Source organism: Mytilus edulis, chromosome 7 (genome assembly GCF_963676685.1).
Source record: "Mytilus edulis chromosome 7, xbMytEdul2.2, whole genome shotgun sequence".
NCBI lineage: Eukaryota > Metazoa > Mollusca > Bivalvia > Mytilida > Mytilidae > Mytilus > Mytilus edulis.
Window position 1 is genome coordinate 31,902,947 of NC_092350.1, and position 72,089 is coordinate 31,975,035.

Genomic DNA, 72,089 nt, shown 5'->3' on the forward strand with positions numbered 1-72,089 from the left:
TTTCATTCTAAAACCCTTTTTTATTTCACATTCTACCCAAAACTTGCTCTGTTACAATCCTCTTAAATGGCTGATGTGGATATCTCTAATAAAGATTTAAACATAAATTATAGGTTTATATAGTAAATATGTGAAACATTTTTCAGTTAAAAAGATAATCTTTGCATAAATGCAGGCATAATAACCAATGTCAAGTGGACATAAAAGGAATTTATTTTAACTTATTGTTTAAATCAATATCAATTCAGTCTAGGAACTGAAGAGGAAAGTGTCTTACATATAAGCCGTAACCAAACCATAAATGACCTAGCCATACAAAACAGACAAATGTATAACACTTTATGTAATATGGCACAACTTCTGGTTATACAATGTAAATATAATTGCCAGCTAATTTCAGTTAATGTAAACTTCAATTTCATAAATTAACAAATAATATCTAGTTAAATATAAAAGAAAGATGACAAACTGAATACTGTTAATTCTGAATTTTGCATGCACCTACTATTCCGATTTTGCAAGATAAATTATTGCTATTTCTTGAAATTTTGCATAAAAACAATGCTTTCAAAATTTTAAATTCAATTTTGTATTTTTGAGAAAACTTTCCTGTCCCAATTTTTCGCAATAATTCAAACATTGCAAAACTTCAAAATTTGCAGACATGAAAGGTAGGCTATACTAAACTTACATACTTTCACATTGTTTGTGTTTATTTATAAAAAGAAAATGCTTACTGGCATGCAGGTTGATTAATATGTAAAGGGTTAACTAAAGTAGCATTTTGTCTGAAAATGATAATCTTAATCATAAAAGAATTTGAAAATTAAAGGAGTATGTTGGATAAGGTCCTTAAATGGCCCACTTTTTTAGCGTAAATTTCAAATTCAGATTTATTGACCAATATCACGATAAATTATAGCTAATACATTGACTAGATAGGATATAAGCAATTTTGTTTAAAATTTTACGTTTCTGCGTTTCATTATGACGTCACAAGTTGTACTCATATTGATTTTTCACAAAAAAATCAATGAAAATGGGTAAATTTCCAAAGACTATTTGACAGGAAACATAGAGCGCATACGTCGACAACAAAGATCTTTTAAAATAATGTTTGTGAAGACATTTAACATGTCTTATTTGAATATTAAGCTTGTCGACGCCTGCGCTCTATGTTTCCTGGTCCTTTATTTGGTTGAAATCCCGCTGATTTTGTCAAATTTCACCAAAATCCCTTATCTTGACCGTTTTGGAATGTAAAAATCATTGTGTTAAAATTAAACTTTGACAAAAACAGCTCTGTTTAACTTTTTCACATGTCTTTAAGGCAACTTATAACAATTATTGTCTTGTAACCATGAACTTTATAATTGGGGCCAAATATGGCACTTACCGAACTTACTCCTTTGAGCATTCCAATAGATCCTTTTTAGAAATATATAATAAAAAAAAATTTAATCAGAAAGAGCTATATGATATCTATTGACAGAGTCTAGTCTTTTATCTTCTAACAATGCAATGGACACACATCTTCCAATACTAAATAACTCTTTCAGGTCATTTTCTATGCTCATTTAAAATGGGTAGCCATTATTTTTGTCAATATCTTTACTGTGAGCTGAAGCAAATCAAGCCTTATCATATCAAAAAGATCATAGAATATGACATTAAAGAATTATTTTCATTTATCACCAAAAAAAATCATCTTTTTTTGTACAAAACATCCCTTTACAGATTCCTATTTTTTTCATGTTCCAAAAATAATCCAAAAAAAAAAGTTTTACAATTTTATTTGTACAGATACATTTAGAGTTTATTTAGACGTTCTTTTGAAAACATTATCTATTTTTAAACTTCAACTCCAACCCAGTTGTCCATTTTTATTTGCAGTGTTGTTCAAAATACAAATATCATTGAAAATGACAAAAATATTCGGTACATTCAACATCTAAATAATTGAAAGAAAAAAAACATTTCCCTTTTGACATCACAAAAATTGGATAATTACTCACATAATACTGTCAATTCTTTCTATTTTCATAGAAATGTTACAAAAATATATGTACATCATTCAACAATCGCAATAATAAATGTTCAAGTTATAATAATTTGTGTTTGAAAGTTCAAGTATCTTTCTTGTGTGAAGGTGACATACTTCCCTCTCTTCTGTAATGAATTTAAAAATCAGTAAACTAGTAAAAATAGCAGATATAAACGAAACAAGAGAATCTCAAGGTTGCACTTTGTAAATACAGCTGTTTTTCAAAACACGCCTCTTTTGGGGAGATCTTGAATATTCATAGAAAATTAATTTTGTTTACATACTGGTTCCCAGTTATGCTCTCTTGTGTACCATCGCACAGAGGCATAACTTGGGAATGTTACCAGTACATTTACATGTGCATATTGTTTACATTGAGATCTGTGGTAACCTTTCATTCGAGGTAGGGGTAGTTAAGAAAATTAGTGTTAGTTTAAACTCTGAGAAGTTCAGGGCATATAAACGTTGAAAATATGCCGCCCAGCCCTATATTTTGACCTTTGAAAAAAATTGTGGTGCAAATGAACTTTCAATTCTAGGATAAGATTTTTTTCAAAACTTCATCTGTAAATTTGGTACAGTTCGAGCCGTAAAAGGAGTTCCTATGGGAAAATGCATTGTCAATATTTACAGAAATGCAATCTCAAGAGCCTGAATTGCTCACATGTTATGTTTTGGTTACATCTTTCATCAATGATTATTTTTGCATACTTTTCTATATATTATTTAGTTTAGTGGTATTTAAGAAAGGCAAACTCATAATTTAGTTAGTCATTCAAAATTTGCAAAATAAAATGTTGAAATAGTTAAACAATTTGATACATGGATATCAATAAATGACTATACAAAGTAGAATAATATGTCAACTTTAGTTTATGTGTACAAGTATGATTATCTTAATAAATAAGATTTCTGACAGCTGTAAAACTACCACTACAAAACTTGGTGCAATTTCAGAAAAGGATATAATAATAAGATAAAGTATGATGTTGGTCTCATTGGGGTCTAACCGTGACACGGGATTGCTGATTTTTTGTAAGCGTGACACGTGAAAGTCAAATTATTGTGTCGTAAAAAAGGGAAATGAGGTCTAGCGGGACCCGGGAAATGACAAAAAAATGAGAATTGCTTACGTATATAGTGTAAGCGTGATACGGGAATCTGACAAAACAATAAGCGGGATCTGTGATCGGAACCCCCAAATGAGACCCCCTATGATTGCCAATGAGACTATTTTCCAGCAGAGAACAAATGATGTAGAAGGTAAGCAACTATAGGTCACTGTGCAGCCTTCAACAATAGGCAAAACCAATACAGCAAAGCATGGTATAAAATGCCATGAAATGTCAATTTTATAGAAAAAGGAACAAGACATATATCTAAAGCAGTTGAATGTCTGTTATTATGTTAACAAAAAACATGCCACCTATTGATTAAAATGTATTTAAATGGTTATAATTTTATATCTGATACATTTAGAACAAAGAATTATATTCATCAATAAATAATAAATAAAAATATTGAAAAGCCCATTACCTTATATTTGACTAGAGAGAAGTGACCTTGCGAAGATGGTAACCATTAAGTCATTCAAAACAGAAATGAAGTTTTATTTTTTTTGTTTGATAATGCTTAAATATTTAAAAAGATGACAGTGGTAGTTGTAATAAATCTTGAGTAAGATATATGGGTATAAAAATTAAAATGCCTTCAATAGAAAATTATTTTAGTTATATTTGTAGAAAAATCAATAGTTTTGTCAATAAATGATAGCAAGATTTAAAAATAAATTTGTCATAACTTTTGAAAAAAATATTTCTCTTACCATCTGACATGTACTTAATTTTGTTATCTGTTGGATGCTTTATAAAATCACAAAAAATAGTCACACAATACTGATAAATCTATATGTATATATCCAATATTTGAAAACAAAAAATACATTTTTACTCTCTTGAATGATACATCAATGTGATGTTTATTAAATCAAATTATTATTTCAAAAATATATGGCTTAGCAACATGGCATCTCAAATGAGCACCATCACATTTATCAAACATAGAACACTATCTATATTCATAAAATAATATTTAGATTATAGTGTCACCAGACTTAAACAGTGAAGTCAACTATAAAAAATAATCTACACAGGGATTTTTCAGACACTTTCTCATAGAAAGTTAATAAAAGATGAAGTTTTCTGAAATCTGACACAATAATAATTTCTGACATAATTATATGCTGAGACTTGAAACAGATACAAAATCTACAATAAATTAACATACTTTAACATCATTTACATATCATTTACATATAATACATAATTGTTATTTACATATAATACATTAACATCATTTACATATACTACAGCACAGATCTGCTATGATGTATCCATTTCTTTGTCTCTGTCAGTTTTGGTCTGTGCAGAAAAGCCTGTTTTGGCAACATCTTTCTCCAGCTTTGTTTCAGGAATTAGTTTTTTATTTTGTGTCATAGAATCTGGTTGGCATTTACTTTCGTCTATTTTTAGTTCAATGTCTTGCTGATCAGATGATGAACATACAGACTCATCTTGTCCATCACCAGAAACAGTTTCAGGTTTTATCTTATCATCAGCTGAAAGAGATCCAACACAACCTGAATTTTCTTCCATTTTATCAATTGTCTTTTTGTCCTCTAACTGCTGACTCACAGTAGCTGCAGCAGACGCACTATCAATTCTGATGACATCACATTGTTCTTTGTCCGAAGTCTTCACACCAGTATCAGAACACTCCATATTGACCTCCATTTTATCACTATCTGTGGATTTAATGACACAACTACTACCTTCAGATGTTATACCTCTAGGATTGTCTGTTTCTGATTCAAACACTGTGTCAGACATAGAAGATATTGACGGAACATGAGACAACATATCACTGCTACATACACTGGACTTCATTCTTTCTTCACTGTCTATTCTCTCCATCTGAAACAAATCAAAAAGCCACTCCTAATAAAATTCAGATTATATAAAATAAAAAGATTTCATCAAAGCTTTTTTATGTTAATGAACGGACACTGTTTGGCAGCCAAACACGCGTCTGCCAACAGCACATCCCAAAATCAATAATTGATTTTTCTTTTGAAAATCCAGTTAACAATTCTATAGATTTGATTAAGAAATAATTCATGGGGCCTTGAATATATCATGATTTTACCACGGGTTGGCCCTTTATGACAAATATTTTACCCTGAGCGATAGCGAGGGGTAAAATATCGGCATAAAGGGACAACCCGTGGTAAAATCTAGCTCAGGGTAAAATATTTGTCATAAAGGGCCAACCCGTGGTAAAATCATGATATTTTTAAGCCCCCATGAATTATTTCGATTCTAATAGGTAAAATACGGCAATTCTTTTGAATCGAAGCGCTCTAGGTGGAGGCAAATTTTTGCCATTCCCATAAATAAACGCACCATTAAATTAGCGTAAAAGAACTGATCAAACTGAATATTAGTGACATGCTTAAACTATTTAAAATAATGTATATAGATAGTTTTGAATTAATTTAAATGATAACTTACTTATATGTCTTAAATATTTAAACAAATATGGCTTATAACACATTTTAGCATCTTTTGTTTACGTTTCCATGTCGTGATGATTTTCGGTTTTACAAGCGTGTATTTTCCCTTAAAATGCTATTCTAACGTCATGGTTTTATGACGTCGTGAAACTCATTCATAAAAAACCATACGACGTGCGAGTACGATCGGAACAGCCCATGCAATATACTCAAATTTAACCACGGGTGTGTACTCAAAGCGTTTGAAGGACGTCATGTTAGAATATTGGTTATATCAGGTGTTGAAAACATTTATAAAATAATAATAGGCACGGAACTTTTTTATTTCCAAAGCTGTGGCGTGATTGTCAGTAGGCAAAGAATTCAGCTCACACTGAATCTAGGGGCCGTCATAATCTTGCAATTAGGTAAGAGCTTTTGCTACTTATGCGAAGGCTTCATTGTGATTTTGAGATGAAGAACAGCAATAAAATAACTGTTTCTTTAGTTTTGGGAGTTTATGCTGTGGAATAAATAAGCTTAGCAATTTTATTGTTTGGAATGAATAAATGTTGTGTCTTTCTTGATGCAGAATCTACATTTAACAATACCTCTTTATTAATATCAGCTATATCTTCATTCATTGTCTCTTCAATACTTTGGGCCAGGTCTTTAAACAATTGAAAGTTCTCATTTGATTGGTTTACATTTTCTGAACTGATAACACTGTATCCTGGTCCAAGTTTCTGGTACTCTGGTGACTGCACTGCAGGTGCATCTTCAAGTATTTCTTCTGATTCCTCACTAATGGATTCCTCATGTCTATCAGGATCACAAAGATTCTAGAATGAATAAAAATCATTTCTAAAGCATAATTGTTAGATAATTGATACAATTAATTGATGGTAACTATTCCCTCTTAGAGATTCATCTATTTATCATAATGTTTCTCAAAGGCAGGTATAAGTGCAGTATAATTTGTATGATCAAAACTTTCACTTCCTTGAAATCACCTCGGACTAAAAAAAAATCCATCAAAGTCATTAGAGAATTTTATTCGTCTTGCTTGACTGGAATTTATAACTTTCTGCAGCTTGAGTAATATAAAGACTAGCTGTACTCTCGCTGCATTGAAGACCTGTTGGTGACCTTTTGCTGTTGTCTGTTCTATGGTCGGATTGTTGTCTCTTTGGCACATTCCCCATTTCCATTCTCAATTTTATCTAATAATCAATTGGTTTCCTCAAGGATCACTACTGGTTTACTGTTTCACTTTACCTGAAGTTTTCGGACTTGGTTATGATGATGATGGTGCCCTACTGGTTCTGGCAGATCACCAGGCATTCTTTCAATATCAGCTGACCTCATAGAATGACCTTGACCTGCAAATGCTTGCATTCTGGGACTGTGTCGACCAACTGCTCCACTACTACCAAATCGTGCTTCTGCCAATTTGCCTGAAGCCACCATTTCTTTTACCTTTTCTTCAATTCTTGGTTCCACTTGGAAATGTCCATGCGGTTCTAAACAGAGTTCTAATCTGTCGTCATGGGCATTATACCTAAAAACCTGAAAGAAAAAGTCAACATATAACTTATTTATCAGTGTATATTTAGTCAATGCTGAAATTTTTTTGAATAATCAAATATTCTCTTACTTGCACTTGCTATAAATGCTTAGATTTAATATCAATTTACATTTTTTTTAATTCAATCTGTAAAAGCTCCTTATCACAAACTAAATATCCAGTGCATATTTGTTGAAGGATGTACAGTGACTTATTGTTGTTAACTTCTATGTCATTAGGTCTCTGTTGGAGAGTTGTCTCATTGACAATCATACAACATATCAATACTTTATAGTTGTTCTAAAAGTCTCTGTTTAATTTAAAGGCTGAATATTAAGAGTATTTGTATCAGTAATCATTATTCAAATTATTTGTCTACTTTTCTGATTTTCTAAAACTTACTTTTCCTGGTAAAGCAGGTAGCTGACAATGTTTACCATCAACAAGACCTAAATCTCTCTCCATTTGTTTATAAAACAGACCTCCTACTGAGAAAAGATGGGGCATAGTTTGAACATATGTCCAAAGGTCACGGCCAGTAACTGTGGACATGATTGCAAGACTAGCTATAGAGGAATCCAAACTATCATTTGCTAAAAAAGAAAAAGAATTATTCTTGAACATATGATTAAATAAATGCTCCAACTACTTTAATATTCTGCTAAAAGCATCAATGGTTTTAGTAGATAAATATTAACACCCAGATATAAATTAGGTATATGTTTTATCACAATCTTTTGCTTCTTTCATAAACGAATAGAAAAACTTCCCACAGTTTATGTGACACTCATCAACTTTATTCCCTATTCATTGTTGCATTGCACCAACTCTTATCAAACTTTAGTCTGGTGAAATTCCTTTGTTTCCCTGTCTATGGTAACAAAATGCAAACTTCAATTAAAAGTTCTAGTTTTTATTATATTGAAGAAAAATTGCAAAATACCATTCTGATGTCAATTATTTTATAAGCAATTTGTCAAAATATCTATGTATGCATTTTATTTCTGGGTAAAGTCCATCAAATGAAGAGTAAATCCATCCTATCTAAAATGTGTTTACCTCCTTCTGTTGCTTTTAATGCCCTTAACAATGCTTCTTCTGTGCTGCCATGAGCATCTTCCTCAAAACTGCTCCAAGCCCCAAAATTTCTGTGAGCACTAGGTACTTCACTCACTTTGGTCTTATCTCTCGTAGAAACTTTACGATCAATTTCCATGGGTACAGATTTGTCAGGCAATATTTCAACACTTATTTTATCACCGTGAAGTAACGGTATGGTTTGCTCTGCATTTTCCGGTTGTTTTAATTCTTTCGGTGGGAATCCTGTTCTGAGCCTCTGTCGTACAGGAGGAACAGTAACCTGCTCAGCTATCAGATTTTTTAACTGGTCATAAGTTACTTCCCCTGGTAAATTCAACATCATCTACAAGTAAAATATATCAAATTGTAAATCTAGTTTAAATTATGGAATTTACTTCATATATACTAATATATTCTATGTAGACTGGCAAAGTGCATTGAAGAAGAAAAATAACATATGACCAGAGTAAAGTTTCTAATGAACAACCTGATTCAATTCTATCTTATGAGAATGTTGCTTTTAATTAAAGCCAAAGATTATGCATTCTGGTATTTCCTTTTTTTCTGAGCATATAGTTCTAATGTTACAAATTTTTCATAAACAAATTGTCAAAAAAATAAATTTGTGCATATGGTTTTAAAACAGCTACATTTTCATTTTAGTTAAAATTTATTGTTGTATTGTATATTTTAATTAACTTTCATGAAGTTTAGTTTTTACAAATCTTTGACACAAAAACTTAGGTGTTCAGAAGAGAAAGATGATAACACACCTAACTAAAATAGCAGTAGTATAAATGTATATCAGCTTCAAATAATCAGAATGAAAAGCTTACATTATGTATTGACTTACCTGTCTGCCATCAGATGTAGCTATCTTGACTTTTTTCTCACCAGTGTGCCGCGGTGAACTTAGTTTTGATGTTGTCATGGTGATATCTGTGCTAGCAGTGGTTGTTTTTGATTGCCCGCCAGAGTCTAATGACTTGGACTACAAAATCAAGATTAATGAACATAAGAATGTTAAGGTGGTACCCAACACCTGAACTAAAATTAATTTGGCTCGTTTAATTTTCATAAAATTTTGACAAAGTATTTACTTTGACCCTTTGACAAAAATATAAAAATTTCAAAAAATTTGAACCAACCATTTTATCAGAAAAAATACACTGGTTATATAGCAGTTTGACAAACACTCGTTTTGATCATTGAGAAGCTTTATATTCCCTCAACAACACAACGTAATTAAAACGTTTAGCTGATTTTACAGAGTTATCTCCCTGTAGTGTTAGGTACCACCTTAATGACGGAATAAAAAAATTGATTGTTGTTTTTTTTAAGGTTCAGTGGCAAATATTCTGTGTTAAAGTATCAATGCAAATATTACATTGCTGCTTTGTAGCAAACGGAAAGAATCACACTGATGGAACATGATCATACTATTTCCATATACAGTGGATTTCTTATATACATGAACAACAATGTACTAACAAAATTCTGATAATTTAAAATCAAATACTATATATACAATGCTAATGTTCAGGTGCCTACTCATGTCTGGAAGCATTAATGAATGATGGTAGATATATCTTTATGTTTGTGTCATTAACAAAATTTGGTGTTGATGATAGGTTTTTGATAGTCTTGGTTAATTTTACCAACTGCTTGTTTAGACAAGGGACTTTAGTGCTTGACATGTTGTGTAGATGCTTGTCTATTGATGAAGACTGTAGGCTGATGTCTTTTTTTATTGTGTCTTGTTGTGTTTCTATTTTCTTGACCTACCCTCAGCTCCTTTTACTTATAGTGCTAAGAAATCAGGAAAAAATTGTGAAACATTTTCCCACTAAAAAATCAAATATCTATTATAAGTGAATTTTCCTGAAGTTTCATGGCTAATTTGGATTTTTTTCTGAACAACAATAGAAATAAATTGTGTATTTTCACTCCTGTGGCATCATACAACAATAGGAGTTATACCATATAAAGTCATAAACTGTTGATGGGTTAGTGAATGTTACCATTAAGGATGTACTTAGGTGAGGTTAGGTAAAAATTAAGAAATTAAGAAATTAAAATTGATACTATAAGCTGGTAGAGCATCAATTAAGGATAAAGATAAACTAAAAATGTTGATAGGTCATGGACCTCCTTTTCGAGATATTTGAGATTTAAAATATGGCGGGAAAAGGCTATTTCGGACTTTTACCTTATATTTGCAATGGTATTATTTGGGTCTCAAAACAAAAGAAAGAAAATCAAGAATCTTCTATAATTCTGGTGAATGACCTTTCATGAGCTATTTTAAAGTCTTATATGAAAAAATAAAAGGGTGTTATGGGGCAAAATTTTTTACATTGTATTGTATGGAAAAACACCAAGAAGTCTGTACATTTGACACAAATTCCAAAACCTCACCTAAGTTCATCCTTAATATAAAATATCTCACTCAAGTAGGCAATTATTTTCAAGGCATTCAAATGAATAAAACCAGAGGATTCTGACAAAAAATCTGAAATATGACAAGCCAGCTTCCTTAATGATTGTGTCATTAACAGAATTTGGTGTTGATGATATGTTTTTTATAGTCTTGGTTAATTTCACCCACATTTGTTTTAGACTAGGAACAATTTACTGCTTGACATGTTGTGTAGATGCTTGTCTATTGATGAAGATTGTAGGCTGATGTTTTTTTTTATTGTGTCTTGTTGTGTTTCTATTTTCTCAGCTCCTTTTACTTATAGTGCTAATAAATCAGGAAACAATTGTGAAACATTCTCCCACTAATAAATCAAATATCTATTATAAGGGAATTTTCCTGAAGTTACATGGCTACTTTGGATTTTTTTTCTGAACAAAAATAGAAATAAATTCTGTATTTTCACTCCTGTGGCATCATACAACAATAGGAGTTATACCATATAAAGTCATAAACTGTTGATGGGTTTGTGAATGTTACCATTAATATAAAATCTCTCACTAAAGTAGAACATTGATTTTATATATATTGACCTTTTTAGGACTAGATTTCTGTGTTGATGTTGCAGCAATTTCTGCAGTTTTCTTTTGCTGATGTTTCTGGGCTTCTGATGTTATCCTCTTCTTAACCTGCTTTTCTTTTTCGCTCTTACACAGCTCTTCTTTATGCAGTGTCTTGGCCTAAAATGGGAAAATAAATACATACAAAAATATCTATATTTTTCAATGTACTTCCAGGATTCTAATATATAAGACATAGTACTAGTGAGTTTTCTTTTTACCTCATACACAGGATTCTAATATATAAGACATAGTACTAGTGAGTTTTCTTTTTACCTCATACACAGGATTCTAATATATAAGACGTAGTACTAGTGAGTTTTCTTTTTACCTCATACACAGGATTCTAATATATATAAGACATAGTACTAGTGAGTTTTCTTTTTACCTCATACACAGGATTCTAATAGTTAAGACATAGTACTAGTGAGTTTTCTTTTTACCTCATACACAGGATTCTAATATATAAGACATAGTACTAGTGAGTTTTCTTTTTACCTCATACACAGGATTCTAATATATAAGACATAGTACTAGTGAGTTTTCTTTTTACCTCATACACAGGATTCTTATATATAAGACATAGTACTAGTGAGTTTTCTTTTTACCTCATACACAGGATTCTAATAGTTAAGACATAGTACTAGTGAGTTTTCTTTTAACCTCATACACAGGATTCTAATATATAAGACATAGTACTAGTGAGTTTTCTTTTTACCTCATACACAGGATTCTAATATACATTGTATAAGACATAGTACTAGTGAGTTTTCTTTTTACCTCATACACAGGATTCTAATAGTTAAGACATAGTACTAGTGAGTTTTCTTTTTACCTCATACACAGGATTCTAATAGTTAAGACATAGTACTAGTGAGTTTTCTTTTTACCACATACACAGGATTCTAATATATAAGACATAGTACTAGTGAGTTTTCTTTTTACCTCATACACAGGATTCTAATATATAAGACATAGTACTAGTGAGTTTTCTTTTTACCTCATACACAGGATTCTACTTTGGTATTCAAACTATTATGAATCTGTTCAAAGTTTTGATTTTTCTACCCTGTATACCACATTGCCTCACATTCTCATTAAGAAAAAATTCACACACCTAATTAAATGGGCATTCAAAAAATCAGAATGTGAATATATATGTTCAAACTCTTTTAGGTAATTTTTTAGTAGCAATAAACAAAAAAACTATGTTAATTTGACATGCTTTGATACTATATATGCCTTTGAATTTTTACTAGATAACATTTTTGTTCGCTTTGGAAATTCCGTATATCTTCAGATTATCGGAATTCCAATGGGGACTAACTGTGCACCACTTATTGCGGACCTGTTTTTGTATTGTTATGAGTTACAATTTATGACAAAAATAAGCAAAGACCCATCGAAACAACATCTGATAAACAAATTTAATAATACTTTTAGATATTTGGATGACATTTTGGCTCTCAATAATGACGACTTCAGTATGTATATTAATGAAATTTATCCTGTTGAACTTACTTTAAATAAAGCTAATACTAACAATGACCACTGCCCTTTTCTCGATCTTGATATCTATATCACTAATGGAAAGCTGAATACTAAAATTTATGATAAAAGGGATGATTTTTCATTTCCTATCGTTAATTATCCGTTTTTAGATGGTGACGTTCCCTTGTCACCATCTTATGGTGTTTATATATCTCAACTTGTACGATTCGCTCGTGTATGTAACAATGTTTTAGATTTTAACGAGAGAAATTTATGTATTACTGAAAAATTATTACACCAGGGTTTTCGATATCACAAACTAGTCAAAACATTTACTAAATTTTATCATCGGTATAAAGACATCATTCGTAAATATAGCTCAACATGCAGACTTCTAATACGTTCAGGTATTTCACATCCAATTTTTTATGGTAATATTCTTTATAAAGCACAAAGGTGTCAGTATTCACCTCAGAAACTTACAAAACCTTTGAATAGACTTATTAAGAAGGGATATAATTACGATACTGTTGTCAAGTCATTAAAGATTGCATATTTTGGCGTTAATATTGAGTCACTGATAAGGTCTTTGCATCGGAACTAAACACATTTATTCTAAAAACAGTTGTTGGCATGACACGGGTTATGTTCTTCTCATATATGTTATGATGGTATGATACTAAACCCCTAACGGGACGGATTGTGCCTGATGTTCATATGATGAAATCATAATCTTTCAGTCAGTTTAATTGAAGTCTGGAGCTGGCATGTCAGTTAACTGCTAGTAGTCTGTTGTTATTTATGTATTATTGTCATTTTGTTTATTTTCTTTGGTTACATCTTCTGACATCAGACTCGGATTTCTCTTGAACTGAATTTTAATGTGCGTATTGTTATGCGTTTACTTTACTACATTGGTTAGAGGTATAGGGGGAGGGTTGAGATCTCACAAACATGTTTAACCCCGCCGCATTTTTGCGCCTGTCCCAAGTCAGGAGCCTCTGGCCTTTGTTAGTCTTGTATTATTTTAATTTTAGTTTCTTGTGTACAATTTGGAAATTAGTATGGCGTTCATTATCACTGAACTAGTATATATTTGTTTAGGGGCCAGCTGAAGGACGCCTCCGGGTGCGGGAATTTCTCGCTACATTGAAGACCTGTTGGTGACCCTCTGCTGTTGTTTTTTATTTTGTCGGGTTGTTGTCTCTTTGACACATTCCCCATTTCCATTCTCAATTTTATTATGATCAATTAAATTTCAAAATTTTAAATGAACTGTGCCTCTAACAAATCAAAGAGTTTACAAAAAGACTTTCAAATGATCAATTATAAATTTCCAATGCTGCCAGTCCTGTTAGACTTAATTTAGATTCTGTAAAAGTATGTTAAGATTAATTTTAATTGATGGTTAAGTTGCAGATTGCAGATAATTTTAGAACCTATACTACGTGACCAGTTAAGGGAAACTTCAGATGCTGCACACTGCATCAACTTTAAGACTAATTTCAGATGCTGTGTAAGAATTTTTTTTATATTTCAGGTCAATAATTTTATATACTATATTAGTACTTATTGTTGGATTTATTCTGACATATACATATAGTACTTACTGCATGTCCAGTAAGAATGATTTTAGAGGCTGTATCTGCTGAGAAGTTTTCATCACTATATGGATTGACCACAGATTTCTCTGGATCTTTTTTCTGTCCAGCAGTACGACGTAGAATTGTATTCACAACCTGTTGGACAAGTCGTTCACTCCCAAACTCTCCTGTAATATTAATATCATTAGGTAATATATTCTGATTAAAAATCAACAGTTATTGCATACTGTAACTTCAGAAATTATTGCATGCATTTATTATTGCAATTTTGTCATTTTTGACTATTAAAAATGCTATTTTTATTTTTGTTAATTCATATTTAAAATTTCAAAATGCAAGTTTATATAATTTCCATTATAATCCTGTCGCATACTTTGAAATAATTTCTAAATTTACAGTATTTCATTTCTAACATTTTGAAATGAAGAGTTTATTGGTTGTATAATTATGTTTGGTATCATAAATGATGTCATTCTGAATATTTTTCAATAGTCCTGATGGATATATTTTTGACTTGTAATTTTTCTTATCATGTCAGACCAATTTTCAAGTCAAATCTGATTTCTGAATTAAAGCTGAGTTGGTATAAAAGAAAATTGAAAATTGTATTTACAATACACAACACATTTCTTTGTATACAGCCTTTAATTAACAAATAAGATTTGACACTATTTACTAAACAATGCTAAAGGTTTAGAATAAAAATGTTGATATATTTGGTCCAATAAAATTTATTCAGTCCAATAAGTGATGGATCTCTAAATGTCCAGTTAACCACTTGTTAGTTGTGCAGAATAGACGTTTGCAAATTGTTCCTGGGTTATACTTTTTTTTTGTGTACATATGAGAAAAATCTTATTTGAATAATTTACCTGGGAAATGTTTTTGAACTAGTTTTTGTGCTACTGCAAACACATTACTGTTAAGTGAGTCATCAGATTCGTACTGAAACCACATAACCTTTTCTGCCACAACCTCTCCATTCCACTCCATACTAATGGGGAATCTACAAAGAGTATGATTAAAACACCATAAAACACCGATCAAAACAATAGCTACACAAAGGCATACATTGTCTAACAGAATAATTTTTTTATCAAAAATATTTGTATATCCTCATGTGTTTATATAAATGTATGGTTATACAGTTATTTTATTTTGGGGATTTTGAACTCATGGGAACAAATGGGAATATAAAATATTTCATCTTACATCCAATTTCAACTGATACGTCTGTATTATATTTTAAGTTTTACACATTAAAATCCTCAATATATGTGTAATATTTGAACATACTTCTTTAATTTTTTTGTACACTTCAAATGAAAACAGTTGATCGTTGTTTGTTTGTTTTACTTTTTTTTTCATTCAAGTTTTACTAGTGAAACTAAGATGCAATGATCAACATTTCCAGCGTATCATGTGTATAAATAATCCCAGTATCAAGGTTCCCGAATTATAACTGTAATATAGTAAAGAGTTTTTACCCTTATGGCTGTTCTAGAAATAAGTTTTCAAACTATTGTCAAAATAATTTTTTTCCTACAAATTCAGGTATAGTGATTAAAAAAGCTAAAATCTTTAACTTCTTTACTAAAGAATTTCCAGAATCAACCGTTTTTAAAAATTTGTATTTTTTGCATTAGGATATATATTTAAATTTCACCAACTTTCATTTTTTTTTGTAATTAATTTCTTTCATTTTATTTCAACCAATTCTTTTCAAATTATAATGATGACAGACTCGTTAAAACATTAGTTCTAAGATAGCCCTTCAAATAACTTACATTTCTGGTAGATTGTCATATTCTCTGCCATCCCAGTAATGTTTAAACCCACAAGTACATCTACCACTGGGAGCTGGTGTTGTTGTACGATCACCATTCTCATACTTTACTCCTCCATCTCCTTTTACTAGGCGCACATGAGCACTGTAAATATAATAGGAACTTCATTATTTAAATATATTTGGAGCAGTCACAACCTTGCTGTAAAGTGTTTTTTTCTCACTACTGATGACCTTCCAGCTGTTATCAAAATGAAGAACCCTAACAGGGTTTAGGTTTGTAAATGTCAAATTTGCTTCTTTCATGAAAAAAGAGTGCACACGCTGAAATGTCTCGCCTTCTATACTAATCATTGATATTATGTTGATAGTCCTAAGTATAAAGCTAAGCTTTATTACAACTGTCACATAAACTTAACATTAACCAAGATAACTAAACAAAGACCAATGAACCTTGAAAGAGAGGTCCAGGTCAGATGAACCATGCCAGGCAGACAGGTACAGCTAACAATGCTTCTATACAACATATATAGTTGACACATTACTAATGGTTTAAGAAAAATAGACCAAAACACAAAAACTTAACACTGTGCAATGAACCGTGAAAATGAGGTCACGGTTAAATAAAACCTGCTCGACTGACATAAAGATCATAAAATATTTCCATACACCAAATATAGTTGACCTATGGCATATAGCATTAGATCATGTAGATAAAAAGACCAAAACTCAAAAACTTCATTTTGACCACTGAACCATGAAAATGAGGTCAAGGTCACATGACATCAGCCCGCTAGACATGTACACTTAACAATCATTCCATACAACAAATATAGTAGACTTATTGCATATGGTATGAGAAAAACAGACCAAAACACAAAAATTTAACTATAACCACTGAACCATGAAAATGAGGTCAAGGTCAGATGACACCTGCCAGTTGGACATGTACACATTACAGTCCTTCCATACACCGAATATACTAGCCCTATTGCTTATAGTATCTGAGATATGGACTTGACCACCAAAACTTAACCTTGTTCACTGATCCATGAAATGAGGTCGAGGTCAAGTGAAAACTGTCTGACAGACACGAGGACCTTGCAAGGTATGCACATATCAAATATAGTTATCCTATTACTTATAATAAGAGAGAATTCAACATTACAAAAAATTTGAACTTTTTTTTCAAGTGGTCACTGAACCATGAAAATGAGGTCAAGAACATTGGACATGTGACTGACGGAAACTTCTTAACATGAAGCATCTATATACAAAGTATGAAGCATCCAGGTCTTCCACCTTCTAAAATATAAAGCTTTTAAGAAGTGAGCTGAAGCTGCCGCCGTAGCCGCCGCCGGATCACTATCCCTATGTCGAGCTTTCTGCAACAAAAGTTGCAGGCTCGACAAAAATGAACATTTGGGCAAAGATTGTCATTTTGTTTACGTTTGGTTTTTCATTGGAAAATGTTTCTTGAGAGAAGAAATATTTTTTGGCATATCTGGTAATAAGTAAAACTTACCCCTGACAGATAGAACAGATACTAAGTTGACTGTTTGTATATCTGATAATAAGTAAAACTTACCCCTGACAGAATGAACAGATATTAAGTTGACTGTTTGTATATCTGGTAATAAGTAAAACTTACCCCTGAGGAACAGATACTAAGTTGACTGTTTGTTATATCTGGTAATAAGACAAACCTACCCCTGACAGAAGGTACATATACTAAGTTGACTGTTTGTTATATCTGGTAATAAGACAAACTTACCCCTGATAGAAGGAACAGATACTTTGTTGACTGTTTGTCATATCTGGCAATAAGACAAACTTACCCCTGACAGAATGAACAGATACTAAGTTGACTGTTTGTCATATCTGGTAATAAGACAAACTTACCCCTGACAGAATGAACAGATACTAAGTTGACTGTTTGTCATATATGGTAATAAGACAAACTTACCCCTGACAGATAGAACAGATACTAAGTTGACTGTTTATCATATCTGGTAATAAGACAAACTTACCCCTGACAGAATGAACACATACTAAGTTGACTGTTTGTTATATCTGGTAATAAGAAAAACTAACCCCTGACAGAAGGTACAGATACTAAGTTGCCTGTTTGTCATATCTGGTAATAAGACAAACTTACCCATGACAGAAGGTACATATACTAAGTTGACTGTTTGTCATATCTGGTAAAAAGAAAAACTAACCCCTGACAGAAGGTACAGATACTAAGTTGCCTGTTTGCCATATCTGGTAATAAGACAAACTTACCCCTGACAGAAGGAACAGATACTTTGTTGACTGTTTGTCATATCTGGTAATAAGACAAACTTACCCCTGACAGAATGAACAGATACTAAGTTGACTGTTTGTATATCTGGTAATAAGACAAACTTACCCCTGACAGAAGGAACAGATACTAAGTTGACTGTTTGCCATATCTGGTAATAAGACAAACTTACCCCTGACCGAAGAAACAGACACTAAGTTGACTGTTTGTCATATCTGGTAATAAGACAAACTTACCCCTGACAGGAGGAACAGATACTAAGTTGACTGTTTGTCATATCTGGTAATAAGACAAACTTACCCCTGACAGAAAGAACAGATACTGAGTTGACTGTTTGCCATATCTGGTTATAAGACAAACTTACCCCTGACAGAATGAACAGATACAAGTTGACTGTTTGTATGTCTGGTAATAAGACAAACTTACCCCTGACAGATAGAACAAATACTAAGTTGACTGTTTGCCACAATCTGGTAATAAGACAAACTTACCCCTGACAGAATGAACAGATACAAGTTGACTGTTTGTATGTCTGGTAATAAGACAAACTTACCCCTGACAGATAGAACAGATACTAAGTTGACTGTTTGCCATATCTGGTTATAAGACAAACTTACCCCTGACAGAATGAACAGATACAAGTTGACTGTTTGTATGTCTGGTAATAAGACAAACTTACCCCTGACAGATAGAACAGATACTAAGTTGACTGTTTGTCATATCTGGTAATAAGACAAACTTACCCCTGACAAAATGAACAGATACTAAGTTGACTGTTTGCCATATCTGGTAATAAGACAAACTTACCCCTGACAGAAGGAACAGATACTAAGTTGACTGTTTGTCATATCTGGTAATAAGACAAACTTACCCCTGACAGATAGAACAGATACTAAGTTGACTGTTTGCCACAATCTGGTAATAAGACAAACTTACCCCTGACAGAATGAACAGATACAAGTTGACTGTTTGTATGTCTGGTAATAAGACAAACTTACCCCTGACAGATAGAACAGATACTAAGTTGACTGTTTGTCATATCTGGTAATAAGACAAACTTACCCCTGACAGAATGAACAGATACTAAGTTGACTGTTTGCCATATCTGGTAATAAGACAAACTTACCCCTGACAGAAGGAACAGATACTAAGTTGACTGTTTGTCATATCTGGTAATAAGACAAACTTACCCCTGACAGAATGAACAGATACAAGTTGACTGTTTGTATGTCTGGTAATAAGACAAACTTACCCCTGACAGATAGAACAGATACTAAGTTGACTGTTTGCCATATCTACCCCTGACAGAATAAACAGATACTAAGTTGACTGTTTGCCATATCTGGTTATAAGACAAACTTACCCCTGACAGAATGAACAGATACAAGTTGACTGTTTGTATGTCTGGTAATAAGACAAACTTACCCCTGACAGATAGAACAGATACTAAGTTGACTGTTTGTCATATCTGGTAATAAGACAAACTTACCCCTGACAGAATGAACAGATACTAAGTTGACTGTTTGCCATATCTGGTAATAAGACAAACTTACCCCTGACAGAAGGAACAGATACTAAGTTGACTGTTTGTCATATCTGGTAATAAGACAAACTTACCCCTGACAGAATGAACAGATACAAGTTGACTGTTTGTATGTCTGGTAATAAGACAAACTTACCCCTGACAGAATGAAGATACTTAGTTGACTGTTTGCCATATCTGGTAATAAGACAAACTTACCCCTGACAGAAGGTACAGATGCTAAGTTGACTGTTTGCCATATCTTGTAATAAGACAAACTTACCCCTGACAGAAGGAGCAGATACTAAGTTGACTGTTTGTCATATCTGGTAATAAGACAAACTTACCCCTGACAGAATGAACAGATACTAAGTTGACTGTTTGCCATATCTGGTAATAAGACAGACTTACCCCTGACAGAAGGAACAGATACTAAGTTGACTGTTTGTATGTCTGGTAATAAGACAAACTTACCCCTGACAGAATGAAGATACTTAGTTGACTGTTTGCCATATCTGGTAATAAGACAAACTTACCCCTGACAGAAGGAGCAGATACTAAGTTGACTGTTTGTATGTCTGGTAATAAGACAAACTTACCCCTGACAGAATGAAGATACTTAGTTGACTGTTTGCCATATCTGGTAATAAGACAAAATTACCCCTGACAGAAGGTACAGATGCTAAGTTGACTGTTTGCCATATCTTGTAATAAGACAAACTTACCCCTGACAGAATGAACAGATACTAAGTTGACTGTTTGCCATATCTGGTAATAAGACAAACTTACCCCTGACAGAAGGAGCAGATACTAAGTTGACTGTTTGTATGTCTGGTAATAAGACAAACTTACCCCTGACAGAATGAAGATACTTAGATGACTGTTTGCCATATCTGGTAATAAGACAAACTTACCCCTGACAGAAGGTACAGATGCTAAGTTGACTGTTTGCCATATCTTGTAATAAGACAAACTTACCCCTGACAGAAGGAACAGATACTAAGTTGACTGTTTGCCATATCTGGTAATAAGACAAACTTACCCTTGACAGAAGGAACAGATACTAAGTTGACTGTTTGCCATATCAGGTATCAGCACATCGTTTTCAGCATCATAATTACATACAACTCCTGTAAATACAAGGATAATGTCATTTTTTTTTCACTATATAACATGTTATCAGTGACACATAGAAAGTTTCATATGGCTATAGAACAAAAAAAATCTTTCATAAAAAAGAAACAAAAATGTTTGCAATTAAAATTTGGTTATAAGTAATTTAATTAACCAACATTTTAAAAATTTATTACAAAATCTAATGGTAAAGCAATATTTTACCTTGCATTGGAAATTGATATTTTTTATCCGGTTTGAGAGCTCCTTGTGTTTTTATTGCTATATTGTACAGACTTCCTCCCTTGCGGAACCATTCTGGTGGCAGTATATATTCCATCACACCATCACAAGTAAGACAGCGGTATAACTTTTTCTCTCTTACAGCTCTCTGAGTTGTCTTTAACACTTCTTCAGGTAGTACACCAACAATGCCTACAAAATACAGAATCATTGATTACTTGTCCGTTTGAATTTATTTTTTACATCTGGGATTAACAGGTACAATGTAACAGAAACCAAAGGGAAACCAGATGCTCTGCAGGGCACAGCTTTATACGACCGCAGAGGTTGAACCCTGAGCGATTGGGGCAAGTATGGACACAACTTTCAAGCTGGATTCAGCTCTAAATTTGGACTGTGATTAAATAGTTGACACAGCATAGGTTTCTGACACAGAATGAATGTGGTCTAATGAACTTAAAATATTTGTTTTGCCTTTGAGCAATTCACTACGCTGTTGAATATTAATCCTCTCAAAAAAATTGAAGAAATAGCAATAACTACTCATTTAAATACATCATAAAATATTAAAATGTAAAAAAGTGCTTGTTATCACTGAATGGTAAAGATTGTTTTAATTTATCAGTTGGTAGTAAAAGTAAAAATATACATTGTATATTGTATAAAACAATGATTTAAGTTGATTCAACTACTATTCTGGGCAAAGAAAGATAACTCCAATCAATTGAAAATTTCTTGCTATTGCACAATATTGTGCAATTAGATATTTCTTGCTATTGCGCAATACTGTGCAATTGAAAATATTTGCTATTGCACAATACTGTGCAATTGAAGATTTCTTAATATTGCTCAATACTGTGTAATTGAAAATTTCTTGCTATTGCACAATACTGTGCAATTGAAGATTTCTTGCTATTGCTGAATACTCTGCAATTGAAAATTTCTTGCTATTGCACAATACTTAATATAATAATTTTGGATTTTGATTTGGACCAACTTGAAAACTGGGCCCATAATAAAAAATCTAAGTTCATGTTTAGATTCAGCATATCAAAGAAGCCCAAGAATTCAATTTTTGTTAAAATCAAGCTAAGTTTAATTTTGGACCCTTTGGACCTTTATGTTGACCAATTTGAAAACGAGACCAAAAATTAAGAATCTACATACACAGTTAGAATCGGCATATCAAAGAAACCCAATTATTCAATTTTTGATGAAATCAAACAAAGTTTAATTTTGGACCCTGATTTGGACCAACTTGAAAACTGGGCCAATAATAAAAAATCTAAGTACATTTTTAGATTCAGCATATCAAAGAACCCCAAGGATTCAATTTTGTCAAAATCAAACAAAGTTTAATTTTGGACCCTTTCTTCTTCCAATACAGTGCAGTTCTCTAGTTGAGTATTATTTGGACCTTAATGTAGACCAATTTGTAAACGGGACCAAAAATTAAGAATCTACAGACACAGTTAGATTCGGCATATCAAAGAACCCCAATTATTCAATTTTTGATGAAATCAAACAAAGTTTAATTTTGGACCCTTTGGGCCCGTAATTCCTAAACTGTTGGGACCAAAACTCCCAAAATCAATCCCAACCTTCCTTTTGTGGTCATAAACCTTGTGTTTACATTTCATTAATTTCTATTTACTAATACTAAAGTTATTGTGCGAAAACCAAGAATAATGCTTATTTGGACCCTATTTTGGCCCCTAATTCCTAAACTGCTGGAACCAAAACTCCCAAAATCAATCCCAACCTTCCTTTTGTGGTCATAAACCTTGTGTCAAAATTTCATAAATTTCCAATTACTTAAACTAAAGTTATAGTGCCAAAACCAAGAAAATGCTTATTTGGGCCCTTTTTGGCCCCTAATTCCTGAAATGATGGGATCAAAACTCTCAAAACCAATCCCAACCTTCCTTTTGTGGTCATAAACCTTGTGTTAAAATTTCATAGATTTCTATTTACTTTTACTAAAGTTAGAGTGCGAAAACAAAAAGTTTTGGACGACGACGACGCAGGACGACGCAGGACGATGACGACGCCAGCGTGATAGCAATATACGACGAAAAATTAAAATTTTTGTGGTCATATAAAAAGCAACATGCACGTCAAGCAAGGTACACTGACCAACATCAAACAATGATGAAGGAACAGGAAACAGATTTTTTTTTTATATCTTAAGTATTAATAACTCTCATCAAAACCCATAATATTATCAGGTGCTCTGGATGGGTTGCATTCAGTTAAAAAGCTTGATGCACATTTTCTCTTTTTAATTAAGAAACAGTTTGTTGTAAAGATATTTTGTAATCATGAAACTTTTTAAGTTTTACCTATTGCATGTATTGTTATTTATACATATTGTTTAGATCATTTGTAATATGCCATATGTATACACTGTATTTTAATACACTGGTGAGTCGTAAGGCTCAAAGTTAATAAAGAATTTGAATTTGAATTGTTTCAAATTGTTCAGTAGCTTAAACAGCTAATCAATAAAATGTGGAAAGGGTTGCATTCAGTTAAAAAGCTTGAAGTATCAAGGTCAATTTCCATCTTTCTTTAAACACAAATATTCTGTTAAATAATGTTTCATACCTGAAGTTTTATACATAAACTGGTGGACGTCTGCTACAAGTTGCTGATGCACACCATGTTTTTCAAAGTAAACTTCTTCCATGGCGGACACAAGATGCCTCAGATATTTATCCTGAAATAAAACAAATATATGAAAACTATTATATTATGACAATTCAAAAAGAAACTTAGTTTAATAGTTAATTTCAAATAAGGGGTAAATCACATATTGTAAAATTTAATAAATAGCACTTTCAAGTTTTATTATCAAATACTTTTTATGCAAATAAAGAGATACATGTGAATACTAGCAACAGTTATGCTACATGTAGTTCCCCATTTCCATTCTCGATTTTATTACTTTTTATTCAGGACTATAACTAATATGTAATTGACACTACAAAGGCACATGAAACTGCCTGTGACTTGTCTGTTTGGTATTGCGGGTCACAAGCCAAAAACTATAATTTGAGATATGCAAAATGTACAAGTCTATCTTTATGTTGTGAACTTGTGAGCACCTGAGATCACCACTAGTTTTTTGTGGGGTTCGTGTTATTTATTCATTAGTTTTCTATGTTGTGTCATGTATACTATTGTTTGTTTGTTTGTCCTTTTAATTTTTTAGCCTGTGTGTTGTCAGTTTATTTTCGATTTATGAGTTTGACTGTCCCTCTGGTGTGCAGCTTTTGAGGAAAGTTTAGCTTTTTATATCTTATGATATATTCCAATGAATTTTATCTTGCTTATTGTTTGGAAATAAACTTACAGATAAACATTTGTCCCCTCCAACTATACAATGACCATACTCATCTAACTCAATATATTTATCTAACAGTGTACTTGGCATGCCCCATGTCTTCTGGATCATGTAGCGAGGAAGTTTAGGTGGTGGTTTACCTGAAAAAACAAATACAGTTTTGTTATACAGAAATATTACAGGGTATAGAAAGAGAGGATATATAAAGACAGAAATTATCTTAATAAATAAGATTTAAATTTATTATTTTTTCTTTTGTTTTTTTTCAATTGTCATATAAAATACCACTTTCAACATGTACATAAAAGATAACATTTCTCTCTCATCTATCAGCTACCACAAACAATCTTTAAAATATAATCAATCTGCTGTTTAGTGAATGCTAGTAAAACGTAAAACATAGCAGTGACATAAATACATTGTAACCGGAGAGCACGAATTTCATTACAAAATCGCTTGTCTCCACCGGGACTCGAACCCGGGACCTCTGTGGCAGCATGCTAACCGACTGAGCTAAAGAAGTACTTCCTTAGCTCAACCGCTTACGGCTGACTAAGTATTTACTAAATGTTCTAAGGGAAGCAATCCCGTCACACTTCCCCCACCTCAAGAGTCATCATACCATTATGACTCTCACACAAACATACCCTAGCTAGAATTCCTCTCTAACTACCGTGGGTTTTATAGTTGGGCGCCAATGTAACCGGAGAGCATGAATTTCATTACAAAATCGCTTGTCTTCACCGGGACTCGAACCCGGGACCTCTGTGTTACAAGGCAGCGCGCTAACCGACTGAGCTAAAGAAGTACTTCCTTAGCTCAACCGCTTACGGCTGACTAAGTATTTACTAAATGTTCTAAGGGAAGCAATCCCGTCACAACATAATGACTGGTGATGCTAATAAAATGAAGAGGAAACATGATTATAAGAGCTTTACGACCCACACCTTGTATATCTGTTTTTCTGTTGTATGATGAAACTGTTTAATTTTTGGAATAACATTTCAAGCAAGTTTTTGAATTCAATCAACAATCATGGAGTGTGTTACTGAATATAGATATTGGAAACAAACTAAACTAAGTTGTAATACATGTCTCTGATCTATTAAAAGCAAAATTATTGATGTCTGAAAAACTTGGACCACAAATTGAACCTAAATATGAAGTAGCAAACAATGGAATGTAGGAAGGAAGTGTCCCACTTTCACAATAAATTGATACAGGTTGGACTTTGAACAAGTAGCAAGAGTTGTCTTTAACTGAAATATGAACTACAGTCATATATACAGACCGATGTATCTGTATTGTCTTTGATCTTCAAACAATGTGTATGTACTGATCTTCATTCTGTCAAACTAGTATAAACCAAATAATTGATCTTCATTCTAAGGTACCTACCTTTTATACCAACCAAAGATATATAATGATTTCTGCCTACACTACTCCAGGCAATGCAAATTGGTTTGTTCAAAGTTCCATCTTTACTTTTACATTCCTCAGGCTTTATAAGTCCTGGTAAAAAAACAGCTGTAAAGAGAAAATGAAAAAAGCTTGACATACCATAAAAACATCTTATCAAAACAATGTATAAATATAAAAAATGTTAGTGGACTTTCAACACCTATATAAACAAAATCTTCTTACAAATATGGTTGAAACATATGATCAATGAAGAATATTTTGTCACAGCAACTTCCTTTTCAAACATAAAATAAATATAAGAACAGCTTTCCAATGTTCATATTGTATGTCCAAGGGCAATAACACAAATAGTTTTCAATTTCATGTTAAAAGGTTATTCATGTTTTCTGAACTGCTTATTTAAAATGTAAACCTTTGAAATGAATTTCCCTAAAAAACACACTAAAAATGTAGGAATGAGAGCTCTTACAATTTTTGATGTACACAAACTGTAATTTTATGTTTACTGCACTTCTTAAAAGATATGAATGTACTGAATTTTTCATAAACTTAATATATTTTTGTATTATTTCATTTGTATTTGTTGATGAATGATGCAAAGTTCCATAGATTTATATTTACAATGTTTTACTTATTAAACTTATTTTGAAAAATTCACAGCATAATATAACAATTTTTATGAACTTGGAATTATCATTACTCTCACATGAGAAATGTCCAATTTTTCATTTGGAAAATTTAAAGGACTACTTCTATTTTATTGAAAAGGTCTACCGGTACTTCATATTCAACTTACCTGAATAGTCCCCACTGCTCTGCATTCCTTCTATAGAATCTAACAATATAATTGGTCTTCTCAGTACATTGGCTAATCCAAACACATGTATGTTCCTTAAACCTAAAGGTTCACCATCTCGTGGACAAAACTCTGGATGACATTCTTGAATAATGTCATTCCATTCATCTCTGTCTACAAAGTCTTTGAACAAGTCTTTATATTTGTCTAAATTTTCTGTGAAATGATTCATCAAGTTCACACGTAAGGCATGCCAGAACAACTCCCTCCCAACCAGGGCACGTGACACAGCATGGACCAAACAATGACCATCTCCATCAGCATGTATAGCTACCAGTCTCTCCTCTCCATCATTGACATCTTTAATAACATCCAGGGTACCAGATAAGTATTTCAGGCTACCAGACTTATCTCTACCATAGCCAGTAATAGATAAATTCTCTTCATCAATAACAAAAGCACGATCACCTAAAATTTTACCACAATCAAATACAGGAGGTTGTCCAAGTTCAGTCAGTAACTGAGCTTTACCTGTCTTCTTACACATCCCATATCTTGTTAATATAGGCGATACCAGTTTACAGACATAATTAGATAACCCTAACACCTTGACATTATCTGGTCCTTTTTTGGGTTTGACATTTCCTAATAAAATATTTTTAAGGATATTATGTAAGGCGACACTTGGATTTGTCACCTCAGCAATATTTTGAAGGGTGGATTTTTCATGTCTTTGACCACAACTTGTACATTCTATACTTTTATCATAAGCTGGGAAAAATAGTTTGGCACGACACTGTTCATCTGGACAGGTACCACACAGTACTTTGTAATCTTCACGTCTTCTTGATAAAGCTTGTTCCATCTTATGTCAGACAGTCCTTTTATTTCAACATCTGGAGCTGAAATGAGTGTAACACTGCATTTATTTATATTCAAAAGTGTGCATAAACTGATAATTTTAAAGGATACATGTAGATGATACAATCGTACCAAAAAGGGCAATAAAAATCATAAGAAATAAACACAATAACAGATCTGAGTTCTAATGTCCACCATGTTGCACATATTCTACAGGTACAAGGGCAATAACTACAAAAAACACTCTTTTTTTCTTAATTTTTTAACAAATTTTTAGAGAAATGAAAGCTTCAAAATCAGAGCCAATGCAATGCAATTTCTGTTTTTACTAATATTACTAAGGGGCATAAAACATTTTAGAATCAAAGAGCAGAATGCTCTGAGGGATACGATTGCCATAGTTTTCATTGACACATGTATAGCAGTTCTGCCAACTTTTCATAATTTAAGCAAATGCGTGAGATTTGGCCAAAATTGAAAAGATCAAAGAGGGAAAAAAAGATCCAAGGATACTGCCGCAAAAAAGCATGAACATGCGTGAGTCTAGCGCATTTTTGGCAGCCCTGGTACAGCTGGATAGTATTATTTTCAAAACTAATTCGACTGCACATGCAAAATGTAATAATCTGAATAGTCACTCAACTTTAAAAATAGCCAATCCCGGATACAAGTGTATGAGCAATGTACTTATTGTGTTTTATTTTTGAACTATCAATTCCAAGTTTACTTTCCACAGCAGTCACTGAGAGTGAGAGAAGGTATTTCACTTCGTATCTTATCACCGTTAATTCTAGGAGGAACCCCATTTCTAACTTTTTAAATATTAATTTCCTTTGGGTCAGTGGGCATGACTCCTTTCTGTACACACTCCTCTGTTTAAATTGAGATCGTTCTTAATATATTAATATGACGTTTATCGACATCTAACGAGTTAATTTTTCTTGAGTCGTATTGTATCTTGATTTTGACTGGAAATACTCGAAACGATAATATGGAAGACTCCATTTTAGCTGAAGGGGTGTTATAGGTAAACCTACATTTATTTAATTTAAATGATGCATATGATTTAAAATTATGCAACAACAATAACCCTCAATAGCTGTCAGACATAGAAAGAATCCCATGAGTTTCAAAATAATCAATGAAGCGTGGAATCCAGAGCAACCACTCAATCTGATACCCCTTGAAATCAAGAAAACTATATGCATGCGCATTAATACATAAACAAACCCGCAACTTGCGATTTGGAACAAGAACATTTATTAAATGATATGATGAATGGTTCTCCATTTCTTTATGAGAGTACAGTATCAAATATCAATTTCATAACGGTAAAATATAGAAAAACTCCACTTCAGTTCTTATATGACAGAAATAGAATTATCTGTCAGAGAACTCTCGCATTTATCAAAACTGGGGAATTCCCTCTGACGAGTTTCTAAATTTATAAAAGCACTAAATATAAATACTGCTTAATTAAGTGTTGTTAAAAACACGCATATAAGTCAAAGGAAATATCAAACATGAAGATTATGAGAAGAACATTACAGGAAAGTTGTTTATGTTCAATCCTTTTCATTGCTTTTGCTTGTTTTTACCTTTTAAAGCAAAACAATCATAAGAATCTGAGATGTTGCTGAATGTTTAGAATAAAACAGTTGACGTGAGGGAATGCAGCCCTGAGTCAACGGTAAAATTCTACAGATTGCTTGAAAGCAATCGTATCCCAAAAACATTTGATTGTCACTTATTTAGAAAGTGTCAAAGGCATCGCTGACATAAACCTATGATCATGATGATAAAAGTTTCATAAATTTCTGGCAAGAATTGTACACATAAAAGCGCTTACAAAGCAAAGTTTCCATGATATGTTATTAAGATTTCCAAGGTCATAATTTACAGTACTGGTAAAAATTTTCTATTTATTGGCATTTATTTTCCAACTTGTTCAACAAAAAAAATGTTCACATGAGAGTGCTAAATAAATTGACCCCTTATTTCTTTGCCTCCCGGCCCCCTAGCTTTAAGCTGGGGACAAACATGAAATTAAACCACTATCAGTGGAGTAAGAAATGTACTATGTAGATCTGAACTAAATTTTGTTTGTACTGATTTGAGGTATTAAATTAAGCAGTTTTCAATAACAATTTTGAAGTTGATTTTAAATTGAACAGAAAATAAACTAATGCATAATACGACACTCTAGTTTAAACTACGGCACAAGGTATGTAGAGATGTGTGGGAGGGTGGGAATTGTCATTTAAATGTAATGAAATTTCTTTTGCCTAAAAGACAGGATTGAGAGCCTGGGATCCAGCACTGTAACCAAAACCCATTTTATTAAATCTGATTGTTTGCCCCTTTTCATGTTCACTCCCATTTTAAAGATTTTGTTGTAGTGCGCTAAAAAATAAAGTAAATTAAGGTTTTTCACTGTTTTAAAAATAAGATGACACCCTAAGAATATAAAGATGTTTACCTTAATGCTTAGTGTTTTGTGAATGATTTTGACCAAATGGTTAAAAAAAATTGTCATCATGATCAAAGGCCACAGGTAATACCTGCCTTCTATTGATGAATTTTCTGAAACTTAAAACTGAAAATGAAATTTCTCATTCTGTCTGTTTTGTAACGGGAGTGGAAGTTTCCACTGGCTTCGTTTTCCCGTTGTCTACCCAAGTTCTGGGATATTAGACAAAGTACGTAAAACTACGTAAATATAAACAAGATGTTTATTTGAAGACATACATTATGATTGAACATACGATTACATAAATAAATATACTAAAATACGGTGGTGGCTAGTCTACTTGTCCTTATAAAGTTCCATATTTGAAAGCCAAACGATATGAGCGTCTGCTCATTTCAAATCCTTCGTGTAGACTGCCCCGAACCCGGTGAGTGACGTCATACTTATAGTTCCTATGGACAACGAGCCCGGCGGGGCACGTGCCAGAACAGGAAGTCCCGACAAGGATAATTTCATGGCCGGTCTCGGAAGAAAGAGTTACGGAACTATAAGTCATACTAAAGTTAACCAATTTCCCCAAATAAATAGAATATAGACAAGTAAACAAAGTGACCACCATTACACTCCCCCTCTCTTAAGACATAATGTGCCCACACATTATTCCAAAGATCGGTGAGATATATACTTACCAATATTTAGAATACAGACAGATATTTTTAGCAACAAATTAATCAATTTACTGTTAATGTCAATAAATAATTTGAAAAATAGTTCAAGATATTCGGTCATTCACTTAATGTTCAAAAGTCACAAATACATGTACATCACGAGACATCATCACGGAGTAAGGAATCCAATTATAAAGTTCGAGCGGAGCATCCAGGCACACATCTTGTCCAAGGTTCCAGGTAGGTAAATAAGGTAAAATTCGTCTAGTAGAGTTTCCAAATCTGTAAAGTAGTCCAAGTAAGTGTTCCCCAACATTTATAATTCCATGTGGTTTAGTTACGTTAAACTTATCGGCAAAAAGGCCAATATAAAATCCAATATGTTCCCTCATTGTGGCCAGCTATCCACGCACTGAAACAGTTTCAGTTTTACCACCTATATTCTGTCAGACACTGGAATAAATTAAGAAGCACATTCTTCTTATAAAATCCTGACTCACCAAGAGTCTTAAAAAGTCTATATACGCAAGCACTGCACCACTTGATCGGGTGCCCCAATATGTAATTTTATAGGTCACCGAAAGCATATAGCCCATGGTATTACTTTAACCATATAAAAACACATTTCTATACTGGAATCCATACAAACTGATTGTTTGTTTATTAAATATATTCAAAAATTAGAAAGTCATATAAAACAATTGGACTGTAATAATAAATCATTCATTGTATTCCAGTAATCCCCAAACAATATTCTTAGCCATGTGGACAACATACCCATGGTGAACCAATTAAGGTTTACAATAAAAATGTATACGCAAAATATATACCTATTCTCGCGCCATTCTAGCACCTAAGGTATTTCCAAAATTGCCTCTGTATACACCACCGAAAGCAGCTTCCAACAACAGCTAAGATAATGAGTGTACGTTCTTCTGTTATCTTTATTCTAGTCACAACTCGTACAAGACAACCCTATTCCAGCTGTATGACAAAAATGTCACTTTAATCCAAATCCTCGCTATATCCTAGTTTCTACATTTGCTAAAGCCACATTGCTTAGCAACTGAAAAGATTCAGTATTATTTTCATGCACGTTACAATCCCACCAAACTGAAATAATTCAGTTTATTTCCAAAAAGATCGAAGTAAAAATAAATAGTATTATATCATGATGGTGTTATGTATATAAATATCTCGAGTACAAAACTGTACTTTTACTCCTTTTTTATAATATTAAAATGAACCGGACAAATTTCCAGTATATAATCCATGATGGCACAATATAGCCTATGACTTTCGGTTCAACTTTGAAGTTTTGAGAATTGTTAATTCCCTCCTTTCCATGCAAGAAAGGTAAATAATTGTTATAACATCCACACTGACAAGACATAGATATGCAGACAATACTGCATGACAGAAATGCAAGTACAAAATGTACTTTTTAATCCAAAACAATTTGAAGTATAATCAAAACAAATTATTTGATTTTCCAAATCCATTTATGACAATAAATATGAATACGAACCAATAAACAGAACTAACAAATTAAACAACTTTTTCATGGTTAGAACGACAATGAGTATTCCCCATTGGTACCTCCTCCATACAAACATTCCTTAGATAGCAGGTGCTTTGACGTCGAAAATATGACGTCATATTGTAAACATGGCGTAAACAATCGCCGACTTCCTGGAAATTGAAAAGCCATAAAAAGCTTTAAAATACTTCGAATAAATGCAGTTAAATGTATAATTTTGCTGTGGTGGTGTACGCAAAAATGTTGTGTTTGTTTTCCTTGTATGCAAAAACAGCATATTTCCTCTGGAACGTGAACAAAATGTTCACCTTGTGCTCCAATTTGGAATTTAAAATCTGGATTTCTAATTTCTTTTTCTGAAAGTAAGTCACCTTTTATTACTTTGTTGTATAAAACGATATTGCATGCAGTACTGGTCATTGTCGGACCGGCACAAACAGCGGAAATGACAAGAAGACGAACAATAAACTGTTCGATTTTGACTCCTAGGGATACAAAAATCCCTTTTATTCCAACCATATTGCCGAAATAATGACAAACAAAATGTTTGTTTTAGTTATTGTCCTGAAATATCCCGGACGAGCCCCCAATGTAACGGGAGTGGAAGTTTCCACTGGCTTCGTTTTCCCGTTGTCTACCCAAGTTCTGGGATATTAGACAAAGTACGTAAAACTACGTAAATATAAACAAGATGTTTATTTGAAGACATACATTATGATTGAACATACGATTACATAAATAAATATACTAAAATACGGTGGTGGCTAGTCTACTTGTCCTTATAAAGTTCCATATTTGAAAGCCAAACGATATGAGCGTCTGCTCATTTCAAATCCTTCGTGTAGACTGCCCCGAACCCGGTGAGTGACGTCATACTTATAGTTCCTATGGACAACGAGCCCGGCGGGGCACGTGCCAGAACAGGAAGTCCCGACAAGGATAATTTCATGGCCGGTCTCGGAAGAAAGAGTTACGGAACTATAAGTCATACTAAAGTTAACCAATTTCCCCAAATAAATAGAATATAGACAAGTAAACAAAGTGACCACCATTACAGTTTGTTGTTACAACTTACAGAAATGTAAATTATTTAAACTTGTCATGGCATGAAATTAAAATGTAAATGTTGAACTAGCATTATAGAAAAGAGTTCACTGTAACTTTAGTGAATACCTAAGTGTCTATGCACAATTTTCCGAAGTTCTTTTTACATTTCAGAGAGTTTTGATTTCAGTTTCACAATCGCAAAACAGGAAGTCGACTCTGCGGGACAGTTACGTATTTACATTGAATTAATTTTATAAACTTACTTTGACTAATTTAAAATGGATTTACCTTTAAAGATATATTAATTTCCATATGGATAAAGATTGTCAGACTTATAACAAATCAATTGTCTACTATTAATATTCACTGCAATCCTGCTGTGTCAAAAATTTACAAAATGGCTTCAGAAGTGAAGCAGAAGCCAAAAGGCATTTTGAAAGCCTCTTCTAGCTTTGACAAACCAGATCATCAACAGTATGTAACCTCAAGACTCATAATAATAAATTTATAGTCTTTTTCCTCTCTGAGCTTTATCACAAACAGAAATTTAACAGTCAAAACTTAGACATAAACAAGTCAACATTTCTGATTTTAATATGAAGGCAGAATATTTTTATATTTGGCGTCATGAGTTACCTCCCATTATTTAAGTCATATGAGATATGATCTTTTAAAATGAGAGTGCAACTGTATCTCCACATTTATGAACTTTTTGTGCTGTTGTAACAACTGTCAACCTCGGGGTTTTGTTACAATACACCTTATCGCTATTTGTCCGCCATTACTGGATATCACACAGGTTCCCGTAAAATTTTGACAATAAAACAAAACATCTGACGCCACAATTGAAAAGTGATTGTTGTTGACGTCAAAAGTTCAAGCGGCCTGGTCAGCGGGGATAAGCGATAAGGTGTATATAATTACATTTGTCCTGCTCGAACTATTGACCAGAGCTCCAGATAAGATGCGTATTTGCATGATCACGCAATACAAATAATTAAAAACCCAATGCAATTGCCCATTACAGGTTTCAAAAACCCAATTGATTTAAAGGAAAACCCAATTATTTGCCAAAACCATGATTTCTTAACGCTTTGATTCACTATCGTTTGCGTTATTTACCCTCTTCTGATTACATTCGTCGCATAAATCTATTTTTAGAATATTCATAATTGGAAATGTCCTTCTGTTCTAATAATAGAAGTTCTGAACCCTGCATCAAGTAGCTGAAATGGGTCCCTGTTGGAATTTTCCGTTGCTCAAAAGTTACACATGTTTATGAAATCATTTCGATCTTCTCGGCGTTTATCCAATTAGCGTTCGTCATGTTTTCACATTTTTTGGTGGAAGAAGACTTCAAGTCTTCTGAAGGCCTATGGTGCCGGCTGTAAAATCATTGAACCATTACCACCTCCGTATGCTGCATCTGTTTCTGTGTATTACAATTTCATAACAACTTCCGATTCTTGACACCGATTTTTACACATGATTAAGCACTTAAATCATTTAATTTGTAAGTTAGGATTGTAAAACAATCACTATCGTAAATATATACCCTTTTATTTATGTAAATTATTAGATTTCATGCATCTTATCTACATGAACGTTATTTGTTTACTTGTAATGTTTTTAATGTAGATACATGTAGATACATGTATTTGTAGTATGCATTCCTAAATTTGTTATCGGGTCGACTCGCCCTGTTTACATGTTCTCCCTTGGTCTGTTAGTCTTGAGTTATTTCGCCCATATAGTATGTTGCCCTATGTTCATTCTCTTTACTCTTATCAAGGACGTTTAATTGAAAAATATTAATATTAAGGGTATCATAAAAAAAACCTTAAAACACGAATTTGTGAAAATCATCACAAAAATATGATTGTTCCTTATTTTGTTCCCAAGGTAAGACAATCGTGTTCAGCCAATCAAATTCAATGTTTCTCATGATCAAATTAATAAGCCAATAAAAACGTTTTCTCTGAAGATTATTCTAACATTCTAGATTTTGAACTTGTGTTGTTTTTATCTAGTTGTAAAATCGTGTACATGCCAGGTGAATCTTCATCTGCAAGGAGGTTATTACATAGCTTAAGGATAAAAGCATGGCTGATTGACATAATTCAATGATGCAGTACTACCATAAAGATAATAAATAGTAGTTTTTTCACTAATTTAATGACATAATACTTGTTGTAACATATGTTATTTTTGTATTCAATTAAATCATTTAAAGCACAATGTACTATTCTTTTTTTCACAAAGACCAACAAACAGGTTGGGACTCCCCCTACTCCCCCCCCCCCCCCCCCCCCCCATTATGAGTGGTGTCCCTTAAATGAGGGACTGTCCCTAAAACAAGGGGTCATTTTACTGAGAAAAAAAAAGAAAGAAACTTTTTAAAAGATTTTTAACTCAAAAGTGGGAAAATTCATTATATTTGGAACAACTTTTCTAAATGAGGGGTCAAATTAATAAAGAAGATATATGTTCAGAAACATCACAAAATTCTTTTGACATGTTTTGACCCATGATTTAATACTTGATAGATGCATAGTTCTTGGGGGAAAGTTTCATCAAATAATATGAATATAAAGGTGCTAATTTTTACAGTGGGTTGTAATGTTCTTCCAATGAGGAGTGTTGTTCCCAACCTGTTAAAGGTCCATCTTTGTGAATAATTCAAAATTGGAAATTTCAACAAGCATTTAATTTCCTTACACAAGAAAATGAATCCTGCTCTGCTAGCTACATTTTCATCTTTTCTACTGATTTAATAACTAGAATCATAAAAACAGACTTAAGAAAAAGGCATGTAAGCTCATCATACAAATATGACACTTCTTCTAGACAATCCAGATCGCGCAAAATACTTCTCTTAAAATTGTAACCTTTAAAATTGTTATCACGCACTAAAAAAAACCATGGGAACTTTCAAAAGTTGGCAGGTATGTAACAAGTCTTACTATTTTTATGCCCCATTTATGGGCATTATGTTTTTCTGGTCTGTCCGTCCGTCCTGCTTCAGGTTAAAGTTTATGGTCGAGGTAGTTTTTGATGAAGTTTAAGTTCAATCAACTTGAAACTTAGTACGCATGTGTTCCTTATGATATGATCTTTCTAATTGTACTGCCAAATTAAAGATTTTACCTAATTTTCACGGTCCACTGAACATAGAAAATGATTGTACGGATGGTAAATCCATGTACTTATGACACATTCTTGTTTGAAGAAAATAAATACGTCATAACGATAATGGAACAAAGCAGGCTGGGTTAGTGGGGCTGCTTTTATGGTAATTTAAGTTACCTTTAATTCACCTTATTCCACCTCAGAGCAATCAGCTGTTTGATTTCAAATTGCTCGGGACTTTAATATCATAACATACAATGAATTGAAACGAAAGTAAACGTCAGGGTAAAGTATTGAATAAGAGCATGTTTTCAGCTTCTTTTTGATAGCTGAGGGAAAGTTATGATGATAACAAGACAAGCTAGTGTTTTTATGAAGTGTCCATTGAACACACAGGTTTGTTTGCGTACCTAAACAAGAACATTGCTAGAACGATATTAAAACACGGGGTTTCGTCAAGAATGAAATTGGTTGAAAAAGTGAAAGGCAAAATCAATTATGACATGATATGTATTTGGAAAGCATCGGAAACCAAAAGTTCAAATATGGGACAACTTAACCCAGATTTATGTTGATCAAATTAAACAAAAACATTCAAGTATAATTTTAGTTGATGTATTTTTTTTTCATTTTAGTTGATGAGTGAATATATATATGTAAATGCTCTTTTGTTCCGACATTGGAAAGTTCCGGGCGGAAAGAACTAACTAGCCAAAAAGATCCAGAGGAACTTATTAACTAGTTACTTTGCTCTTCCTCCAGTTTAAAAGTTCCGTCGGAACAAAGTGACTAGTTGAAAAGTTCCAACGGAATTATATATATATATATATATTTGTAAATTTAAGTTGAATGTGGTCTCCGTCATTAAACCACACTATAAACCTGCTAAAGGTTTTTTGGTATATCTTAAATCTGGGAACTATTTAATATTTCTATTCAAAAGTAGATCTGACAAATAGGTGAAAGGACTGGCAAAACTTTCTGACAGCACCTAAATTTCACATATATTACAAACAAATCTAAACACTTAGGCAACACCTACCCCAACTAAACTGTATAGTAGGGTGCTCATATGGGATCAAGAAAGTTACTGTCCAACTAGTGACACCAGCTGCAGTTTATATAAGTTGTGAGAAAATACAAAACTGGCAGAAGGTTGAAAACAGGACACAAATTAAACGTACAATTGCTCATCAGTGAACAAACCAAATAAAACAGCTAGCACATATACAAAGAAAGAAACATATTTAAGATGGAAAAACATTTGGGGTTGATATAATGTGATTATAACATGCCTTAATATTCAATATTGTGATAAAAAAAAACCAATACATTAAGGAGCTTGGTGGTGAAAAACACAATTTGGTATTTGCTTGAGGGGTGAACTGGAATTGATAATGCAATTAAAAAACTTTATCACCCAATTACATAAAAAAAATGGTGGGTAAAAACCCCAATTTGTGAATTCTTATCTGGAGCTCTGATTGACGTCATACAACAATCACTTTTCCATTGTGGCGTAAGTTATTTTGCATTATGACATCAAAATTTAACAGGAACCTGTGTGGTGTCCAGTAATGGGGGACAAATAGCCATAAGGTGTATTTGCTGAGTTGACTATCCATACGACCCCCCAAAAAATATACTGATGCCACACCAGATTGGTAAATGTGTCGTTACCATTCCAGAATGGTCAATGTGTTGCCATTTCCAGAAACAGTTAAAAACACAATCTAAATATCCTAGTCTGAGTTCGTTCACCTAATTACAACAGTAACATGTATTTCATATACAATGTAGATAATGATAGTTCAAGTTAGTTGTAGTCCAAGTTTGTGATAGGCTGAGTTGAGTTATATATATCCAGCAGCAATAAAATGTATGATATACAAATGTACATTTTCATGATTATATGATATTCTCTTCCACTTTACCATGTTTACAATGTACACAATGTATTTGAATTTTTATTTAGATTTATAAAATATGTTATGATAACATGATTGAGAATGTTATATTGTGTATAATTATTGTCAGCTTTCTTCAAGGCTAAAATGTACCGCTTCCTATTTCAATGTAAACAAACATTAACTTTTAGTTGTGCTTGAGCACTATTAAAGTTCAAAAGGCTTGATTTCCAACAATTAATGATGAGCAAGAACACCTGTATTTGTTAAAAGTTCACTACATGCTAAACAAATTTAATTTCAAATGTAGATAGACTTTAGCTGTATATTAAGCATATTTAACTCCGCCAAAATATACGAGATAGACCCAAAATGCAATCATTTTCTTCAGGTCTGTGGTATTGAGTTACAACATGGCAAATTAAATGAAATTTGGGGGTGGGGCCAAAAATGGCCTTTATAGCCCTAGAGTCCTTTACTATTACCATGATTACAAATATCTAAGTGTAAATACTGAATATTTCATTTATTTTCAGTCCTCATTCAAAAGGAATGAAATGGGATGAAATGAACATATTAGCCACCCATCATCCTGCAGATAAGGACTATGGTCACATGAAAATAGATGAGCCAAAGACCCCATACAGTAAATTATCAGACGCAGAAGACGATGAAGAAGGAGGTCGACGAACCAGTGTATCTGAAGAACCAGGAGTTAACCCTGAGACAATAGCAACTAGGTATGTGTCTACATATGGCCTACATGCCCATCAGCACAGATTTGAAGAATTACATTAGACCTGTTAGAATTTATTATACAGGCCACTAGAATCTTTAAAAAATATCCAAAAAATTTAGCCTGTGGTTGCAAAAATTAAACTTGAAACACTGAGGTAAAACACAATTGTTCAAATTCGTTTATTAAACATTAAACTTAGCAAAGGAACAGCAACTTGGTCTTTCCACATACATGTAGGTATCAGATAAGACAAAAATTAAAGATATAGTCAACAAAGAATATTAATTTTTCTTGGAGTAAAGTGAATGATGTAGATATTATTTTACAGATTACAGACAGTAGAAGATAGAAACAAATTACATGCTAAAGTGTCGAAGGAAGAAGAGGAATCCTCGTCAGAGGAAGAGGAAGAAGAAATGGAAACAGAGGAAATGAAAGGTAGACAAATATATGGAGTGAAGGAATATATTTGTGAATTTTATTTTCAAATAAAAATAATTAAGATGTGGTTTGATTGCCAATGATACCACTCTCTATCAGAGACAATAGTGTGTAGAAGTTAGTCACCATTGGTCACCATACTGCCTTCCACAATGAGCAAAACCTATGTCTGGAATAAAATTTGTTTAGAAATAGCATATAAATAAAATTTTAATGTAGTATTCCTAGGCATAATAAATTATTACCAAATATCAGTTGCAAAACACAACACAAGAAGAAACTGAACAGACCCAAATGGCAGTACAAGTGTTGTGGTAGACACATCTTCATGAGATAATAAAAATCCTCAGGTATCTAAAAGTTTGACTAAAGATATGCATTGTCAGACACATTTATCTTCAACTTCCTGTTTGCCAAATATTTTATAATAAGTGAGCAATAGCTGACAGTTCTTGTTCTTTTTGCCATGATGATGTCCATTTTTCTTGAATATTAAGTTTTTGATTGCACTTATAGTATCATCTCTAACTTTTAATACCCCTGCTGCAGTGGAGGGGGAATTATGTGCTAACCTTGTCCATCCTTCAGTCAAACATAAGTCCCAAAATTGGTTTCTGTTCTCTAACTTGAGTTTGCCTCAACCAAAGTTATTAAACTTTAACACAATGCTTAGTACCAAAAATACACATATCAATTTCGAATGTTGGTGACATCATTTGTACTGTTCTCGAGTTATGCCACTTTATAACGTTATATGCAAAGGGAGGAATTTTCAATGGCTTATATCTAGAAAACAAACACACAGATCCTTACTTTTTTAGTTCCTTTATTTATATTCTTACAATTGATAACTGTCTTTTACAAAAGGCTTGTTATTTTGAAACAGAGTAGCAAACATCCGTAAATACAATTTAGATATATGTATATATACAAATATTTTCATTCTATTTCAGCAACACGCAGAGTATTTGAACAGAAAAGAAAGCTGCATTATAATGAATTCCAAGCTATAAAATTAGCAAAACAGTTAATGGAGGAAGAAGAAGATGTAGATGAAGAAGATGAAAATGATGATGATGAAGTTCAAGATTCTGATAAAAAAAATGATAACATTCAAGAGCAGGAAAAAAAAGTTCAAAAAGTTGAAAATCAGGATAAAACTAAGGCCGACTCACCAGCAAAGAATACATGATTTGTTTTATATGTGTTAAATAGATGTAGAATTTTCAAATTGATTCTTCCAAGTTCCTGTCAGTAAAAAGAAAATATTATGTTATGTTTACAAATTTGCTATTAAGGAAAATTGGACGTTAATTTTATTTTTAAGCTCTGAACCCAAGACATATATAAAGCTGTTAATTCTTGTCAGGAATTTGTGTTGTTGTAGGGTGTTGTTATGTGTTTGAACAGAAGGGCCATAATTATATCTAAGGGGCTTTGTTGCAATAAGATGGGCCATAAAACCTGATGTTTTCTATGTCCTATTTGCTTCAATTTTTCTTTATCAAAATGCCATGCGTTCACACTTATTGATCGAAACAATTTGTTTGAAATTATGATAAAAAATATTATAAGTACTTGGTATTTTAGAAGTTATTATCAGTTCAAAAAATTTTCTTGTTTCTTAGAAAAGATTTTTTTTTTTTTGCATTTATGGAAAGATTTTATTGAAATGAACATAGTAGAATAAAATGGCTAAAATTTGATATTTTAAGGAATTTGAATTCAGTTCTTTCCACATCCAAGGGTAATGTTTTTTAAGGATAAAAAATAATTTTAAACAATATATTGTAGATTTTTGAATTAACTCTGTCTTAAATCAAAACTAGCAATGACCTAGTCAGAAGTAGTAAATACATGTATCTATTCTTACACTAGTAAGCAATCATGTTTATTAATACACCGTAAAATTTTATTTGAATGAACATATTTAAATAAAATTCTCATGATAATTTTATAAATTTTGGTATTTTTGCAAGGAAATGTCTCATTGATTCTTTTCTGCTACATTCCTGGTTTGCTCAAGGCCACATAAAAAGTTTGATTTGAATTTCCAGACCTACCATTAAATTTTACCCCAACTTTAGATTTTGTTGTTGCCAGTGAATATCAAGTTTGAATTTTTCTTTAATATTTGAATTTGATAATATTGAGGGAAGAACATATATTTGAGCCTTGGTCCCACCTAGATTTTTTTTAGAGTAATGCACATTTCTAAATACTTATTATTGATAAATGGCCACTGAATATAAAAGCATTGTTAATGGTAAAATACACCATTTTTGTGTAACCTGTAATACAGACTTCAAAATATATATGATAAAATAAAGGAAAATATATGCCGTTAGCACCTGATGATAATAAACCTAAGTCTTCTCAGTATGCTCTGAATAAGGTTACATAAAACGAAATAACAAACCTTTTAACTTTTGAAACAATTTATGATAACATGTATAAACTGAGACTACAGTATTATTTTGATTTACCTGTTGATATTTTACAATTGATACATTGAAGTGGACATAGAAAGTATAAGGTTATACAATTTTATAAGTGCTAGATTCTTTATATACATGTAAATAGGTTTTAAATGCAAGGTCTGCAAAAGGTCAATACCACAATATTCTGCCATGAGAATTTTATATTTATTTAATATTCAAATTTCTAGTTGAGGTTAGAAAGATAGGTTGTTTATATTTTTTCATATTTCGGTTCTTTCATTGCCTTTTATCAGTTGACTTTGTTTTCCTAAAAACCATGGAAGTGTTTATGACCAAACCTCTTTGCAAAGGCATTTTTGATTGGACAGTGGTTTTTGACCTTGAGTTATCTATGCATGTCATCCATATATACTTGTAGTCATGTATTTGTTCCCTTTAAAGATACTATTGTATTTTGATGTCATTTATAATCATGAAACCATATCAGGGAGTCTTCCTTCTGTTATCATTGTTAGATGTACATGTATATAACTGTTGCTTTCAGTCAAATTTTGTTTTTAACCTTTTTTCAGAACATATATTTTTTTTAAAACAAACCAAAATAATGCATCTTCTCATTCTAAACTTTATGACAACATTTATTCAGCTAACTGTTAGGATCCCATTTTATTGACAGGAATGTCAAAATAGATTTGTATAAATTCTATCAATATTTTTTAACTTGAGACGTACCATGAAACTTGCCATACAGAAGTATTTAAAAAAAAAAAACTCTTTAGAGTGAAGAATCATTGTATAGCATCAGATACAGTGTAAGAATATTTACTGATTTTAGACAGTATGTAGGATAACTTAGAAAACCTTTGCATGTGATTTGCAAAAAAAATATGAATATCATAATAGCATTTCAACAAGTAGGGTGTTGAGGACAAATGAAACTTGCATTAATTACAAACAAAATAATTAGCAAGCAGCCACTGGTCAAGAATTAAAAAAAATTACTTCATTCTACAAAGAAGAGTGATTTGTGTCAGATATTTCAAATTATGTGTTCATTTCAAAATAGTGTATAACATGTTCTGGTATTTATAAAGTTGCACTAAAGACACTGTATTCATACAAGTCTTATATGCATCAGACATTGGATTAAAATCCCCGTCAGATTAGTAAAGAATAAGTACAAATTAGGGAAAACTTTTTTTTTTTTTTAAATATTAAAATTAAGGAAATCAAATTTCATAGCAATTATACCAATTTAAATCTTATACATCATTGATTATTCACTGACATTATTTTAAAGACTTATAATTTTGTTCATAGAACAAAGAAATAAACAACTTTACAGAAATTAGTCAGTTGTTGCAGTTTTGTATTCATATTACATGTTCATCTAAGGAGAAGCAATAAAATTGTATTTGTAACTCTGTTGTACCTTTTAACATTATAAAGTATGGGGATTTTTTCTTTCATTGTCCTTTATGAACATCATATTATTACCTTTTTAAAAAAAGATATTTTAGAAAAGATTTATTTTGTTGTTTTGTTGTTGGTAAACAACAATAACATCAGCATGTTTTTACAACGGGATGTTTTTTTTTTTTGTTTGCTTTGTATTTTCATTCCAATCGTTTGTTTTGTTATGTTTGTTAAATTCTACTGTTAAGGTGTGCTGTATTGACAGAAAGATCAAAGTGCTATATTTTTTATTTACATATCTTATTAAAAAGAAGACAAAAAATGCATGAAGAATATGCAAGGACATATATATTTTTTTAATACCTTGTATACATTTCATTCGTGATCTTTTGTTAAAAAAATTCAATTCACAAAATTACTATTGAATTACCTTTATAATGTAAGTTTCATGTTAATTCTAAGACAGACACAAGCAAGACTTTTTATGACAGATAGCTAATTGGCTGTTAGAAAATAAATCTATTTCACACATTTGTCTATAATAAAGAAGTGGAATATTAAGGATAAACGAGGAAGTAAAATTAAAAAGCAAAGTATCACTTCATTCGAAAAGAAGTATTTCATTTGTACAATTTGTGTAACAATTTTTATGAAAATCTAGTCTTCCTAACACAATTGTTTAACTTGGCTTGGCAAAATCTGCTATATTTATTGGTTTTACCCCAAATGTTGATAAGGGTACAATAATATTTTTAATCGACCACAAAAGAATCCTTGAATTGAATGGGTTAACTGGGAACAAAGTCATATATCTACATTATGTAAGAAATATGTATAAACTGAAATATAAGTCCAATCTTTACTCAAATGATTTGGTGAAGGATTACAAAAGAATATATAATATAAGGCACCAGATTATCAAGCTATATTACATGATACCAGTAGATTCCTTTATGCTACTCTACATATTAATTATAAGTCAGTCTTATACTACAGAATTTACTATAGTATTAATTATTTACTGTATAAATACTTACTTTACTGCAAAAACTTTCATTTTAGTTTTTTGTCTGCATTTATTTCATATTTGTTTCTCCATTAGTATGATAGATTATAACTGCTTGTTGTTGCTATGGTAATTGTCCTCATGTAGTAAGTCTTCATTATGCATAATAATTAAAAACGTTTTGCAGCATTATTTTTATTCATTTCTTAAAACATTTGAAATCCTTGATGATCACATTGCAACAAGTGCACTCACATTGCATGGTACATACAGATGTTTTGAAAGAAGAGAAATCTGTATTTTAGTCACATCTTATAATTTGAGGTCCAGTTATTATTACTTTTGATTGTTAAACATTACTTTCTGCACTCCATGCCTGTCAGTATTTGGTGGAGTAGGCCAAAATACCCATAGAGAACCACACAGGAAAACTGTCAATCTTCGTCAATAAAGATCAGAGTCAAACACATTTGCCACAAGCAGAATGTATACTCGCAATCTCACAATGTATTAAAACAGGCTACAGATGACTGTTGATGAAATACTTTGAAAATTCAGCCATTTAGGTCCCAATATTGTAAATATAAGTTAGGGTTAACTTCAAATTTACATCACATTGAATTAGGTACCAGCATGACCAGGGAAACCCTTGCAAATTGTTCTGTAAACTAACTTACTATCTTATTGTTTTCAGTATAAAATCAAGTAAAAGGGATCATCACTGAAAAACAAAGAAACAAAAAGAAACAACAACAAAAATAGAAACTAAAGTTTTGTCATTTTTGTAAAGCTTCGACTTTTGTCGAAAAAGGGTGATATAGCGATTCTACATTCCGTCATCGTTGTCAGCGGTATCCACAAATATTCACTCTGTGGTTAAAGTTTTTGAAATTTTAATGACCTTCTTAAACTATCCTGGATTTCTATCAGATTAACATAGGACCCTATGGACAGTACATACAAGTGTCTTCTTTTATGAATGGAATGAAACCAAACATAGCATGGATGTTCTTTATGAGGTGCTGACAAAGTGTTGTTACTTTGAAGCCTATAAATCATCCAAGATAGCTGCCTGCAGAAACTAAGTTTAACACAGGACCCAATGGAAAAAACATACAAATGATTTCTTTTAGAGAACCACTGAATGGAATGATTGATTGAATGTTGGTTGCTTTACACCACATTAGCACAAAAAGGCTATATCCCAGCGAGAGCTATGAATGGAATGAAACCAAACATGGCATGCATGTTTCCTATGAGGTGCTGACAAAGTGTTACTTTGTAGTCAATAAATTATCTATTAAAGATGGCTGCCAGTGGGAACTTAGTTTAACAACGGACCCTATGTAAAATACATACAAAATTCTACTTCTGAAGAACCATTAAATGGAATGAAACCAGTGGCGGATCCAGAACTTTTCATAAGGGGGTGGGGGTGCTGGCTGGCCCGTTCCAGTCATGCTTCAGTGATTCCCTATATAATCCCCCCTTGATCCGCCTATAGAAACCAACCAAGATGGCTCTTGCAAGGAGACTTGGTTTAACAAGAAATATATGTCTTCTTCTGGAAAACGGGTAATATATACAAATATATTCTTCTGGAAAACGGCTTTTTGAATTGAAACCAAACATGGTATGAATGTTTCGTTTATAAGGCTGACCAATTGCAGGTGTTGTTACTTTGTAGCTGATTTGTCCTCTAAGATGGCTGCCAGCAGGGGGAGAAGTTTAAACATAGGACCCTATGGGAAATACATACAGATGTTTTCTTTTAAAGAATCACTGAATAGAATAAAACCAGAAAAGAAGAGCTACACAAAAGTCAGCATAAGCAAAATCGTCAATTGACATCTTGATGGTTATTGTCCATATAAAGTCACATTCTATAATTTCAACGAATTCGTTGGTAATTTCTATAAACTTTTAAACAGTCTTGTGCTTTAAATTCAATTACAGCGCCAATATTAAACCGAATTTGGACTAAATCATTATTTAAGATGGTTTTAATCTATTTTTACATGATTTCGAAAACCGAAGTAGAATCGAGTGAGCGACACAGACTATTTTGCTCCATTATCCAGAAGAAAGATTTAGGGATGAGTCAATAAGATAAGATAAGATAAGATAAGAAAACTTTATTTTGATTCGGCATGAGTACAAATAAGCAACACAAGCTCTAAGGAGCTTTTGACCGAATATAAAAACATATAAATAACATAAAAACAGTGCATTTTGACATATAAAACAACCTGTAATACAAAGTTGAATCTCACATACATAGCATGCAATAAAAATAATCAACAAATTTAGAATGAAGTAAAAACATGCTTGACCAGAGCAACCAAAAGCAGCATAAATAATAAAACAGTTTAAGAATTATCTGCAAGCAGAACAGTGACATTCCAAACCGTTCCAGGACTGAACAAGACTTTTAAAATGTGAAAAACTGTTTTCAGTCCTGAAATGGTTTGGAAGACTGTTCCATAAAGTAGCAGCAGCAAATTTGAACGATTTTTTACCGTAACGGGTTGACTTTACCTGTGGAATTTCAAGAATATTTACATACCTGAAAGAATATTTAGATTTTTTGACATTCACCAAATTTTGTAAGCACACAGGAGCGATGTTGTTTATAATTTTAAAAGTTTCTAGAGCCATTTTTCTTATCCGTCTGATCTGCAAGGAAGGCACCTTAGCTTTAAGTAAGAGGTCCTCGTAGGAGCTGGTAAAATCCTCATAAACAAAACGGAGTGCTCTTTCCTGCACCTTTTCTAGTTTTTTGGAATTTTTCTCAGTGCAAAAATGCCATGCCAAAGGGCAAAAATTAAAATTACTAAGAATAAAAGTATGAAATATAGTAAGTTTACTAAGTCTATCCAAAAATGAGCCTAAACGTTTTAAAACATTTAATTGCTGTGATGCCTTCCTACAGATTGAGCTGACATGAACATCAAAATTTAGCTGGTAGTCTATTTCAATGCCTAATAATTTTACTGTTTTTTCACATGTGAGGTTCGAATTTTGAATATGTATAGATGGATTCTTTTCAAAGGTCTTTTTGCCAACAGCCAAAACTTGAAATTTGTCAGGATTTGCTTGCATTTTATTCATCCTGAACCACTCAATAAGTATTTTTGAATCAGATTCCAAAGTTGAAATTAATAAATCGAAATCTGGCGTACAAAAAGATAAAGTATTGTCATCTGCATAGTTATATAAACTACCATTTTTAACAAAAAGAAAAATATCATTTATAAATATATTAAACAACAATGGCCCTAGTATCGAACCCTGTGGTACGCCTTTATGGATGTCAGCCCAACCACTCAGAACATTGTTGACTTTAATTTGCTGTTTTCGATTAGATAAATAGGACTTTAAAAGAGCAACTGCATTGGGGGTTAAACCATATGCTGATAATTTATCTAGCATAATATTGTGAGGCAGGCAGTCAAAAGCCTTAGAAAGATCCATTAATACTGCTGCAATGTACTTGTTTTTATCAAGAGCTTCTCGCCAGTCTTCTAACACTCTGAGAAGTGTGGTCTGACATCCATGTCCACGTCTAAATGCACACAAAAATGGATTAAATATTTTATCAAAATAATCAGTTAATTGAATTTCATATATTTTTTCAAAGATTTTAGAAAATATGGGTAAGACACTAACTGGTCTATAATTTGTTTTTAATAATGGGTCACTTTTTTTATGAAGGAGGGTCACTTGGGCTTCTTTAAGTTTATCGGGGAAACAATTATTATCAATTGACAAATTTACAAGAGTTGTCAGCTGTGGTGCAATATAAGATTTACAATTTTTCACTATTTTTGCTGGAATACCATCAGCTCCTGTAGCCTTCTTTATGTTTATTTTATTCAAAATTTTTTCAACATTTTCATTTGATACTTTTTTAAATTCAAAATCAGAATTATGTTTTCTGTTATCCAAAATTTCTTTTATACTAGGATGATTTGAGGGGTCATATACAACATCTGCTCCAATTTTGTCTGCTACTGTGGAGAAAAAATTATTAAAAACATTTGAAACTTCATTTGAACAATTTACAATTTTGTCATTTTCACATAATAAAATTTTTTGCTCTCCACAGTTCCCCTTTTTTGAGAAAAATGGTTTGACTGTTTTCCAAAAATCGCAAGATTTTGACCCACCGGAGCAACGTTCTAAAAAGTATACTTTTATTGATTTTCTCTTTATCTTTGTTACCAAATTTCTTTGTTTTCTAAATTTCTCCCAATTTTTGTCACTCCGGTTTTTAGTATATTGTGAATAAAGCATTTGTTTTCTATATATGGCCCCTCTCAGTTCTTTATTCATACATGGAAGTAGTTTATTTCTTTGACCCCTAGATTTTACAGGTGCATGTTTATTTAATATGTTTTTAAAATCTTCTTCATAATCATCATATATTCTATTTAAATCTTTTTCATTACAATTTTCTGAAATCTTTATTTTCTGTAAATCATTTGTAAATTCATCAATATCAAAAGTTTTTTAACTTCTATATGTTACATCCCTGCGTTTTTGTGCAGGTAAATTTCCTTTCACAACTGTTGAAATAATATTATGACAGTCACTAACACCATTTGGACTATTTATTGTTTTAAAACACAAATTCTTTTTATTTGTAATAATAACATCTACAAGGGATGGATTACATCCCTTTTTAAAACATGTTGGGCCTTTAACCAGTTGGGACAAGTTGAAAATATCACATATATCATGGAATAATATTCAGAATGTGATTGTAACAATTCAGATATGTTATGTATTGATCTAAATTATATACTTCAGGGGTAAATGAGTTGAGATCTCTTACCGATAACGAATTGTTTGATCTTTACTTTTCCAGGAAGAGTTTTAAAGTGTGGTTTGTCTTTTTCCTTTTGAAATAGTATTTCCTGTCATTTTGATTTATGATATGGGTTTCGCTCTTGGCATTTTCTTTCAGCTTATGTTGAGCTTTGTGTTGCTTTTTCTTTTTTTTTTTCCGTGTTTTGTTTTGTTGGACTTGTTTTTTGTGTGTGCAGATACAGAATACTTACTTTGTGCATTGTATGACCATTGTGCTTGTTATAGAAAATAAAGTGTAGTTGAAACATCAACTGTTTTAAAATGGAATAAACAAGAATGTGTGCATAGTTAACGGAAGCCCAATTCGCAGTATCATTTTTTATGTTCACTGAAACGTGAATTCGGGGTCAAAACTCGAATTTGGCAATGAAATTAGAAATATCATATCATTAGAAACATGTGTATTAACTATTAAGCTTCAAGTTGGATAGACTTAAATTTCATCAAAAACAACCTTCACCAAAAAATTTAACCTGAATCGGGACAGACGGACGAACGGACGCGCAAACCGAAAAACAGAGTGCCCATTATTGGGTATAGAAATCAGAACTAGTGAGAAAGTTGACTTTAGATAGATTTGGCTGTTATTTTTAGGTTCCTTTTTGTCATATACTAGGACCTTTCACGTGTTTCATTACTTTTTCGTCATTGGCTTCCAGATATTTGGTTTGAGCGTTCCGAGCGTTCCTGATGAAGGTTAATCAAAACAAGCGCTTCTGGTGCATACATTTTTTTAAAAGTGGGTTTTTGTGTACACACAATTAACGAGGGTCGTAGTTGCCATACACGATCTACTCAGCACATCTCCTTATTTTATTTACACTGTTGTTTTTGGTATAATAGTAACGTAAATTTCTTTCAACGTTCCATTTAGTCTGCATACGAGGGACGTTTTGGGGAATATTATACATGTAGACCCTTGCAATAACAAAGTACACCAACCATGCCTTAAGCTTTATTGCCGTTTTAGAAGGGTTTTTTTCAGGGTATATTTTTCAAATATATTTTTATCTGTCAACATTGTTACAGTACAAAATGCAATATGTTAGTCGGAACTCGGGCATACACGTATATATATATATGCAAAACACGTACGATCCGGCCTAACCTCCGGAGATCCCCTGTATATCTTACCCAATCAAACTCACCTGTGTTATCTCATTATTCGAGTTGACGGAATGACACACTACTAGTACACAAACATATGACAATGATTTGTTTATAATAGAAGCTACAATAAAAGGTAAGGAACACCATGGCTAGTTGTTGCACTTTGATATCTTAGGTGACAATTACAAACGTGTTAATTTCATTTCTTTGAAAACCAGGATTTGAAATTATTAATTCTTTGTTCCATCTATTGACCTTTACTTTAGTCTTTCTCAATATTTAATTCGAAATTTAAATAAAAATTAAATTAAATAAAAGTTCCATATGTCACCAAATAGAAGTTATTTCATTATATCAATTCTAAATGGAAGACATATTCTGGAATATTATTTGCAATGGAACAAATATTACAATTTTACAGTAATTGTTATTAACAGAATATTTGTTCCAACAGAAACAGACAACATGACATTATCTTTAACAGTAAAAGGGTAAAATTCGTTATATTTTGAATGACTTTTCTAAAATAGGGGTCCCATTATTTTTAACAATAAAGAAGATCCATAAGTCCAGGAATATGTATTTCATAATTCTTGGACATGTTTTGACCATGTAATACCAGATATATGTATAGTTCTTTGGGAAGTATGTCTTCAAATAATATAAATTTGTGCTCATTTGTACTAAAATTTGTTTTTTACAAAAACAACAAAAGTGGTATCACTTGAAATGTACCCCTCATAAAAGGAATAGGTATTACATTGAGGGGTTGTTCCCAACCCGAATAGTGAAGAGACAAAACTTGAACATGTTTCAAAGGGAGATACTTTTTTTTATTAGAACGAACTCTATTAGCCCAAACAGCAGATATTTGGCCTTTTTTTACTTCATTGATCTGCATTTTGTTCAATCCATTAGTCGTTTTTACATGTACTGTAACGGGAAACAAATTTTGAACATCTTTTTGTAAGAATATATTTTGCCTTCATCCGTTACACCTGTTTTCTAGTAAACATATCGTCTCAAATAACCATGAAATATTTGCCACTGAATGGTAAGCAATCTACAATAAATTCATTCAAAATCACTACTTATGGTTCTGATTGGTTGTGCTTCTTGTACTTTGTACATGGGAATGCACGAATCAGCAGATTTAGAATTTATGAGGCAATTTCCCATAATGTTACGTTTGAATACGTTGTTGAACTTACAACCAAAGTTAATGAGACTACTATGGAAGACCTTTTTAAAACAACTCTTCGCGATTGCTTATTGCAAGACAACATGTATGCCCACATTCAAAAGAGGGACGAAAGATACCAGAAGGACAGTCAAACTCATAAATCGAAAATAAACTGACAACGTCTGGCTAAAAAGGAAATAAGACAAACAGCCAAAAAATAGAACACATGACACAACATAGAAAACTAAAGAATATGCAACACGAACCCTACCAAAAACTATTGGTGATCTCAGGTGCTCCGTAAGGGTAAGCAGATCCTGCTCCACATGTGGTACCCGTCAACATACATTCAATCACCAGTGTCAGTTATTATTTTGCACTTTATAACGGTCAAACCGGTTCCAATACGGTGCAGGGTCTACATTTTAATGATGGTATTAATAATTATTTTTCTTTTCTTCTAAATATGTATGTACTATTTACAACTGGACATAAAGGAAGCAACAATGAATAAACCTATAAAGTTTTAATTTTAAAACAAAGTTCCATGTAGCCTTTATAGCGGCTACTGGAATCTTATTAATGATAATAAGTCCATAAACTTTTGAAACAACCTTTTAAACGAACCATAAGTGATAACAACTGGCCAAAACTATTAGCAGACCTACAAATATGATTTGCAGAAGGTTGGCATGTGAAAGAAGGAAATTAAAACCAGAAAATATCTAGACAAATATAGATTGTTAACACCATGCTTTTTTCTTCTGAAATGGTTGATATGCATTCGCACGGAAGCTGATACCAAAATTGTAAACAATGTATTTAATGACATCACAGAATTGTCATATATTTTTTTAGACTAGCCATGGTTAACCAACCATTACTAGATGTACTTGCTCAGCTAAGCAATACTACATCAACTGAGGTGTCTTTAGCTCTCAGCGTGGAGTCCAGAAAGGGCATTCAAATCATCAGCATCATCTTCATGATCTGTAAGTAATTAATCTGGGATTCATATAAAAAGAAGATGTGGTATGATTGCCAATGAGACAACTCTCCACAACAGACCAAATGACACAGAAATTAACAACAATAGGTCATCGTACGGTCGTCAACAATGAGCAACCTCATACCGCATAGTCCGCTATGAAAGGCCCCGAAATCACAAATGTAAAACAATTCAAACGAGAAAACTAATTTATGTAAAAAAAATAAATTAACATATGTAGCACAGCATTAACTAACAACCACTGAATTACAGTCTCCTGACTTGGGAAAGACACATACATACAGAATGTGGCGGAGTTAAACATGTTTGTAACTCAATTATAAGTTTGAAAATGTTGTGATTTAAAAAAGTTACTTCGTTGCTTCGATTCTGGCTTGGACTTTAAAGTTAGTCTTCTGACTTTTTTCTTGTATATGTATATATATATGATGATTTCTTTGAATTTCAAATCTTAAGAAGAGATGAATTGTTATCGAATAAATGCTTTGACCAATTTGCACATTTGGTATTATCTATTTTAAGTGTCCTCTTCAGAATAATTACAGCACCCACTATCCAATATTGATATTACACCAAGAAAATTTGACATCCAAGAGATTACGCGAGTACTCGTTCAAATCGACCTTCCATAGATAATCATAAGAATTTTTTTTTTTCATCTACTAGAAAAGAACGATTTATTAATTTGTTTTAATGGATTCTTTGCTTATTTTTTTATTCATCTTTCGGATGTCTCTATTCGAAAAACGATAACAAAACTATATGAAAAGAGACGGTATTGCTACTTAAAGAACTCATTATCGCTCCATTATCATAGACTAATGCTAAAAATTCCCCATTCAGATTAATTAGTACGTAATGAACTCGTCTGGTATATATTGTGACCAACATTTCGAAAATAACATTATGAAAAGATCCAGCTCGAACACATATAATTCTTATCAATCAATATCATGTCAAGGTCTTATTAAGTTTGTGTTGCTCACTCTTTTGTTATGTTGTGTTTTGTTCGTCTGTTCGTCTGTTTCTGTTTTTAGCCACGGCGTTGTCATATTAGCGGATTATGAGTTTGAATGTCGCTTTGGTATCTTTCGCCACTTTTTTTTTAAAGATCCATGTTTTCACTGATACTAAATATCTAATACTATTTTTTACAATAAAAGATGAATAAGAATCTAGTTTGTTGCATTTTGAATCTGCAGACGATGTCCCAAATCTACATTTTTATCATTGCTAATTTTGAAATAATGCAATTGTTTGCCGCTTTGCCAATATTGCAACTGCAGTTACATGCATTTATATCAGATGATAGTTCAATGTCTGGACTTTATTTCAATAAATTTACTTATTTACCTTATAAAATGCTAGTGATAGACATACGGCATACAGACAAACTTTATTTTACAGTTGTCATGTACATTGAGAACTGTAAGGTATTTTTTAGAGCCGTACACAATTCAAATCCTGGTAAAGGCTATGCTGGATTTATTGATATGTTTCCTATTTCAGTGTCACAAGGTGGGTTTGGATTGCTTTACTCTGGTTTATCCCGAGCCAGAAATGCATTGACACCATACATTGCTGTTTTTATCAACATGTGTAAGTTTTACCCTTCATCATTATAATGCTATTTTCGAGTTTTGAATTCAAGGGTTACAAAATGACCTTATTCTCCTTTCAAAATGAAAACATTCCCTGCGTCAAGAAGGGCAGCATTGAAGGGGGTAAAATCATAGAATGAGAGAAATATATACAATAAAGCAACCACAAGCACAATGTAATATTTGTTTTTTTACATTGCCTGCGTCTCAGAAGGCCGGCATTGAAGGGGGTAAAATCATAAAATATAGAAATATACAATAAAGCAACCAAAGAATAATGCTATATTTTTATTTGACAAATTTTGGATTTGTATACGAATGCTCTTAGAGATACGATAACTCATTTTAATAGTAAAACGTAATTGACTTCAAAGACTTTATTCTTTGATTGCTAGTAAATAAAATGACAGCTATCTCATTAAAAAAAAAGAATAAACACGTTTGTATTACAATTAACCTTGCATTTCTGTTTTTCAAAGTCATAGTTTTGTTTTGTGTATGGGGTGTCGGTTACACCTTTGCATGGATGTCAGGCAATAAGTTCATTGGCCATCGGAGGAAATGGTTTGGATCAGAAATGGTTTCCACAGATTACATTCCTTGGGCACTGCATGCCTGTTATACGATGTTTGTTGTTAATATAGCATGCGGAGGAATCATAGAGCGAGGAAGACCAATTACCTACTTTGTATTATCACTGTTTCTTGCCTGTACGTGTAAAGATATATAAGAGTATTAATTATGTTTTAAAAAAATATGATGTTTGAATAACAGAATCTAAATTTACCAATTTTGTTTTTGATTAACTAACATTAGCTATTTTCATGACTTAGAGCTGGAAAGCAAATGAAATATATTTAGATATGAAAACATTAATAAAGCAGTTTCACGGAAGTATTTTAGTATCAATATAAAACTTCCATGACACTTTGAATATGAATTTCTACGTCACATCTATTGGCATACGTCACCAAAAATATAGAAATCGAACAAAACAACTACTGCGAATTCAGCTTTTCACCAGAAATATAGAATCTCAGTTTAAAAACCAAAAAAATAAAAAACATACGAACATTTCTTGGTGCATTAGGAATGATAATGAAACATAATTTTGAATTTCATTCATTGCAATTCTATGAACTTTTGATTAATTATTATGGGCACGTTATTATTTCCAATAATTATTGTATAACATGATTTGTTAACTCTATTTAAGTGCCAAGTGATAAAATAAAAGAGGGTCTAGTTGGGGGTATACATAACATATAATAATGGCAAAAAGTGCAGAATAAAATAGTTGAGAAAAATAGGTTATAAAAAAGAATAGAGAATATTGGAATGCTAAAATACAGATAATACAGAATAAGTGGGGAAATATAAAGAATACAGCTACTTGACATAAATTAAAGAGTGAAAAAATGAAGGACTCCCATCCATACCCCCATAAAGCATATTTACAATCTATTACGATTTTAATTCCACGTCTTGGCTTTGTGAAATTGTTGCCAATGAGTCATTTGAAAGGGGAAAGTTGGTTATTTTTGTATTGCTACAAAAATGTCCAAATTACGTTTCATACGATTCCTACAAAAAACTCTTCTATATTTATAAGAATTTGACGTAAGTTTGAATGAAAACATGTAATAATCAGTAAATTATCTGCTGTTAAGTCACAAGAGGGCATTAGTTAGTAGAGATTAAACAAACTATGATTTGTTTTGATTAATAATTAATGAAAGTGAAATTTTTAGAAGCTTTTAAAAAACAGTTAGGTCAAATTTGTCAAAATAAGATAAGAACTATTGCTGATAAATTATTCACTTGCAAGTGAATAACTCGACTTCATTGAATCCATATTCATGTGAGCTTCAATTCAACCCTTAAGCTTTAGAAGTGTTACGCATGAATAAGGCATGTCCAGTTATTAAAAATAAAAAAAAGGTGTAACATTGAAAGTGAAACAAGGGTTAACCATTTGATTGGCTGATTTGATCCACAAAAACTCTTTCTTATAAGGTAAAAACTCCGATTAACATTTATTTCTAACCTATAATGTGTAATTAAACACCAAGAAAAATTCTCATGAATGTGCTATCTATTTATTTCTACATTTATGTTTGTATTGGGTAATATGACCGTCGGCAGTCTTCGGAGGTCAAATCGATTGTTAATTATATGACGTATAGACCAAAATACACACGAAATTTTCCATCCATTGAAAACTTTTCATAATTTGCATACACGGTTTAGTATGTTATAAATTAAAGATGAGACGGTGAAGATGAATTTGACAGCTAGTGCGTCTTTAAAAGATGTTTTAGCTTTGAACCGCGTATGTAAGATTTCATGACTTAGAGCGTATGTATAGAAAACAACATCTTAGAAGAGATATGGTTCAACTACTTAAAAATTTGACATTTTGTTGAGGAATTCAAAAATTACTTATAATTTACTATCGTGCCTTTCAAATTACCAATTACAAAAACACTACTTCCTTAATAAGTGTACGTAACCCTTTCTGTAACCATGAAGTAGAATACATATCTTTGATGATTGTTAATATGCTTTATTTTATCACTGTACTTCGATACTTTTTCCTGTTTAAAAATCTTTATATGCATAAAAATTTGACGTAAGTTTTGAATAAAACATTTAATACTCAGTACATAACCTGTATTGGATACGTTTTGATGGAAATAAATAATACTATAATACGTATCATACAAATGTTTATTTTTGTTTAGTTTTCATTCATCCAGTCGTTGTTCATTGGGCTTGGGACGAGGAAGGATGGTTACAAACAGTTCATTTACGAGACAAAGCAGATGTTGTTTTCAAGGTCAGACTAACATTTCGTAGTAGGCAGATCTGATAAAAGATTTTTCGATGTCATTCATATATATGAGAAATTAACACAGCAGAGGAACAATAAATGAAAGACATAAAAAAATGAGAAAAAAATAGAAATATACGCCTATAAATGTTTAGAAAAGTAAAAATTAAAATCCAATGTGAATTTCTACCAGTTGAATAACCCAAAGGAACATATATATCTGTTAGCTATCGTACAATATCGTCACATCATATTAAGATAACGATTATCATAGATAATATGGTTTCGTTATCACTATGCCATGTTTATTATTTCCATTAATTTCCATCTTTTATGTTATTGTAGCATGATATTTTTTGTGTTGTGTTTGTGTGTGTGTGTTTATATTGGCAGTGTTGCCTTCCATCGATCAAATATTATGTCCTCGTGAAAATCTACCGTGCCCGAGGTTAAATAGATAATTTGTCTTTTTATCTATTTTTAATTATAAGCTACAGTTCAACACGAGTTGACGGATAAGATAAGATAAGATAAGATAAGATAAGAATTTTATTAATCTAATCAAGAACCCATGAAGGGCATCATTTTACAACACAATATGATTGTAAAAAGCAAAACAGAAAACTAATACCAACTATAACGTTATGGACAGAATCAGAGCCTAACACAATATGTGTTTTATATAACTATTATATTAAATCTTATAACAATAAAATATTATATTAGTTAAAGCAGCCAAACCATATACACTTATTTTTCATGAAAGATGTAAACAAACTGACAGTTTTTGAAATGTAGACAACAGTTTTCTATGCTGTTGTACCAACCAACATGACTATAATGTAATTTTAATGGTATTAAAGTTCATGGTCCAAATTGAAATAAATACCATTATGAGCTAATGATTTTGCCAGATAGTCAGCAGAAGTGTTATTGGTTACCCTGGCTATAAAAAAAATTCTTTATAATTATAACTCATTATCATTATACTTTTGTAAATGAATATTATTCAATTGAAAAGGACCAACAGAACAACGAAAAAGAAAATAAAACAGATTTTATTACGAAAAAACTAAATTGTTACAGGATATAGGTGGTAGCTGTGTTATACATGTAGCTGGTGGAATATCTGGTTTTGTTGGCGCCTTACTCTGTAGACCACGACAAGAAAGGACCAGAAAAGTGTCTGCCTTTAAAATTTTGCATTCGCATTCAGCTCCGGTATGAAATTATTAAAAAACTGTATAGGTACTCCAAAATTCCCTAGCTTTTTTTCTAAATTACTATACATATAAGATTTAAATGTTTAGTTTGTTTGTACTGAAATTTTAAACACTACTTTCGCATACCCGTAAAAGTTCATCCTGATTTTTTTAATCCTAAATCCTTGACAATGGACAATCTTAACTTTATTTCGGTCAGTGTTATTGGTTCATGTATGAAGTGCAGTTTTATTATTTTTAAAGTTAATTTCACGTGACAATCAGACACGTTTTTTTTACCAAATTGATGACAAGCACATAACTTAGTAAATATTATGTCAATGTACCTATCTAAAGGAAATAATGTAGAAGTAATAACTATTCCCATCTTTTTGATATATTGTAGATGACAGGCTTTGGTGGTATAGTTATATACTGTGGTTTGATAACATTACAGCTAACCAGAGTCATTGCAACCAATAGTCAGGCCAATTCAGACTTGTTAGCTATTGTTATCATCAATAATTTTCTCGCTAGCTTAGGATCTTCATTCGTGGTTTTGCTGCTGGCTTGGGCTTTAAATAACCTTAACAAAAGTTCGGTAGGTACAACTGCCATTCCACAGATTATTTTATACTCATTAGGTTAACTGTATAACACGAACATATACATTGTACTATATTATTAGTTACATGGTGTGTTAGTGACCTAATACGATATATTTAAAGCTTAAAAGTTGCTATTGTTGGCATTTGTTTTCTGTATAGACAAATGGAAGTAGGATCTTAATACTAAGTATTGAAGTCTTGATCATTTTGAAAGGCCGCTAGTCAAAATACCACATGTGAAGATAGTCGCTAAGATAAATTATCTTACCAACTTTATTTAATGATTGCCGAACAGTAAGAAAAGTCCACTAGACATGAAAGCACATGTCATAATCAGTGAAAAATTCACTATACACCGACACTACACATTGGGGGCTTTGTTGTATTCACGTTCAACATATATTTCCTTCCTACTTTTATCCCATAAAGAAAAAAAATCGTATTTAGTGAGCTGTTTGACAGAGGTGTTTGTAACATCTGATCTGTCAACTATCTACATCCAGTTTCCCAATACTTTGAATGTTTGCACTGCGAATCAACTTATTAAGTTCTTTGTTTTCAATCATTAAGGCATATCTTCCTTTATTTAATATATTTCATGTACACCATCACTTTATTGTAGAAAAAGTTTAAAAGTTATTCCCTGTACTTCAATAATAATATACAGGAAAATCCAAGTCCATATTGAAGCTTTTATCACAGAATTTTTGTTTTCGTTAAAGAATGAAATTTTTATCCTCCCAATTCCTTTTATTCATTTCCCACATTCAGTATAACAATGCCGGCCATGATATAACCGGGTACATTGGCACCATAAACTAAGAACAACTTAAGAGATATATCGTGTTCCCAATGGTATCAGATGGAAACAAGAACTTTAGGTTTACGATGGATGAAGTTTTGGACTATGAAAAAGGCTAGATTAACCTACACTAGACAGTTGATATAAATAGACCAAAGCTATGGTCCTACATTTATAAGCACATTCAAAGTCTACGATGAACTATGCGCAAACATCCAAATAAGTTTGAGGCTGTAGATTCAAAACCAAATAACTTGAGATAAAAACAACTCTCATAATTCTACTTATGCGCCTTCATCATACACACTAGTGATTGTTGGAAAATTACAAATCCCTCCTCTCATAAAAAAGGACGATGACAATCTACCTTCATTTTATTAGATACCAAAACTTCACAAAAATCCGTTAATGAACGATATGTTAAGACTAATTCATATTTTCAATTAAGCATCTATCGCAAAATTGTCAATAATTTTCTTTCTACGATTAAAAATCGTCTTCATCATATTATTTTTAGTAAACTATCAGATGTTCATGCAGGTTTTAATAATCTACACATTGTTCACACATTGTTGTCAATATGATAGATTTTTTTTTGCGACTGTCATATACGTGAGAGGTTAAGCTAGCTTTAAAGCCATTTATCCATGTAAGGAAAAAGACAGTTGTTTTCTATTTTTGAGCGTTTGATTTAGCCATTTTTGAAAGGATTTTACGTTTTGAATGTCCATTGGAGTTCGGTATTTTTGTTATTTTACTATTTGTCTCAAAATCTTCAATCCCAATCATAAGAATTTTGGAAAGAAATGGAAATATTTTACACCCTTCACTAACATGTCTCATGCTCAATAGAAATATCGATTACATATCTCTATTAAGTGCCAGTCTTCTTAAGAATCAGGCAATTTAGGCAAAAATTAAAACATGGTTAGAAAAAACCCACCAAGCTAACCATGTTATTTAATATGAGTTAAAAAGTATTAGTCTTTCGTTTGTGTGTGTCTGGTAATATCAAATAACTTGGTTAACAAATTGGTTGAAATGATAGCAAATTACAGAGTTATCTCCCCTTATTCCTTAATTTCTAGTGCATTTCAACCAAATTGTATCTTCTATTACCAGAACAGAAAATGGAAATGAAAGTTATTTTTGTGCATAACTACATATTATGAACTAAAATCAATGTCAACTTTGGTGGTTTTTTTTGGTCATGTTTACACCACTGCCTGATTCTTAGGCAGACTGGCACTTAAGCATGTTTTATTTCTACAAAATTGGGTATCGCAGATACAAATGTTTTGATTTAGAACACGATAAATTTTAATTTGTTAAGAACAAAGTTAATTCCAATTCCAACATCAAATACGCCAAAGACCATATTATAAAAATGCAGGAATTTTTGATCGACCCATAAACAGTTAATATTCCAATGGGTACTTAATGTGAAACCTAATGCGGAATTGTTTTGGTTTTCATATAAACTTTCTCAGACAAAAAGTGGAAACAAATTAACATTTTGCACATGTCTTTAATTTCACGATTTTATCTATTCATGATGAGCTTTAAAACTTTGTATTCAATAATTCTGATATTTCCATACATATTTAATTATCTACAAATACGGCGCCGGATTTGCAAATGAGTGTTTTGCAAATATAAGCGTTCAGTGGTATGTCCTGTCACTCAATAATTCCCATTTCAGTAGGAGCTTGCATCTGTCACATTCCAGTAAACGTTAAGGATACTTCAGAAACTTGAAGATCTACTTCATATCAAGATATCTCTCAAAAAATAGACACATTTGAACAACTTCAATTTTGGATCTATGATTGAGTTTTGTTATTGTCAACTTTCCATTTCTGAGTAAAACATACCATCTGCCTCTTCATATGGAATTTTCGTATCTCAATTGATACGCTGCACATGTTTGTGTGTTCACATAATAATGACTTCATTAACAGGTGTGTACTAACATAAAATCTCCCCTAACAAGTTTTATTTAGATTAACGACACAATCATACACAAGTTCACGGACATCATCATCGAATTGGTTTACATATACATGTACAACATGTCTGTTACCTCAACTCAATAAAAGACGGGGTTATCTGGTCCTAGATCTTAAAACACCTGAATGGTTGTCTGATATTTAGATTTACCAATTGTGTTTTATTTCCTATTGTATTAAATAAGTGAATTTGCATGGAGGATGGTGCATTTAAAACTGGAGACACTCACCTCCTCAATGCACCCGGTCTCGCTTTTTTTGTGGAAATTACGCGGCTTTCTAATTTTTTATCTATAAAAAAATCAGTTGTCTGATATTTAGATTTACCAATTGTGTTTTATTTCCTATTGTATTGAATAAGTGAATTTGCATGGAGGATGGTGCATTTAAAACTGGAGACACTCACTTCCTCAATGCACCCGGTCTCGCTTTTTTGTTGAAATTGCGCGGCTTCCTTATATTTTATCTATACAAAAATCAGATCGAATTAAGTGTATCAGTAGTGTAAAAAGTAAAATCACAAAAATACTGAACTCCGAGGAAAATTCAATCGGAAAGTCCCTCATCACATGGCAAAACCAAATGACAAAACACATCAAACGAATGGACAACAACTGCCATATTCCTGACTTGGTACAGGCGTTTTCAAATGTAGAAAATGGTGGATTGAACCTGGTTTTATAATGCAAATGTACAATTTACAAATTTATAATATGATACAAATAAGGTAAAAATAAGAATCAAGGAAAAAAACACACCCGAATGAGAGTCGACATGGTAAGTGGATTAATGAGTTTTAAACATCGGAATAAAACAAATCACTCAAGCAGACAATATGCTAGTTGTCAAAAAATATTTAGAAATAGTAAAATATGTTTATTGTAATCATTAGTATTTTTTTATATTAACATCTAGCATTTTAATGATAGTAAGGATAAACAAATATGTATTTTCAAGAAATACTGTCGAGTTTGGGAACGTGAAGGTTTTTCTAATGTCATAAAAATAAAGCCTTCATTTTTAACCTATTTCCAGTCGAAAAGTAAATTCCACTGGCCAATGATACAAGCTGTCGTCAATGCTGCATTAGTTGGTTCTGTGAGTAGATTATAGTGTCGTTGTTGTTCAGTACTGGTGTAAAAAGTCGACCTCTGATTGTTTACTTGAAGTGTTTAAACAATTTACTTATAGCCAATACAACCATGGCATTATTATAATAATTTGTAATTCAAGTTATTGATAACACACGAGTGAAACATTAACCTGTTTGTTTTTAAGTTTCATGATATGAAATATAGTTGTTTTGAATAAAATATCTTGTTTTCTCACTCGAATTTTTATAGCATATAAAGATCAAATTTCTATGTAAATATGACAGTCTATAATAACAGACTGTTTGAAGGCAACTGCTTCAAGACCCGTTTTGTACAAAGGATAAGACAACATACATAATTGATTCGAAGGTTACATATATTGTTTATTAAAAGTTACAATGGACAAATCTCATATTATTAAATAGAAAGTCTTTTTTAGAGTCGTGCTATTCACAACGAGTATTGCCTTAACTGACTGTAATATATTTCAGTATGAAACTAATCTAAATTGAAATTGATGACAGAAATTACAAGAATGTAGAAATTCCCGTATGACTGAAATAAGTAAAAAAATCGTGAAAAGAAAAAAATCATTCCTTCTTTAGATGGTTGCTCTATTATCTTCAAAACAATTCAACTGTTTTGAGGATTTTCCCTCAAATAAACAAAATTTGTTTCAGTATAAAAAATGTTATTGCTATATTTTAAAGGAAGTCTTTTTTCTGACTCGTTGTTTTAGGTGTCGGTTGCCGCTGGTTGTGATAGTTACTACCCTTATATATCATTCGTTGTTGGTTTGATAGGAGGTCTTGTCTATATGTTCTACAGCTTTGTGGTATACCTTTGTATGGTTGACGATCCAGCAGAGACATTCGCAGGTATTAGTTAATAATTTACTATAAATAAACGTCGAAAGGTGTTTTTAAAAAGCATACAAATGTTGAACTGATATACTGGGAATTTAGTTAGATCTAGAAAAACGTAATTTTATCAATTGTCGTTTTTGAAATAGGAATTCATGCATTGTTTTGTTATAAATTAGAGCATTAGTTTTCACAATTCAATTCTCATGTCGGTACCTTTTACAGCCGACCAAACGGTATGTTTTTTTCTCATAGTTGAATATCGTATGGTTGCCTATACTTGCTTACAATTTCACTCATGCAAAGCTCTGATTCTTTGCCCGGCTTTGGCTATACGTTTTTTTTTCCTATTTGGTTTATAGCTCTTCATCTTAAGCTCACCAGGGCCCGTCTGTCGTCGTCGTCTGTTGTCGTAAACTATTTCAAAAATCTTCTCCTCTGAAACTACTGGGCCTAATACCTTCAAACTTTTACTTAATGTTCCTTAGGGTATCTAGTTTATACTATGTATCCGAAGTTTTGATCCATTTACAAACATGGCCACTATGGCTAAAAATAGAACATAGGGATCAAATGCAATTTTTGGCTTATATCTAAAAAAAACCTAAAGCTTTTAGAGCAAATCTGACATGAGGTAAAATTGTTCAATTGGTCAATATCTATCAGCCCTGAAATTTTCAGAATAATCGAACAACCCATTGTTGGGTTGCTGCCACTAAATTGGTAGTTTTAAGGAAATTTTGCAGCTTTTTGTTATTATCTTGAATATCATTATAGATAGATATAAACTGTAAACAGCAATAATGTTCAGCAAGCGATTCAGACTCTTAAGAGCCCCTTGTTTTAATACGCTTTGCATTTTCAAATATATTGGTCTCGAGCATCACTGAAAATACATTCAAAGTCGAAATGCGCATATGGTACAGAAAAATTGGTACCGTTTATGCTATCATTTGAACTTTGGTGGATATTTTTCTCATTGGCAAAACAAACACCAATCCCCCTCATTTTTACAGGAAATCGAAACAGAAGAAAAGTTGAATAATATATTTCGCTTGTATAAAAATGATGGCCCAATTTATCAACTGTATAAATATATTGAATAAAGAAAGTCTAAAATAATACATTTGTTCTATTTTTTGTGTCTTGTATACGATAATTGATAATACTGTTAAATAACTGTGTCAGACTATTTTCATGTTATTTCTTTATTAGATATATTCAATTGTTAAGCTTTTATGCCATTGTTTTCGTCTTATTCGAGCTACTCAATGCTGTTAAAGTTTTAGCAGATAATGAAAATAATAAATTGTATATGTTAAGCATTCATTTTTAAATTGAAAACAGCCGATGATCCCTTTTTCATTTCAGTCCATTTCGGTCCAGGCTTTTGGGGAGTGTTGGCCGCTGCAATTTTTTCCCGTACATATGGTGCAGCTTATCAGACAAAAGTAAACGGGACGTACGAAGAGACACCATACCTTGTAAGTATAAATACTTCAGTATTGCATATCATTATTTAAAATAAAAATGAATTGAGAATAATCGAAATGGGAAATGTAGAAACAACATACCGACCAAAGAGTAGTAAGCACAAAAACCACCAATAGGTCTTTAATACAGCGAGAAAATTATGTACCTGGAGATGAGTTTCAGCTGCCCCCTTAACAAAAAAGCTTACTTTTTCAGTGAGAATGGACCGCAAAGTAGAATGAAAAAATAAATTATGGAGTATTTTAGCACCTCCCAGAAAGGATTTAATTACAAATACAATTGTTCACGAAGTCGCAAAATGTTTTTTTTTAAACAACCCGAATTGTTTATTCTTCTACGACGAAAATTGATATACCTAAGCAATAACTTCAGAGAAAAGATACTCAGCTTTAATACAAACAATTATTTTAAAATGTATACAATAAAGAATTAGGAGTTAACATAATAATGAAAAGATAAAACTATATATATTACTTTTATTTTTAGATATTCGCATGGAATTTAATTGGAGCGATTGTTATAATGGCATGGTGTTTTGTGTTAGTTCTTATTATTCTTCTGATTGTGCTGCTAAGTGGAAAACTGAGAGTTAAAAAGGATATAGAATGTGAAGGTAGTTCATTTATTCTTCGCATTAAAATAAAGACAACAGTAGTATCCCGCTGTTCAAAAGTCATAAAGCTTTCCATTGTCTTATGCAGAAATATATATATTCATGCGAGATTGTAGAGTATTCTATTTTATCTAAAAAGTACAATCTTAAAAATACTGAACTCCGAGGAAATTCAAAACGGAAAGTTCTTAATCAAATTGCAAATAAAAAAGCTCAACCACATCAAACGAATGGATAACAACTGTCGTATTCCTGATTTGGTTCAGACATTTTCTTATGTAGAAAATGGTGGATTTAACTTGGTTTTATAGCTAGCTAAACCTCTCATTTGTATAACAGTCGCATCAAATTCCATTATATTTACAACGATACGTGAACAAAACAAACAGACATAATACTAGGAGGTAAAAATGTTAAAAAAATGCGGTACAGTAGATAATACTGTGTTAAAATCTTAATTCAACCCACTGATAGAAGAAGAACAAAAGAGAAACAAAGTTCTTAAAGCAGACGAGCTTACTCTTAGCTTACTTATCAAAACTCACTTGAAAACAAAACTGCAAACTAAAACTTCGGCAAAGCAGAAATATACTAGTTAACACGTTGATACTATAAAATTGAGAATGGAAATGGGGAATGTGTCAAAGAGACAACAACCCGACCAAATAAAAAACAACAGCAGAGGGTCACCAACAGGTCTTCAATGTAGCGAGAAATTCCCGCACCCGGAGGCGTCCTTCAGCTGGCCCCTAAACAAATATATACTAGTCCAGTGATAATGAACACCATACTAATTTCCAAATTGTACACAAGAAACTAAAATTAAAATAATACAAGACTAACAAAGGCCAGAGGCTCCTGACTTGGGACAGGCGCAAAAATGCGGCGGGGTTAAACATGTTTGTGAGATCTCAACCCTCCCCCTATACCTCTCACCAATACTATGCTTATATTAGTAGCTTAATTTGTAATTTCCTTAAAATGATTTTTGACCAGGTGTTGATGCAGATGCTTTTCAAGAATTTGCGTATCCCATCGAAGCTTGGAAAAGGGCACCGTTTGAAGAAAAGTTCCAAATGCAGGACGATGGTAATTATAGTTTTATACACTGTATTACATTTAGATAACTGAAAATCCACAGAATACCCAATACAATTATAAGCCGCTGCAAGATGGATTATTTTCTTTTATGTCAACGTTTTTGTTGTTGATGGAAAATAAAGACAACAGTAGTATAACAGTGTTCAAAAGTCATAAATCGATTGAGAAAAAAAAAACAAATCCGGGTTACAAATGGCAATATCATAGTTAAACCAATGCCAACACTGCATGATACACTCGGTATGAAGTTTTTTTTAGCGTATCTTATATATGAATGAAAGTTATTTTTTTCTATAAAATAATGTTTAATTTATTCACTCAGAAAAGAATGCCATGTGATATTTTTGGCAAAGCTTCCTTGATTTTAGTAATCAACTTGATTATTAGCATGTATTGTCTGACTGTGATATAAAAGACTAGCAAAAAAAAAACGATTCGACATCATAAAAAATTGTGTTTTATTTAGTAATTAATTGTTTAAAAATATGAGTATAAATAATATTTTGTCAATCATTTGTATTTATATTCATTTTCGTAAGGCTGTTGAATGTCATGATAGTTCACTTCAACGTTACATAAATAATGCATGTGTTGTGTTTATTTTTTTTACAGGGTCTGTCATCAGTGAAAAGCCTTCGATGCTGCAAACCGATCATAAACGTGATTGTTGTCGCTATTGTCCAGAGCACGATGACCGTTATCGACCAGTACCTCCTTACTGTCCAGAACATGACGATCGTCCTCGATCACAACCTCCAAGGTACTGGCCAGAGCACTATTTCAACTCATATCGTCCTAACTATTTTATGGCACCAAGAGCTAAACTAGTTAGACCTCCTTATGGTAGTATATACAAAATATGAAAACAACTGTTCCTTGACCGAATCAATAAGTTGCAGCAATATGTAACGAGTGCTATATTTACTAATTTACATTTATTTAACACGTATATTGTATTTTTCGACCTTCATAAAAATTAATATTATTATTTTGAATAAATAATAATATACGAACAGATATCGAAATTGTTATTGTATTGATGCCTTAACAGTTGGTGCGTGTATATTTCCTAACTGTTTGGTTTATTACGTAGTTTTTTGTCAGATGTTTACAACTATTATTTTTAAAGGAGAGAAGACACCAATCAAAAACCATAAGTTGAACAAAGTTATATAACATCATGGTAAAACAAAGATTGGAACAAACAAACAATATACAACATACTTAAAACACTACACAGAAAACAAAAGTTTGAACAACACTAACCCCCAAGAAAAACAAATAAACAACACAGGATTCCTGTTCCACTCTGCTAAAAATCCGGTGAAGAAAGATAACTGGTAATTAGGCACAAAGGTGTAGTTGTGTGTCTGCATTTTACCTATTCACTAAATTTTACATGGTAAAGGAAATTTAAAGAATATACAAGTTAACAAGTATAATAAAAGAGTTATCTTAGTTCATCTGAACTAAGATTTATATATTGACCAAAGAAGAAAATTACTAACAATCGGGGCCAAAATCATTGTACGAGATGTACATCCGCTGCCACTTATTCCATATCCTAGAGATAAAATTGCCTGTGTCCTAGCTCAATTTGTCACTATACTTGCGACGCGCAGTTAGATCGGACCGGGATGCCAGGCTAGAAAAATACAATGATTATGTCTCTTTACCTTTTTATGATAAAAATAAAGTTCGTATTTGTTTTGATAGTGATTATCATGTGAACTAGGTATGAATCAAACTATAGCAAAATTACAATCAATATGTGACAGTCTTCGGCTAAATGATTTTTTCCTGAATTAATCACACGGAAATTAAACGTTTCTGTAACCTTTCTTGTGTCTGGAAAATATACAGGTTAATATGAAAAAGATTATGTTTTCCAGTTTAGTGAACAAACACTGGAACCGTTTTGATTAAACTGAGAGCTAATTTGTAATTAGACCATGTTTACATAATCTGTCCACAAACAATGAAATGTCAACGTTGTTGACGGTCGTGGAATGGAGCGGGGACGAGTGTGTGTATATTCTCACAGGCGAATTGGAATATTTATTTTTCAAAACATTCAGAGGCTGAAATATTATTGTTATATACCAGACTTCTCATTTCAGATATTTTTTCACTGGTGGAAATGGTATATGCTTTGTTATTGGGTTTATAATAGTATGTTATTTGCTTAACTTGATTTCAACTGTCTTTTTGATTTTAAATACAATCAGAAACTTAATCTTCATATCTTAGGTAAACAATTTGACGTGCGTAGTATGATATATGTAAAATTGATGAACATTGAATAAAGCTAAATGTCGAAGTACATTGAAAATTCACATATAACCAAAAAAAAGTCAAATTCTAAATTAAATATTACATAGGACGAGAGCGAGTTGCAACCTAATGGGAATACGGTACTATTACATATTCCCAGCTTTAGGTTGACCTTTTGTGTACCCGAGGCAGGTGAAGGAAGTCAAATTAGGAGCGCTGTGATTGGATGTAAGGGTACAATATTTTTTTTTATTTATCTATGAATAACTGCAGTGTGTATATTTACAATATAAATTTTGAAATTTATTGAAATAATTTCTAGAGAATTATTCGAAAAGACTTTCAAAATTTCATAAATTTGGTGCAAAATGACCATGGGCATGGATAACAAAAACAATCTCCGTTGGAAATTGGTCATGATACTATTTGGCTCAATTTTTAAAGTAGAATAATAAAGTACTAACACCACACATAACTGTTATTTTATCCAGGTTTTTTAAAAAGTGGTAAATTTAGAAAATGTTAGTTTTGTCGCCTATGACAGAATAAATTGTACCGTTTTCCCTAATGAGCTGTAATACAATTTACAACGAACATTGAAGACCATTAAACATATCAGTTAAGTGCTTTACGTTGGAAGTGAAATATGTGAATGTGTAATTGTATGGTCCCCTCTTTTTCTCCTAAGGCTATGTCATCTTGCTCAGTTAGTGCGCAATGACGGCTTTGAGACGTGAACAGAACTTATCAGCAACGCCACAATGTGTTGAGTAGAAAAAATCAGCGAAGTCTGATAAAATGTGAGGAAATGTTGTCAAGCTTTGTTTCGTTTAGCGGAGCGGTAAATAGTAAAATAGAAAAAAAGAACTCTAAAAATAATCGGGTTTTTTTGGCGTTCAAATATAATAAAATATCGGCGGCTCGACACAAAGCGACGCTATTTTGGCTTCGTCTGGATCATTTAAACTGTTAACACGAGGTAAAGTCCCGATGACATCACAATGGATGCGTTATCAAAATTTATAATGAGCGAAAAGTATAAACAATTTCATTTATTTAATGATTTTGTATTTAAAGAGATCCATTCACCCGTCTTTTAAACGTGTCATTGAGCCGGACTTGTTCCCTTAATGCAGAACATAACCAATTTTGAAGCTTCTACTCGAAAAACTAACTTTACCGAAACAATTGTACAGGATTTATTTTTTTTACGTAGTTTTGACTTCGAAAAAAATAGACATAGTTAGAAAATACAAATAATTACACAATTCTATCACGATCATTTATTAATGATTCTTGTAATGGTTAGAAAATACATAAAATAACATCATTACAAACTTTATCTCAATTTTATATTTTATTCTTTAAAATTTACCTGTGACGTAAGAATATTTCATCATTATAATTTGAACTTTATACATCATGTTAGATATCAATTAGACTCTTTCATATCAATACCCGAATCAGAAGTAGTCATGTACAATTACAGATCAGAAATAATCTTTTGCTTAGTTTACATGTATTAGTTTGTAATTAGGTCAATGATATTAAGTATGTAGATGTATAAGTATTGGCACATCTCATTTCCATGGAAATTATTTTTCTTCCTCAGTAATGGTTCATAGATTTCAAAGTTTTCATGCTCAATTATTGCAATTTTAATTTTGATCGTTTATTAAATTAGACATTGAATTATACATAACGCAAATGCTTAAATCTTCAAAAGTCCACATGTTTTATAGGATGTCTAATAATGGTGAAATGTGCATTTTATTTTCAAGATCGAATTTCACATAAAAATCAGTTTCACATTGCAACAGGTTTAGTGTTTTGGCTGCGGAGTTTGGTGGTCATCTATGAAAAAGACACATTGTTCTTCATGTTAAGGCAATGTACATGTCATTTCTGGTCAATGAGCTTTGAAGAAGGATCACAAATTGAGTCATAGTTAATTTACTTAAACATAAGGTTATTTTAAAATGGTATGTATTAAAAACTATCATCACAAAAACGCTGACTACAAAACCGATAATAAGATTCGGGACAAACAGTCCTCCAGGGAGGGTATCAACCCAGTTTTAGTAATTATGAATTGCATGCTTCCTAATCGCTTAACTATTATACCTACACCAAGACCCCTCAAATGAATACACCTGAAAACCAGGGATATGTAAATACGTAAATTGTCTTAGATCTATAAGAACAAAAGGCACATGTTAAGAATAGCTTCTTTCATCTGATGTAAATTTTGCTTTAGGGAATTGAAACCTTACAAAGAAGTCGATAAATAAAACAATGAATTTAAAACAAATACATTTTTAGATGGTGACGTTCCCTTGTCACCATCTTATGGTGTTTATATATCTCAACTTGTACGATTCGCTCGTGTATGTAACAATGTATTAGATTTTAGCGAGAGAAATTTGTATATTACTGCAAAATTGTTACACCAGGGTTTTCGATATCACAAACTGGTCAAAACATTTACTAAATTTTATCACCGGTATAAGGAAATAATTCGTAAATATAACTCAACATGCAGACATCTAATACGTTCAGGTATTTCACATCCAATCTTTTATGGTAATATTCTTTACACAGCACAATAATGTCAGTATTCACCTCAAAAGCTTACAAAACCTTTAAACAGACTTATTAAGAAGGGATATAGTTACGATACTGTTGTCAGGTCATTAAAGATTGCATATTTTGGCTTTAATATTGATTCACTTATAGGGTCTTGCATCGGAACTAAACGCATATCTGATGTTATTTATGTATTATTGTCATTTTATTTATTTTCTTTTGTTACATCTTTTGACATCGGACTCGGACTTCTCTTGAACTG

At 32.1% G+C, this 72,089-nt stretch overlaps 3 protein-coding genes across 4 annotated transcripts; 2 read left to right on the top strand and 1 right to left on the bottom strand.

Annotated features, from left to right (window-relative positions):
* Positions 1 to 2,744: 2,744 nt before the first annotated feature.
* On the bottom strand, positions 2,745 to 33,731 carry LOC139482631 (deubiquitinating protein VCPIP1-like). The gene is made up of 18 exons (XM_071266559.1): positions 33,621 to 33,731; positions 26,909 to 27,810; positions 26,089 to 26,217; positions 24,700 to 24,830; positions 23,952 to 24,063; positions 21,327 to 21,536; positions 21,031 to 21,118; positions 16,163 to 16,306; positions 15,248 to 15,381; positions 14,382 to 14,542; positions 11,254 to 11,400; positions 9,095 to 9,232; positions 8,221 to 8,584; positions 7,564 to 7,754; positions 6,873 to 7,163; positions 6,206 to 6,436; positions 3,264 to 5,016; positions 2,745 to 3,032 (listed from the first exon to the last, which is right to left on the bottom strand). The coding sequence occupies exons 2-17, from the start codon at positions 27,771 to 27,773 to the stop codon at positions 4,426 to 4,428; spliced, it is 3,927 nt and encodes a 1,308-aa protein (XP_071122660.1). The 5' UTR covers positions 27,774 to 27,810; positions 33,621 to 33,731; the 3' UTR covers positions 2,745 to 3,032; positions 3,264 to 4,425.
* On the top strand, positions 33,704 to 44,765 carry LOC139482632 (protein phosphatase inhibitor 2-like). Its single transcript, XM_071266560.1, has 4 exons — positions 33,704 to 33,968; positions 39,067 to 39,270; positions 39,598 to 39,707; positions 40,664 to 44,765. Exons 1-4 carry the CDS (start codon positions 33,892 to 33,894, stop codon positions 40,900 to 40,902), a joined length of 630 nt encoding a protein of 209 aa, XP_071122661.1. The 5' UTR covers positions 33,704 to 33,891; the 3' UTR covers positions 40,903 to 44,765.
* A 5,808-nt stretch (positions 44,766 to 50,573) lies between these two features.
* Positions 50,574 to 67,984, top strand: LOC139481263 (putative ammonium transporter 1). 2 transcript variants are annotated; one of them, XM_071264443.1, is made up of 13 exons: positions 50,574 to 50,688; positions 52,597 to 52,730; positions 54,257 to 54,346; positions 54,828 to 55,058; positions 57,093 to 57,187; positions 58,268 to 58,402; positions 58,790 to 58,984; positions 62,838 to 62,900; positions 63,636 to 63,774; positions 65,131 to 65,243; positions 65,740 to 65,866; positions 66,863 to 66,955; positions 67,580 to 67,984. In XM_071264443.1, exons 2-13 carry the CDS (start codon positions 52,604 to 52,606, stop codon positions 67,828 to 67,830), a joined length of 1,659 nt encoding a protein of 552 aa, XP_071120544.1. In that variant the 5' UTR covers positions 50,574 to 50,688; positions 52,597 to 52,603; the 3' UTR covers positions 67,831 to 67,984. The 2 variants fall into 2 exon arrangements, with proteins under 2 accessions (XP_071120544.1, XP_071120545.1); XM_071264444.1 differs by lacking the exon at positions 54,828 to 55,058.
* Positions 67,985 to 72,089: the final 4,105 nt, after the last annotated feature.

Excerpts from the sequence above, each read along its gene's own strand:
- LOC139482631 (XM_071266559.1), bottom strand. The coding sequence starts at position 27,773 with ATGGAACAAGCTTTATCAAGAAGACGTGAAGATTACAAAGTACTGTGT. Across the intron at positions 7,755-8,220 it reads ATTAAAAGCAACAGAAGGAG|CAAATGATAGTTTGGATTCC; the intron begins GTAAACACATTT and ends TTTCTTTTTTAG. Across the intron at positions 5,017-6,205 it reads TAGCTGATATTAATAAAGAG|ATGGAGAGAATAGACAGTGA; the intron begins GTATTGTTAAAT and ends GATTTGTTTCAG.
- LOC139481263 (XM_071264443.1), top strand. The coding sequence starts at position 52,604 with ATGGTTAACCAACCATTACTAGATGTACTTGCTCAGCTAAGCAATACT. Across the intron at positions 55,059-57,092 it reads ATTATCACTGTTTCTTGCCT|TTTTCATTCATCCAGTCGTT; the intron begins GTACGTGTAAAG and ends ATTTTTGTTTAG. Across the intron at positions 63,775-65,130 it reads TCCAGCAGAGACATTCGCAG|TCCATTTCGGTCCAGGCTTT; the intron begins GTATTAGTTAAT and ends TTTTCATTTCAG.
- LOC139482632 (XM_071266560.1), top strand. The coding sequence starts at position 33,892 with ATGGCTTCAGAAGTGAAGCAGAAGCCAAAAGGCATTTTGAAAGCCTCT. Across the intron at positions 39,271-39,597 it reads CCTGAGACAATAGCAACTAG|ATTACAGACAGTAGAAGATA; the intron begins GTATGTGTCTAC and ends ATTATTTTACAG. Across the intron at positions 39,708-40,663 it reads GGAAACAGAGGAAATGAAAG|CAACACGCAGAGTATTTGAA; the intron begins GTAGACAAATAT and ends ATTCTATTTCAG.